The sequence below is a fragment of the Sceloporus occidentalis genome, unplaced genomic scaffold (assembly GCF_023333645.1).
Source record: "Sceloporus occidentalis isolate IW3139 unplaced genomic scaffold, rSceOcc1.0.p SCAF_28, whole genome shotgun sequence".
Classification (NCBI taxonomy): domain Eukaryota; kingdom Metazoa; phylum Chordata; class Lepidosauria; order Squamata; family Phrynosomatidae; genus Sceloporus; species Sceloporus occidentalis.
The window spans coordinates 11,925,455-11,997,543 of record NW_028317008.1 but is presented as its reverse complement, the minus strand read 5'-3'; the positions used below and the strand labels follow the sequence as shown (position 1 = coordinate 11,997,543).

Sequence of the window (72,089 nt, the reverse complement as noted above, 5' to 3'; positions counted from 1 at the left end):
TGATTCTCCGCTAAGTGTCACCATCTGCTCTTGCAGCCAAGAAGACCTATGTTACAGGGCCACAGCCCAAATCTCTGTGAGCACTGCAATCAAAGCAGGATCTGCCATAGTAGGCTGAACTAATGGGCTGAGTGTTAGAAGTTGTCCCACAACCACATACCACCCTTATTCTTCCACCATTTCATCTTCTTCCTTCAAGGTCGTGCATCCCTTCTGCTTAGTTGCTCCAGTGGTTCCCCTTGACTGGTGCTTGTTTTTATGAACACTTTATTTCAAGTGAACAGGAGGTGTATATCTAGAATAATATAACGATCTTGTGGATATGCTTATAGGAGGTAAAATGGTAGACACCTAATTTACCGTAAAGTGGGGAGGTTGCAAAACTGGGAGTAACCGTGATTATGGGAAACCTTAATAACTAAGTCATTCTAGTAACAAGACAAGTTGCAAAGCTATCTAAAATACAAGAAACTTCTTTATACAATTTCTTAAAACCAGTTTGCTTTTCAAATGATCAACTTAGAAGATATTTTTAATCTTTTTGTATCAAAATTGTAATGCAATCTGGGACATGAGCAATGTATCTCTGCCCCTACCTACCAAGAGTCAGTCCACTATTCTATCCCTCAGATTTTTGGGGGTTCCTACACGAGTGGAAACAATTTATGATGTGCCTTTCTGAATATTATTTGCCTCATTCACACGTGTACACTACTGTGTTCTGTGTGCAATTACTATTCACTTCTATGATTCATTTTGGATCATGTTGAACATAAGTGAATCCTGGACCTACACTTAATTTGATTAATATATTCACTCTAATCTGGTATTAATAAAATTAGCAACTAAATGCTGTATTCAGTATGAATTTTCATAAATCTGCCAGTCAGCATGCATACCCTGGAACCCTGCTATGTGTACCCAATAAGTAGACTCAACTACCTTGAATTGTGTACAGCAAGAATTAACATTTTATTGTTGTAAAACATAGACTCATATATCTGCATTAACATAGATAAACACATACATGTATTCAACCCAACCTTTAATTCCCCTGGCAGCAATCGTATTGATGGGATTAGTTAAACAATAGAATTCCTACCTGTGCTATCTTTGTTTGGCAGCCAGGCTGGAGCCATCTTGGGGGCCCTGTATGACCGGTCATTCTGTCACACCCATATTGTGCATTATTAAGAAAAAATAGATCATATGCTAAGTTGGAAAGATTTGATAGGTTGGCTGTATACTTTTTGCTGCTAGTATTTTCCTCAGTTCATGGATTGTACAAGTTGTTCTCAGTTCTCACATTATCTGATATTGCACTGTTAATGTAGAGATTAATATAGCTTTACACATTTATACTGTAGATTTGTCCATTGATTCTACTTCATATCTACTGAAATATCCTGATTAATAAAGAAATTGGTTATTCTTGGTTGGAGTTAGACGTTAAGTGTTATGGTCTAGCTCAGGCATGTCCCAACTTTTTTCGAAGAGTGCCAGATTTGATGAAGTGAACATGTGCGAGGGCCGACCATTTTGCCTGACATTCTTTGAACCATTAATATTAACCCCTTAAGGACCGGGCTCATTTTTCGTTTTGTACCCTGTGGGACCGAGGCTGTTTTAATACTTTTGTGGTGCTTGTGTTCAGCTGTAATTTTCTCCTCACCCATTTAGTGTACCCACATAAGTTATATATTGTTTTTTTCAGGACAAGATGGGCTTTCTTCAGATACCATTATTTTGATTGTATCATCTTATTTACTATAAAAAAAATAAAAAAAACATGGTGAAAAATTGAAAAAAAACCAAATTTTATGACTTTTATTTGAAAAATCTTTTACTCACCTAAAAAAGCAAGTAAAAAAACTAGCTAAATAGATTCTACTACTTGTCCTGAGTTTAGAAATACCCAATGTTTTTATGTTTTTTTGCTGTTTTCTGTAAGTTATAGGGCAATAAGTACAAGCAGCGTTTTATGATTTCCAAATCTTTTTTAACCCCTTCGTGACAAAGGCTGATTTTACTTTTTGTACCCTTCGTGACAATGGCCGTTTTAACATTTCTGCGCTGCTCGTGTTTAGCTGTAATTTTCTTCTTTCCCAATTACTGAACCCACACACATTAGATATTGTTTTTTTCAGGACAAGAAGGGCTTTCTTTAGATGACATTGTTTTGATTGTATCGTATTATTTACTATTAAAAAAAGTATAAAATATGGTGAAAAATTTAGAAAAAAATGACTGTTTCTAACTTTTAGTTGAAAAATCTTTTACTCATCTATAAAAGGTAATAAAAAAACCTGCTAAATAGATTCTACTATTTGTCCTGAGTTTAGAAATACCCAATGTTTTTATGTTTTTTTGCTTTTTTCTGCACGTTATGGAGCAATAAGTACAGGTACCGTTTTGCTATTTCAAAGCCATTTTTTCCAAATCTGGTAATTCTTCCCCCCATGTGCCATTTCGGGTATCTTTGAAGCCGGCCAATGCAATTTACCCCATCAAGTCATATATTTTTGAAAACTAGACAGCCCAGGGTATTCCAAATGCTGGTATTTTAACCCTTTCCAAGCACTTATTCTACCATCAGCCTTTGTCAAACTTTATGGTAGTAATTTTTTTGCATTTGTTTTTTCACACACATTTTACTTTAGGTATAAATAAACAGGTTCTGGTATATGTCACTATCAAAAAACACCCCAATATGTGTTTAGCAACATCTCCTGAGTGCAGCGATACCTCACATGAATGATTTTGCCTGGCTGTTTGGGGGCAAAAGGGCCACATTTGGGGCATGCACATTTTTCAATGTTGCACTTTGGCATTTGGGGATCCACTGCCCATGCCCTATTTGGTACATCTTTGAGCCGGGCCATTTCAGTGTGCCCAATAAAGCTATATATTTTTGAAAACTAGACACCCCAGGGTATTTCAAATGCTAGTATTTTAACTCTTTCCATGCACCATATCTACCACCAGTCTTTGTCAAACTTTGTGATAGTCATTTTTTTCCATTTGTTTTGTCACACACATTTTACTTCAGGTATGAATTAAAAAGTTCTCGTATATGTCACTATCACAAAACACCCCAATATGTGTTCAGCAACATCTCCTGAGCGCAGTGATACCCCACATGAATGATTTTGCCTGGCTGTTCGGGGGCAAAAGAGCCACATTTGGGGCATGCACATTTTTCAATGTTGAACTTTGGCATTTGGGGATCCACTGCCCGTGCCCTATTTGGTACATCTTTGAGCCGGGCCATTTCAGTATGCCCAACAAAACCATATATTTTTGAAAACTAGACACCCCAGGGTATTTTAAATGCTGGTATTTTAACTCTTTGCATGCACACATTTTACCACCAGCATTTTTTTAAAGTTTGCAGTAGTATTTTTGTGTGTGTATTTTTCCCACACACACCTACTTTATGTATGAATTTACAGCTCCTGGTATATGCCGCTGTCACACGACACCCCAATATATGTTCAGCAACATCTCCTGAGTACAGTGATACCCCACATGCATGGGTTTGTCATTTTTGGGGGGAACTAAAAGGCCACATTTGGTACGTGTGCATTTTTCTAATTGGAAATTAGATGTGTGGCCATCCTTCCCCCCGTGTTAATTGGGACCTTGTTGAACCCGGCCAATTCAATTTACCCCATCAAATCATACATTTTTTAAAAGTAGACACCCCATGGGCATTTAATATGCCAGTATTTTAACTCTTTCCATGCGAGAATTGTTTTAAGCTAATATGCTAATTTTAGGACTTGCTCACAAAAATATATTTTTTATATATATATATTTTTTTTTTGCCTTTTTTTTTTATTTTTGTAACATTTTTTTTCAACTTGAAGGTTCCCCTGATAGTGACATCAGTGGGAAATTATTTTTACATTTTACTGTTTTTTTACTATTTTTTTTCTAATTATTATTAGTTTTATTTTATTTTTAATTTATTTTTTCTAATCACACTGTGATTAGAAAGCTGAGCTCCATTGACTTGCATGGTTGAATGCAGTACCTATATTCAACCTGCAAGTGGAGCCAGAGTTCTCTAGAGGGTCTGGAGACCGTCTAGCGAACTTTTTAGACTTTATTGTTTCTTTATTGAATTTTCCCGGACCGCCGCCATCTTGCAGATGGAGCGGTCACAGCCCATCCGAAGGTAAGTGTTTGGTGTCGCTGGATGCCTCCTGATCGAGGCATTCCAGCGACACCATTTCGTTGATCGCCTCCTAAACGCTTTTAAAACGGGCGTCCGCCGCCATACAAAGTATGGCGGATGTTGACGCCCCGGGGAGGGGCCAGAGATGGCCCCTTTGTGCCGATAATGGCGTTGCTGAATGCCTCGAGGTCGAGGCATTACAGCAACGCCGTTTCGGTGCAGAAAGCGAAAATAGATCGCTTTCTGCACCCGTTTAATGACGTGCCGGTCCTGGCACGTCATTTGTCGTTATCGACATGAATTTCCGTGACGTGCCCGGACCGGCAATTGTCATCAAGGGGTTAACAAATCTGGTCAGTCTGCCTCCATCTCCTCTTTGGAACATCTTTGAAGCCGGTTAACTCAATTTAACCCATTCAAACCATATATTTTTGAAAACTAGACAACCCAGGGTATTCCAAATGCTGTTATTTTAACCCTTTCCATGCACCAATTATACAACTACACTTTGTCAAACTTTGTAATAGTAATTTTTTTTTATTTTTTTTCACACAAATTGTACTTTAGTTATAGATATACAGGTCCTGGTATATGCCACTGTCAAACAACACCCCAATGTGTGTTCAGGAACATCTCCTGAGTGCAGTGATACCCGACATGCATGGATTTGTCGTGTTGTTTGAGATTTAAAATGCCACATTTGGGAAGTGCGCTTTTTTTTGTCCATTTTGGAAAGTCTGTACCTATGCCCTATCTTTGAGCTCAGCCACTCCAATTTACCCCATCAGCCATTTTTTTTTTATATTAGACACCCCTTGGATAATTGAAGTGCTTTTATTTTAACTCTTTGTTGAGATTTTTGAGAAAAAACCTTTAATAATTAAAAAAAGTCAAAGCCTTACTCTTAAAAAATAAAGTGTGATTAAATGTTTTATTGATAGAAAAACATTTATTGTCTTTTTAAGCTATTCAATTTTGGAGGCTTTTATAAAATATTGTATGCATATATGTCACAGTAATGTTTTATGAGCCTCATAAAGCTATTCACAAGGGCTTTACGGTTGATTGGCAGACAAAATTATTTAGTATAAGGATAACTTTAATGTTGTAAAAAAAAGGACAAACAGCCCGATGTAAAGTAGTGACATATTTATGAGGTTGCTGTCCTAGGCCAGTCCCAGGGCAGCTCCCCCAGCTGCCTTATTGGCTTACCATCTTCTAGTTATCTTATCTAGCAGAGTGCTAGGATATGATGTAATATACCAGCGCTCTGCATTAGGTGGGATTGGAAATACCATTACATAAGTTATGGTGGGTAAAGGTGATGGAAAACCCTTCCTTAGTTGACTGTCCTGTAAATTTTATTCATTTATGTTTATCTGCTCATTTCGTTTGATACCATAGTTGGATGATTAGCTGAAAATTTAGAAGGAGAAATTTAGTAAAAACTAGCGAAGATTAGAAAAAAAAACTAATTTTTTTTACATTTTCCCTCTGAATCCTCACAAAATTAGGTAAAGTGATGGAAAATCTCCTCCAAGTTTATCAATTCAGGTGTCCTGATTTCAGAAATACCTAATTTATATAGATTTTCCAGACTTTCCCAGCACCAGGGAGAATACTATAAGGTGTACAATTTTGTATACTTTTTATGGCTATGGCTTAACGGGTTTGGGGGTTGTGAAGGGGGGCAGGTGGGTTAAACTGGCTAGATGTTATGCTAGGGCAATGGGAAGTAAGGATGACCTTCCGGGTTGCGTCACTGCTGACGTACCTTATCGGGATACCTGATCGTGCGATCGGGCAGTTTACACTGTAACAGCTTACCGGCTTACAAACGACAGCCTGGTCTCCCGTGCAGCGGCAGGGATGTGTCCCTGACGCTGCACGAAGGGCTGGACGTACCGGGACGTCCATAGGGGTTTCTTAATAGGCATTTTTTGGACGTCCCGGTACGTCTAAAGGGGTTAATGCTGCTATTTAATTTGGAGTTGCGCTCCTTGTTTTTTTCAAATGGTTGTATGTGGAATGCGGCAACAAATTTCCTTCTACCTCAACCCCCCTCAGCCTCCTCCTTACATTAGTATGATGTTATTTTTGTTCATGTTATTGCTAATGATTACCGTATTTACCGTATTTTCCAGTTAAAATATAGAGTTTGGGCTATACTCGCCGTATAAGACTACCCCTCTACCCAGTATACAACAACCAGCCAATCACGGCAAGCGATGTACCTTACCAGTGATTGGCTGGTTGTTGTATACAAAGCCTGCTTGGATTGGGTGGGTCAGCTCTCCCTAGCATATGCCTGTCCACACACACGTATAGACATACACTGCCCTCACACACCCCTTCCTTTACATACATATACACGTACACACCAGCTTACAAACACACATATACACATACACTGCCCTTACACACACCTGTCCATACACATACACTGCCCATACAGAGACACATACATACATACACTGCCCTTACACACACACATATAGATATATATATATATATCTACACATACTAACATACGCCTGTCCATACATACACATTTATACACTGCCCTCACCACACACCCCTGCCTTTACACACACACACACACACACACACACACACACACACATATATATATATATATATATATATATACACACAAATATATACACTGCACTTACACCCCTCTCTCCCCATCTCTTACCTTTCTCATCTTCTATCTTAAATCCAGTTACTCCTCCCTCATCACTACGCGCTAGCGCGTAGTGATTAGGGAGCACGGAAGCCGAGGTCTGAAGTGCCAGACCTCGAGCTCCCTCATGTTGGGCTAGTTAGAGGGAGGTCGTGATCTCCCCAACCAGCCCTGCTCATCGCTCACGATCTTGCACCTACCTCGGCGCGGCCCTGAAGACCGGCCCAGGGGAGGCGGCTTCTCCGCTCGCCCCTCCCCTAGAGATACGTGGCTTCGTGGGGAACCGTGATTCTCCGGCTCGGTAAGTTTCAGTACCCGGCGTATAAGACGACCCCCGACTTTTGAGAAGATTTACACGGGTTAAAGAGTCGTCTTATACGCCGGAAAATACGGTATATTTTTTTCCTCATTGTAATAATACTACAGAATCTGGTGGTGCTCTATAAATAAAATATACTAATTACTAGACATCAGCCATATAAACTCATTCAATTATGTAAGCTATGTCCGTCATTCATCAAATATATATAATATAAAATTACACAATAGCATATAAAATTATATTACCTTGGATTAAATTTAATTTATAAGGTACACATTATCCACTCAAACTTTCATTTATTGCCTCCCTAGCTGTTATACATATTCAACACTAGGCCCGGACTGGCTGACTGAGCAAATGCCTAGTGGGACGCTGCTCGTCTTCACTCCATACTCGCCAGATCTGCCACTCCAGCGGCAGATTGCGTGCTGAACTTCGGGGCCACCGGATGGACATGCTGGGCCACATGAGCATTTAAACAATGTGCGGCCTGTCATATTCAGCCATCGTCTGTGCTTACATGATTAGGTGGCTGACGACCTTAAAGTGCCAACCGTGTTAAACACCCATCTAGTGGGACAGTTCGCAAAATGGGAAAAGAGGCTATGCTTCGTAAAGCTATCCCCAATATGTTCCTTAATACAAACTTTTGACTTGCTGCATGTATACTGAGGTCCATTTAGACATTTTAATAGGTACATAACATTTTTTGTATGATTTAATTGTATTTTTATTTTATATGTTCAGTGTGATATATTACCATGGTGAGTTTGATTTAATTAATTGATACCGTATGTCTGTCTTGCCTTCCAGCTCTTTCAACAGTGAGCTGTTTGATAAAGTACAAAAATGTCCAGAATGTGTGGATACTTGCCTTACAGGAACAGGAAAAATACCTGACTACCCCTTTAAATAATAAATCTCACTTCACAATAATAACTTTACAAAGGTGCATCTTAGACTATCATTTTCTATGTATCATTAAAATATTTACAATACATTTATTTATGATAAATTATTAGACTGTTGCAATTCCTTTATAAAATGTGTCTGGACCTGTAATCAAAATCATCTTGTAGATGGATTATCAGGAAGTGAAGTGAAATGAAAATGTGATTCAAGTCAGTTGAAGAAATGGTTTTGACATGTTAATTTACCGCTTCTCTTATTAAATTGAAAGCATGTTGTTATTTTCTTCCACTTATTTTGTCAATGGAGCACTGCCAGTGTGTAATATTTCTTATCCAAAGAATGATTGTGTGTGTTAAGAACATGTGTTTTTGGGTAAGAGAGAGTGCACAAATCCTGACCTCCTCTGTAGAGAGAACACCTACTCTAAAGGTACATTCTGGAGCATAGGGGTTGGTGTGGGACATCTGGAAATTGCCTTTATGTTACTTTTGTAAAAGAAACCCATATCCTGCTCTGACTCTCAACTGGGCTTAATTCTGTCACGGCTCTGCTAGTTTGTTTTGATCTGTTTTGGGCAAACGTAACATATATAGCCTTTAGTGTGCACTAATAACACGATCCCTGAGTCTGATGTGTACCAGTGCAGGGGTAGCAAGTTAAAAGTTTTTCTTAAACAAACTCACAACCTTTAGACACGTGAAACTTATTAAAACAAGTCATTGCTTGCTCTCAATAACAGGAAAAGAACAAAAAAAAAACACAAGAGGATATTGTGGCAACATTTTTATTTCTTTTTATTAAATATATCCTCGGTTTTCTGCAAAAATTATTTTCATTCTTATTGCTGGAGGGATGTGTGAAGATGTGTTATCCCCTACACACCGTATTACATTAATAATGATGAATGATTTTAAGCATCTCTTTTATAGTTTAATAAGTTCTGGTGAAAAGTTGTAAAAAATATCTTATCAAAGCAACAAACAAAGGATGTTCCTGCTCATGAGTGTGTATGTGTTAAGTGTGCATCAGGGTGTGTGTTAATGTAAGTGTGTAGGAGTAGTGTGTATGTGTGCAAGAGTGTGTGTAAATATGTATGCCAGTGTGTATGCTAGTTACCGAGGGGACAAGGGGCTGACGGGCCACTTAGCTTACCTGCTCCTGGGCCAAAAGGTGCCCTTGGGATACAATCTTATCGATCCTGTGTCTATCGATCCTCAATAGTAAAAATAGGCTGGCTGGGAAGAACAAAGATCTACCCTGTAAATGGCCTATTAAGCAAAAGCACACTGCTTTCATTATCCCAGAGGACAATCTGCCACCCAGTTTTGCAGCAGGGGCACTTCTGCTCCCTTGGACCTGCCAGTTGACCTAGGCTAGAATAGTTGCTGTCGCTGAGTACAATATTCTATTTCACTTATGGTATACACACACAGTTATTGTTTTATTTACATGTATTTAAAAATCCCTTTTTTGAGCTTAACATTTCAATTTGTTTCTTTTAAAATAATGTTATAAACCTTTATCTCCCCATTTAAAATAGGAATGTGCAAGTCTAATGCTTTTCACACCTCCAAATACGTTTAATCTTAGATAAACTCTCTGTTTTTATAGGTCACGTGTTTTATAGTACCACTTGTTTAACTTAATGAAGTCGCATTTAAAACACATTGCCTAATTATCCAGTATTCTTAGGCACCACATCAGCGCTTCATTACATAGCAATAGCACGTAATTACAGAAAGCACAAATCATCAAAGCCAGTGACTAATGGTCTGTCAGACATTATCCCTTCTTAGCAAAGTCTGTAATGTGACTTAATGCGTGTGTGCACTAGGAAATAATTGAGTCTCATGCTCGCGTCCAACCACACAAATAAATTTTCTTCCTTTTTCTTGCAAAATGAGATTTGTCTCCAAATGTCAGTTCTGTTCTCATTTACTCTAATCACAGCAACACTACAGACATGAAAGCCTGGTAGGAAGCAGTAACACCTCTGCATCATTCTTCTTGGATTCTCGCATAAGACATTAGCTATTTCTGTGAAGACAGTATGGACAATACTCCAGAATCTTGTGTCGTGAAAGATAGGGGGAACCAATTTAACCTTGACAAGGTATGGTGGAGAAATGTATAATGCAACGTTTTATTAAAATCACCTCTGCCCTGGGGATCCATTACTATGGATATGTCATCACTAAAAGGCATCTTTTACAAAAGGTACCACAAGTGGAGCCGGTATACCCCTATGGCTCGAGCACATGCTGGTACTTTTATTTTCATCACAAAATATCTTCTATTATTAAAAAATTGATAACAGCATATAGTCTGAGGCTCAGGTTTACTAAAATCTGACCCTGCGTAAAGATATTGCTGGATACTGGACCACAATTTCTAAAAATCTACGAAATGTCGTCCAGATAACAAAGACACATTGATTCACAAGCCTGTTACCTGAGCTCTGACAGTGACAATTTGGGTGAAGAGCCCTTTCTGGCAGCCATATCTTGAATCACTTTACATTGTGAGATATTACACATCATTAAAGTCTACACTGAGGCATAAAGGTCTTATTTTTGTGGTTTTCAAAATTCCCACTGTGTTTAGTTATGCTTGTGAATGATATCAGCTGACAGTCCCATCATAGATAAATATTGTTCAAATCATCTAATGCAGACCACATATAACTCCTTAATGCATAAAACTTAAGAAGGAGAGGAAAGCCTCATTGACATAATAATGGCTGTAAAGAACCACACATAGGTATAACCAATGGATAGACAATCCCTTCAGACTGATGCTTTGGATATAACAATTGTCTGTAAAATTAAGTTATAGAACTTGCTGACCATAATGTCTACAGGTGGTCACAAGATATTGAGATATTAATGTGACAGCCATCATATTACAGCTGCAGATAATGTAAAGCAGATTATACGACCTTGGAGGATATCACCTGTCACAAAGCCCATATACATAGTTGTGCGTAGCCTCATGAAACACATCTAAACAAAACATTATGGACAAAGGTTGTGTGTATGTGTGTGTTTAGGAAGAGACCATGCATGTATCTCATTCTCTCCTTTCCATTTGTTCCTATTTGTGCTGAGCATAATGCCACAGTAATCAACCCCAACTTTCCTCCCCTGAGGTTATGCATAAATTAAAGAAGCAGCTGAATCCCCAAAATAGTATTTTTTATTGTTTAATGTATTTGACTGTATGTCAATTGGTGCAATTTTATTTAGTTTATTTTAGCTAGAAAATAGAGATTAAAAAGTCTTATTTTCCTCCTCCTTCTCGCACACATATGTATACATACGTATACATGCCATTGGCAGCCTCCATAGAACAGGAACAATAATTTAACAAAAAGGGGAGCAGCTGAAAGTGTTTTCCTGATGGCTGACTCATGGATGCCAAACCCTAACTCCAGGGCAAAAATGGGCACATATTTGAAATTAAAGTAAAGCAACTATTCCCCTTTCATATCTCCAGGGTACAGGGAATGATAGTTAAACCTATGTTTAAACTTGATAACAATAATGGAAACAGGTATTAAAATGTATCCTTTGGAAGCATCTCCACAAACCCGGGAGAATTAGAGAAAAGTCCTGGTAAAATGTCCTCCATTCGATTTGTTTCCCAGTGTTGCATTTGTAATTTATGTCACCTCTAACCCACCACAATCTGTACATTGTATAGTCTAAGTCTACGGTTTTGCAGACACAGTATCCCAGCTCTTAAATAGATAATCTTTGGATATCTTGTCCCACCGATGGAAGATGTGAACTCAGATTCAGTTCTCAGTTAAGCTGAAAAGGTCTCCAACTAAAAAAGTAAACTTCACTGGAAGAAAGTTGGAACAGGGAACTTGACCAGAAATGAAAATATTACCTTAGAGATCTTTGCCCTAATTTTGTCACCAAGTGACAAATATGAGTGGAAAATGTAACAGGATCATTTAAAAAAAAACACAATTGTGTCGCTTGCAAGTAAACATTTTCAATTATCTTTATTTGCAATGAAATACAAAAAATTAGCTCTGGTAAAATGCTATTCCTTGCTATGCTATGAACAATAGCTGTTCTGAGCACACTGAATGCACTCTGCTTCAATACATCATGAGCATACCTGGGAACTTCTTAGCTCCGGCCACCCAGAGCCTTCCCTTGCGGGACACGACAAGGAGGATTAGGGTGTTGAACCGGAGAAGCAGTGCTTCACCCAGAGATCTCTGGGGCAAACCCGGGAAGTTCCCAGGTATGATCATAAGGTGACCATGTGGGAGCTGCAGCTGATCTCTCTGTTGTAAAAGCACAAGCCTTGACTGCATTTGTGGAACAGCCTTCCAGTTTCATACAGTATTGGACTTTAATCATGCATGGGATAGGCATGTGGCTATCCTGAATCTAAAAGGGGGCCAAGGATTGATTAAAGTTTCAGATAACAAGGTAGACTAGATGGGCAGAATGATCCTTATCTGACATCCAATACTATGTTTCTAGATTTCTATGATTTCTATATGTTTATGCTTTCACAGCTCAGTGTGCCAGGGAGATACCCTGATCCCCCTAACCTGTCCATGATATCCACTGCCTGTGGACAGGACAGTGGGGCAGCTCAGCATGACTGAGGGAAAGTGCATAAACAATTGGTACCGTCCCACAAACATCACTGTATCATGCCCCCCAACTGTCCCGATTTAGGCTGGACACTCCTGATTTTGGGACTGTCCCACTGTTCCGCCTATCCCTACCTCTGTCCCGGTTTGCAGGGGCGGAGGAAGGGTGAGGCGAGAGTGGTACTCACCTTGGCAACCCGATCAGCAGCTGCAGCCTGCAGGCTTTGTTGGGAGATCACAATCTCCCTCTGGTCAGCTCAACATTAGGGAGCGCAAGGTCCGTCACTTCAGACCTCGCTTTACTGCTTCCTAATCACTATGTGCCGGCAAATGATGCGATATGACATCGTACCACCGCGCTCTGCATCAATAGCCAGCGCTAGTGACAGACCTCGTGCTCCCACTGGAGGATGGAAGATGGAGGAAGAAGTAAGAGATGGGGAGAAAGGGGTGTGCAGGTAGTGTATGTATATCTGTGTGTGTGTTTGTAAGCTTGTGTGTATATGGCAGGTGTGTGTAAGAGCAGTATAGGTATTTGTAAGCTGGTGTGTTAGGGCAGTGTATGTGTATATGTGTGTGTTAGGGCAGTGTATGTGTATATGTGTGTATGTAAGGCACTGTATGTGTATATGTGTATGTAAGGCAGTGTATGTGTACATATGTGTGTAAAGGCAGGTGTGTGTGTAAGGGCAGTGTATGTGGGTATGTATGTTTATGGGCAGGTGTGTGTAAAGGCAGTGTGTAAGGTTCCTGGGAGGGAGGCTAACATTAGCCTTTTTTAAATAAAAAAAAATCTTTGCTGACTATTCCTCCAATGAATCATGGGAATTTTAGTTCACAGCTAGCATCTGCAGCTTTACTGTTGAGCCTGATGTGAACTGTAGTTAACAGCAGATGATGTGGCAGGTGTTAGTTGTGGATTACAACTCCCATGATGCCTAGTCATGGTAATTGTAGTTCACAGCTAACATCTGCAGCTTTATCTACTGTTAACTGCACTTCCTATGATGCATGATGGAAGTAGTATGTCTGGCTGAGCCTTATGTGAATTCAATTCAATGTGTCGGTTATTTTTAATATGCATGACTGTGCTGACAAAAATGAAGCGTGTTTTATGTGGCGATGCAAGTGCGACATTGTAAAGTGCAATTGCTGCATTGGTGAGTTCCACGAGAACGATTTAAAAAAAAAAAGCGTCCCTCTTTTACACTTTGAAAGGTCGGGAGGTATGCTGTATGCTTTAACGGTTTCTATGCCAAATCTGCTGTTTTGCTGGAAGGGGGAAAGAATCAATGCTTAAAAAATATAATGAAAATGTTTTGTCCACATTTTTCTTGAAAAAATGTAATTGTTTTCATTTCAGGACCATTCTACAGAGGAAGTGGTATAAGGGTGTTTTGTGTAAGCTAAGCACAGTTTAATCACAACCAGTTGCTAAGTGTCTCATTAAATTGCAATTACATGGAAAATGGCCAGAAGTTGTACTGCATCCTAAGAATGCTTTCGGTGGAAAGTACCCTAGTTCCTCTCCCCCTGGTTAGTCATCTAGCAGGCGTACCAAGACTCTTCCTACACCAAAACAAGTAGGCGTGGTGTAATTATGTGGGCTGTGTAGTAGGCAGCTCAGAGTTACTAATGTTTGTTATTTAGTGATTATAGAGCTGACTCACCGGTAGAAAGTGTTTTAGGTATTTGGGAGGTTCCAGTGACTAATATAAGAGTCACTTGCCTTGGCACTCCGATAAATTAGTTAAAATACAAACACTGGTCATTCCAAAGCACTATACCAATGCTCTGCTTCCGTTTGCTTCTCATAACGTCTGCCAGGTACTTCTGCATTAGTAATGGAATTAAATACTATTCTATGAGATCTAAAGAAAGTACAGAGGAAACAGGAAGAAACTCCCTATATAATTATACAAATATGTTGTATTTTACTATGCCTCATCCGTGTACACAAAATGTCCTTTTTTTTGGTTTTATTTTTAGGAAAAAGTAGACTACCAGTGAATACATTGGTTTAATCTTACGTTTCTGTTACACCTTTAACACTCAACATGACAAGGAAATGCAAATATTACACATTTCTTTATTTTTGCAAAATCTAACAGAACTAGTTAAAAATTCTAATAGGTGGTGCCCCCGAATTGGTCTATGCAAGTGTTGAAGACCATAATGACCATACGGCAAACAATACAAATGCTTGGTGGGCTGGTGTACTCACACGTACTGTACATTTATTGTCAGTCATATTTTTTAATGTATAGACCTATGGGCACATACATACTGAATTTATTACAGCCTGTGGAGGTCTGTGCTTAAAAAAAGCATTAAATCCAACGCATAAATCCAATACGTGCATAAATAAAGTACAACTCTCCATATCAGCCCATTTTATTGAATTAATGTACAATTGGCTTGATTTAATGACTCATTTAAACCTTACTTGGTGTTAAAGTGCTTAAAAATTAATGGTTTGTTATTCAACTCAATGGCTAAACCCCAAAATCTAGTAAGCAGGGGCACAGGCATGCTGCTTGGTGGCAAATATGGCATTGACAAGCTGTTTGATAGCACTGAAACAATGTTTGGGGAAAAATAGGCACAAACAGGCTGTTTGTGGACAAATATGGCACTGACAAGATGTTTCAGGACAAAGATGGCACAGTCAAGCTGTTGGGGAGCACTGACAAGCTGTTTGGAGGCGATGATGGCACAGACAAGTTGTTTAGGGACAAAGATGGCACTTTCACAACAGATTCTAGGTAAGCCCTGCATCCAGCCTCAAGATGGGGACCTCCAGTCTTGCCAATGTATTGCAGACTTGCAGGCCTGTATGCGCTCCACCTATGTAGCAAGTCTGTGCTGACGCTGATCGCCCTGGGTAACATGCTGGCCCTGGTGACATCACACACTCAGAGTGTCCTTCAAGTGCATTGGTAGCTAGCTGGACTCTGGAGTGTGTCATTATGTGTCCTCTTGTGAAAACATCTCACTCTATCACCAGGGAACAAGTAAGCAAGTTTTTTACATTTAAAGTGGGAGGGATGCCAAATATATGATAGGCCCCTGGTGTTAAATACTCTAGGAATGGCCCTGCAAATGAGCAAATCCCAGTAGGTAGCCATACAGAAATAACATTCGTATTCGGGCGAACATGGAAATGAACACGAAGGGTGCGTTTTCGTTGTTCAGCCCGAATACTGAAGAAACGAACATGGCTGCGGCAAAACGTACACGAAGAATCTTCATGTTCGTCTTTGTTAAACTACTAATCTCCCTGGTCCCTTCCCCATCTAGCCTACCTTATCTACGCAGCATCGCAGGGGTTAACGGGAGCGGAAATCCGTAGGTTCTTAAGCGGGGAGACCAATGGTCTTACCAGGCTAAGCTCCGCCATCAGGAGTAAAAGGTCTGTGCGAGCGACTCTAGGGGCCTCCTCTGCCATCAACCAATTGGTTGTTGCTAGAAGAGGCCCCTGATGGAGACCAATAGAGTCACTCTTATGGACCTTTAACTCTGATGGGGAAACTCCGCCTGGGGAGACTGGTCTCCCCTTCCAGGAATTAAAGGTCCGTACTAGTGATCAATAGAGTCGCTCGTACAGACCTTTAACTCCTGATGGCGGAGCTTAGCCTGGGAAGACCATTGGTCTCCCCACTTAAGAATTAAAGGTCTGTACGAGCAGGAGGTCTCCCCAGGTGGAGTTTCACCGCCAGGAGTTAAAGGTCTATATGAGTGACTATATTGGTCGTCGGCAGGGAGCTGCTCTGCCAGACTCTTTAACTGTGCAGGCGGGCTTGGTTTCACCACGGGGTTATGTGACGTAAAGTGACTCCGATACCTTCTTGGCTCCCCGGGACAGTTCCAAATTGTTTAGAAAGGGCCATTCCAACTGGCACCAGTCCCGGACAGAAGGGCCCTTTCTAAACTATTTGGAACCAGTAAGAGGTGACAGGAACAAGTGGTTGCAAGGGTCGCTTGGTCCCCCAGAGGCATGGGCCTCATTGCAGATGCAACTGCTAAACCTCTGTAGTTACACCACTGGTCATACAGCTAGGACACATACAGATGTCTAATATACAGCTGTCTAAGTAGTAGGAGAACACATATAAGAGTCATACTTACACCGGTAGTTAAAGGATTTAGCAATCTGTTTTGGAACATTACAGATGTCTATGCGTTGTGTGGCAAGCTAGCATAAAAGCATATATGACCAACTAAGTAGGGTTGAGCACTGGAAACCTGCCCATTTGCTTCGTATGAAAGACAGCCCTTGCTGCCCATTTCTGATTTAGTTTGCAAATTTGCAAATACCCTCAGGGAAAACGGGAAAAAACGATGTCACCTCTCCTGTTTTTTTAAAATAACACTGCAGATGGCAATAATCTATTCTGCAGAACACATAAATATTCGATTTACTGTTCAGATTATATCAAGCAGATTAGAAAAAACTTGTTAAATCTTTTTATGTGATTGATTAGTGGAAAGTGTATACATAAAAGTGTCACAATTTGACATTTACCATGCATCATCACATCTGGTGCTTGAGTACCAATTGTGTAAGAAAAACCATATTTATTATTGGACCAAAAAAGCATAGCATGTTTTTATAGTGTATGTTAAAGTCTTAATGTGTCTGATAACTCAAGTTTAGAGACTGAAATATTAGAATTGGAAGCAGAAAAAAAAAATTGTTGTGAATGTCTGTGTGTTAGTGTGATATGATAGTGTGTGTCTGTGTGTGTGTGTTAACGTTGAGTGTTTGGTTGTATTAGTGTCCGTGTCTGTGTGTATGTGAGTTAATATGCCTGGGTGTGTTAGTGTGTGTTAGTATCGGATTGTGTTCAGATCAGGCTCTGGATCCACCCCTGCCGCTGGCGTATTCCCATCCTCCTACAAACATGCTTTCCCTCCCTTTTTAATGAAACTTTCCCTTGATCATACATCCCTGTCTAGCTGACACCCTGTCTCTATTCTTCTCCTGTCCTCTAAACTACTGGAACTGTCCTCTAAACTACTGGAACTCTCTCATCCTTTAACATCTCCTTCATTAACGTGCTTCACAAACTGCATCCTGGATGGTATCCCATTACCAGACACTCAACATTTGCAAGATTGAGTTTATGGAAGTTACCCGTCTCCTCGATTCCCAGTTCTTGATATCTCCATCACTATTGAGAATTCCAGTCTACCCAGCAGACCTCATCAAATCCTGCTGCCTTCACCTGCAAAATATCTCTCACATTTGTACCAGTTCACCCCCTTGTGATATTCTGTCTGGATTATTGCAACTAAGTAGCTGGTCTTTCCTTCATCCACCTTTCACTTTTCCAAAACATTCTAGACACATTTGCCAGACTAATTTTTTCTTATCTCATCTAGTGCCTCGCTCTGCCAGTCCCACAACTAGCTCCTCATGCCATCCAGAATAAAATCTAAACTCCTGACCCATACCTACAGAACCCTTAACAATACTGTGACCATAGCTTCTTCAGGATTTTATCCTGTGCTGTTCCTATTCTCTGAAATTCCCTAACCCATTCTGTCAGACCCTTACTTACCTATTCTAACTATAAAACCTATTCACAGACGCTTACAATCTGTTGTCCTCATACCCACAACCTGCATTCTTCCCAACCTGTGTTCTTCCCAACTTTCAGATCTCTACCCAGCTGACTAATCAAATCATCCTCGTCCAAAAGCAGCCCCTTCTGCTGCACTACAGCACTACGGAATCTGCTTGGGTTCTATAAATAAAATGCAATGTAATGAGCGCTTCCAGTGCTACAGCATATGTCCACATGAACATATAAGACTGAGCAGAAATTTAATTGCAGAACATTTGAATATATGTTGATGATATAGAATTATTACATTTAAATGCACCCCGAAAATCTGAACGCCATGAGAAACACATATCATCAAGTGATTTCTATTTCTGCTGCATAATAGGATAAAAGGAATTAATCATATGAGAATATTTGCCGCAACTATATTTACACAGAACGTTTGTTGCTCCTTTTCCGTATCAGAGTGTGCAGATGTTCAATAAATGTAATATAACTTCGCAGCCATTGCAAAACCAGGAAATGCATGAATAAGAACATAAGCAGCAATAAAGACAGTGATGACAGAAAAATAAATACAGCACTTTGCCTGGGTTAAATGTCAACTTTAAGGAAGTGCAGAGCATCCTTACTTCCTATAGAACTGCTCATCCTTCCTTTGCAGAAAGCTGTTTTCAAAACACTCATTATGGAGTCTGGGAAAGGATGTGGCACAGTTGATGTTAACCGTATTGCTGCTGGCCTGGCCTATTCCAGTTGCCAGATGTGGAGGCTTTCCCACATTACCAGGAACTAAGGGGTTAAAGAACATAGAGCATATGGGATGTGTATGTTCTTATCTACCGTTAAGGATGATGTATCACAACTAAGTTGGAACAAAATTGATGGATATAGTGCCATCTTTGCACCATGTGTGTGTGTCAGTTCATGATTTAGGAAGTATCAGATGGGAGGGATACCAAGAAACAAAATATGGGATATATCAAGTTGTGTCTCTTTATATTACATATCATACTTATAAAATGCTTATGTCTGAAGCTGGGCTATATCTCTGCAAATAACTTTTTTTATAACATGAACACAAAGAATGTGGATTTGCCAAAACAAATTCCTCATCGAGCTTATTTTGTGGTGAAATTTCACACAACTTTATATCCACATTAAAAGAAATATTAAATGAAGCTTCTATGACACTCGCTACTGTCTTTTTCAACCTTAGAGCATGATAGCCATGACAACACAACACTAATGATCTTACAGCCCTACAATGGTTTCCTCGAAACAATGGTATGGTACATAAAACAGGTCAAGTGCAGACACATTCATTGTTTTTGGTAAAATGCTGCTTTGATGCAAATTATATCTAATCAGATGCACTAAAACTCTCAGAATAATTTAAAAAAACACTGAAAACAAATTACAACAATAGTTTGCCCTTAAATTGCATTCAATCTTTGTTATTCCTTACGGTATTTGATTTAAAATAGTAAAATATTTGCAGGCATTCTCTGTAGTATGGTACTCATATCAAAATGAAATGAGTCATATGAATTTTAAATGCAATCCAGATGGGCACAAACCTTAAGGAGGGGTGAAATCCCCATCGTTAGAGGTCAGTGTGGGTCTTTATGAAACTGAAAACCTTGTCTGAGAACCAGGTTTGTGAGATCAGAGAGGAAATGAATGAAATTATTAGAAAATATTTTAATTATAACATTTGTTGGCATTTGGTATTTACAGCACAATTATTTCATACATAAATGAAAAGGTTAGATACAGAGGAGACTGGTTTTTTTCATTCATATAACCTGTTCCCAATATAAGTTTATTAACCTAGTGTAAAACAACGAAGGTAAATATTAAGAATGTTGTAACCACCGAAGGGGATCACGTTAAGGATTACTGATACAGTAGAATTACTGGACCTTATTATTGTGTTTTAATTATATAGCACCAAAATTAAATCAGTATTGCGATATATCTCAGACAATCCCTATCATTCCACTGAATGCTTTTCTATATACATAATATTTTTTGGTGTTTTTTTTAATGTCCCTAAATTTTTCTCTGTGCTGTTTTTACTCTCATACCTTCCTTGGCGATTTCACCATTTTGCATGACCTGTCAGTTTCCGGTTGGCCAATAAAGCATGTTTGATACATGATCATATCCTTTATCCCTAATCCAAAAAATATAAAACATTCATTTTAATAACGTATCATAATGTGTCTTAATGAATTATCTAAGACTCGTTAAAACTACCAGGCTTTAAAGGACCAATAACTCTAAAAAAGGCAGATGACTGAAACAGGTCATCATATTATTCTTTATGATGCTGTATCAAGCCTCAGATAAATGTTTAATGACTAGTCCACCAACTAATAAGTTCTGCCCTACTACCAACATGTACAAGGGGTCAAGGGGGACTTATGAAGTTGTATGCCTTCTCCAGTAGCAAGAGTTAATCCAAAGTAGTAAAAGCTACAGGATGCATACGTCTGGCTGTGTACCTTGTACAAGTATTGGATAAACTTCCCACAAATAAGTAACCTTGTTTATGGATTTATATGCTACAGATATCCGAAACCACAGGTACAAGGCATTTTGCCAACTGCACTCCTTCTTTGAAGCAGACCACAGAAGAAAAACTCTCCCTGTGGCTCCCATACCAGAAAGGTCATACCACCCAATATTTCTTCCGTTTTCCTGCCTCAAATGGAGGATTAGGGTTTTTCTTGAAGACATTTCTATGCCACTTAGATATTGCTTTCAACAATCTACTTTTGCTAAAACCATCCGAGTCCACAACAAAATAAATTAAAATATAGGATTCACCACGAATATATTTTCTTTTTGACTTGTAATGAAATTCACATTATGTTTTATTTGGACCACTACAAATGGAACTGACTTCAGCCAGCCAAAGTGAATAAAGAAGTTAAGGAAAGAAAAGTTACAGAAAAATAAAAGGCTATGCTGGATTTCCCATAACCTGCTCAATGTGAGAGTGGCACAGAAGTGAGGGTTGTGTCTTAATGAAACATTCACACGTTACACACATTATTAATATATGCACTATATTAAACGGATACTTCAGCCATCATATGCACTTAATTGAAGAGCATATGATGGCTGAAGTGGTCGGTTTAAATATTTTTGTGATGTCCTCCTTCTAAATGGATGAAGGGATTCTGCAGAATGTGGTTTTTTTTTCCCTTTCCCCATCCGACAGGTATTTGGCCAAAAACATCTCCTGAGAAGTTGTATACTTACCCCAAATCAGCTCCAGCGCTGGCTTAGTGAGGGTTGGGAGAGGGGGTCCAGCAATTCCTCCTGTGCACATGTGCGGAAAAAGCTCCAATTAATTTTAATGGGAGCACTTTCCTTCCAAAAGTCATACCATTCTGGAGGATTTCTTGTGCAAATATGGAGCTGCAACTGGTACTAAAGGTAAACCATTTTTTTTTTGACAGGTGTAGGGAATGCATAAAGTACTTTAATATGTATTATTTGTCTAAAAGATTGCATGGGGCACTGGAGTGCCCCTTTAAGACTGTTGCTGATAAATCCCCTTTAGTACTGGTTCCCTAGCCTGTATCCATGACAGTGGCCTGATGATCACCAGAAAACGTATAGACGGATGTTTGTAAAAGGAGATGACACAAAAAATGCGTTTTTGCTAACTCAGGGCCAAATCATTTCATCATGATCTTGTGTATTTTTTTGTTAAAAGCTCAGAGATCCAGCTGGCTCAACCTTGTTAAAATTGACAAATATAGTAAGGAAAAGCAGAGGGGCATTTTAGGGATATTGACATCATCACTTCACAATGCACAACATATATATATATATATATATAATCTTTTAGATTATTGTCCCCATCTTTATTGTGTTTGTAATTAAAAGGAGAAATTTGGATATTTCCATAGAAATAAAAAATATATATTTTTAGTTAGATACAAATGATCCACCGCATTGATATAATATACCCAGGGCCGGCCCAAGACTTAATGACGCCTGGGGCGAAATTTAAAATGACACCCCCCCGCCGACGCCGGGGGGGGGGCAGCATTTTAAACTTCGCCGACGCCATTATCTACCCTCCCCCTTTGTACTTACCGTTAAACAGTCCAGCGCGAGTCTCCCTGCTCTGCCACGGTGCCGGCTTGTAATGCTGAGCGCCGGAAATTGACGTCACTTCCGGCGCTCAGCATTACAAGCCGGCACCGAGACCAAGCTAGAGGGCTCACAGAGGAGAGAGAGGGGCGCCGAGCGGGTAAGCGTAAACCACTCGGCGCCCCTCTCTCTCTCTCCTCCACTTAAAAAAAAAAACAAAAAAAAAACGCGCGGGGCGGCAAAGTGCCGCCTGGGGCAATTGCCCCACTCGGCTCCATTGTAGGGCCGGCCCTGAATATACCCTCCCTACCACTATATGAAGAAGCATGCTCATTGATACATAATAAACCATGTCTATAGATGACTGTCCTCTCAGTTTAGTGAATACATCACTGTTTCACCTATGGTTGGTGGTTATGTACTGATTTTCTAATTTTAAATAGCAATAATAGCATTTACCATTTTACAACTGACCGTTAGAGGCCTCCGGAATTCAAATGCTGTCAATGTTCATTGGGTGAGGAGGAAGGAATAGTAGCCAGCGTCAGAACTTCTAGTAAGAATTTTTGTCTCGCATATATTTAAAAGTATAATACTCTTACAATAACTGTTTCCAGGTTAACTGCAAGCACAAGTGTCACACCAGGCTATCCATCCGGCCTGGTCGCAGTCCTATCTTGGTGCATCTATTTCTAACTGCTTGGTTCTGTCTCTGTCTTCTGCTTTTTAATCATGCATTGAGGGGTACAGGCAGAGTCCTTGTTATCCCAGGCATCCAGTGGCGTAACTACAGGGGTCAGCGGTCGCAACTGTCTCCCCATGCAGGTTCATAATTGTTTAGAAAGGGCCCAAGTTGTTTGGGGGCAATGGTGGTACAGACCAGCTCTTGGGGGCACAGATAACTGGGGACCTTACAAGCTGGGGGGCAAAGATGGCACAGACAGGCTGTTTGGGGGTTAGGAAGGCACTGAAAAGCTGCTTGGGGCAAAGGCAGTCACAAGCTGTTTGGGGCAAAGGTGGTGCTCACAAGCTATTTGGGGCAAAGGTGGCACTGTGGGGCATGTTGCTTGGAGAAGTTGGGGGCCCCGGGCAATTTTTACACCAGGGTCCTGTGGTTTCTAGCTACGCCCCTGCCTGACTTCCTTGCCTCGTGACAACATTTCTGACATTGTCTTCTCCAGAGTTAAGACGCTATGCCCCCCTGACCAGTTTTCACAGCAGTATACTTTGCAAGGTTACATTAGTAAGACAGACATCGGGTGGAGACGGAAGTTGAACTTTCAAGTAAACACTCATTAGGAAGTTCCTGTGCATTTATTGATGTTTTAAATTATATACCAGGTCAAATTAAAGGTCTTTGTGATAATTTCTCTTTTAGAATTGCTGTAGTTCTAATGCATAATAAGTGGTCAAACATAAGCGCAAGATGTTTCCCTGGCAACTTTGTGGTAAAAAGTATAGTATTTCAGGTGGGCGAATACAATTTACTACTTGTGGTGTGTAAACTCTACCCTCAAAAATAATATGAACAGTGATTTTATTGGAATATATTTTCTCAAGTTTTTTAGTCTTAATAAATCATCTGTGTTGTATAATTTTTACTGTAAATGTTGGTACAATATACTTATAATTATATACAATAATTTTATTCTAAATGTTAAGTTCAATGTAACTGAATGGTTCTGATATTGGGTCTCCAATCCTCAACAGTAAGTAGAATAAAAATTACCATTGTAATGTCACAGACAGCGTATAATAGGACCTGTAATCAGCTAGAACAGCGTGTGCAAGTCCAATAGACAGATCACAAGAGTCCAGTATAGAATAGCCGATGAGCAAGCCAAGGTCAGGATCGTTGCAGGGTAAGCCGAGGTCAGGAAGCCAGAAGTCAGAATCGTCGTGAGGGAAGCCAGAGTCAAACGCCAGGAAAACAGGAACAGGAACAAGCCGAGTCGGTAACAGGAAATCACACGGGAACGCTTACTGAGGAGTAGACACTATACAAGATAGGTACGACCATCAGAAGGCAAGGCTGGAAGGTTTCTGAGGCTCTTAAGTAGGCAGAGGAAGTTTAGGCACCAATTAACGTTTTCCCGCCAAAAATTCAAAGTGCCGTAACGTCACTTCCAGTCCGCGGCCATCTTGGGATTGGCGAGAACGTAAATTTCTAAAAGGAGCGGTAGTACTGGACCTGGCTTCAGTAGGTGGCGGCTGCCGTGTGGAGTTGCGGGGTCTTCCCCGTCCTCGCGGCGGCGGAAGCTGTCTCGCGGAGGCGGGAGGTCTCCCTCTCCTCCGCGGCGGTTGCGGCTGCCGTGGCGGCTGCCGGTCCGAGGACCCGGAGGCACCGGCAGCCAGGTATGTGACAGTACCCCCCCTCGAAGGGGCGACCACCGGGCGACCCCTGGCAAGACCAACACGTCTCCTGGCGAGGAAGACACGTACCAGACAAGGAGCGTTGAGCGGGTACCCAGGAACGACTCTCCGGACCAAGACCTCTCCAGTGGATCAGATACTGCACACTCCCCTGTTGTCTGCGAGTGGCCAGAATCATTTGAGGACATCGCCGCAGTGGATCTGCGCCCGAAGTCCCCGCAGCAGACGATCTCGTGGTAGTAAAGCGATTGCACACCAGAAGTTTCAGAAGAGAGACGTGAAAGACTCGAGGAATCCGGAGGGTTCGAGGTAAGAGGAGTCCGTAGGCTACTGGATTGATCCGACGAATGATAGGAAAAGGACCAATAAAACGTGGAGCCAATTTCATGGAAGGAACCCTGAGCTTGAGATACCGGGTGGACAACCAAACCCTCTCTCCCGGCAAATACGCAGGGGCACTGGAGCGTCTCTTGTTAGCTTGATGCTCCTGACGCCTGCCCGCCTGTTGCAATGCCTCTAGTACTGATGACCATGTGGACCGTATGGTAGCCAATCTCTCCTGTAATTCCGGAACCGCAGAGGCAGGAAACGTTCCGGGAAACGACTGCAGATGCAGACCATACAAACAAAAGAATGAAGATACTCCTGTGGCAAACTCAGCGAAAGGTAGCAGATTAACCCAATTGTCCTGGTGGTTATTGACAAACAATTTAGCCCTCTCCGCTGCTCCGTTGGATTGGGGATGATACGCGGACGAGAATGCCAGAGTAATACCCAAGGCTTTAGTAAATTCACGCCAGAAGCGTGCTACGAATTGTGAACCTCGGTCGGAGACAATCTCGGTCGGTAATCCGTGGAGACGGACAATCTCGCGTATAAAGACTTCGGCCAACATGGCAGCAGAGGGCAATTTTTTCAACTGAATCATATGAGCCATCTTAGAAAAGCGATCAACAACCATAAGGATAACAGTATGGCCTCTGGAGTTAGGTAAGTCTACAATAAAGTCCATGGCTATGTGCATCCACGGCGTCGAAGGAAGAGGCAGAGGATGCAACAGGCCAGCAGGCAGTCTCTTGGAAGATTTGTTAGCCGCACACTTAGTACAGGAATGGACGAATAAGACCACGTCCTTGGCCCAATTTGGCCACCAAAAAGTTCTGGAGACGAGATCCTTCGTGCGTATAATTCCCGGATGTCCCGCCGTCCTGGAACCATGAGAAATGCGAGGACTCGAGACCGGAAACGAACAGGAACAAACATCTTGCCAGCAGGTAGAGACACCGGAGCTTGGGATTGCATACTGACAATACGACCCAGAAGGGGAGTACGACAGGTAAGTTAAATAGCAGCCATGACCTTGGTAGCCGGAACGATCACCTCGGGTTCATGACACTCCTCGTCAGGAAACGTGTGCATACATGAGAGAGCGTCAGCCTTGATGTTCTTGTACCCCGCACGGTAGGTCAAAACAAAGGGAAATCGCGACAGGAACAAGGACCATCTCGCTTAACGAGGATTGAGACATTTTGTGGCCTCGATGTACTGTAACTTTTTGTGATCCGTCAAGATCAAGGTAGGAACTTGTACACCCTCCAGCAGATGTCGCCACTCCTCCAGGGCAAGTATAACCGCCAACAGTTCCTTGTTGCCGATGTCGTAATTCCTCTCCGCAGAAGAGAATCTCCTGGAAAAATACCCGCACGGGTGTAGTGGCCCACTATAGGAGGCCCTCTGGGATAGAACAGCCCCCACGCCCGTCTCTGATGCATCCACCTCCAGAACAAATGGTAGTAAGGGATCCGGATGTCGCAGTACCGGAGCTGTAATAAACCTCTCCTTCAACTGGTCAAAAGTGGAGACGGCAGCGGGTGGCCATTCGATGGTATTGGCCCCTTTCTTGGTAAGGGCCGTCAAAGGAGCAGCAATCTTAGAATAGTCTCTGATAAAACGTCTGTAATAGTTGGCAAATCCCAAAAAGCGTTGTAATGGTTTCAGACCCACAGGCTGCGGCCAGTCCTTGATAGCCCGTACTTTGGAAGAGTCCATCTCAAACCCCTCCGGGGAAATGACATACCCCAAGAACATGACCTTGCGGACCTCGAAAGCACATTTCTCCAGCTTGGCGTAGAGCCCATGTTGCGGTAGTCGGTGAAGCACTTTGGCTACCTGCGTGCGAGAGGTCCGAGGAATAAATCAAAATGTCGTCTAGATACACCACGACAAACTGTTGCAGGAAATCTCTGAGGCAATCGTTTATGAACTCCTGGAAGACAGCTGGCGCATTGCACAACCCGAACGGCATCACTGTATACTCGTAATGTCCTGATCGTGTATTAAAAGCTGTCTTCCATTCATCCTCGGCACAAATTCTAACAAGGTTGTAAGCCCCCCGAAGATCCAGCTTGGTATAAATGGTAGCTCCGCGCAAACGGTCAAAAAGTTCAGAAATCAACGGAATGGGGTAGGTGTTACGTCTCGTGATCTTGTTAAGACCCCTGTAATCGATGCACGGGCGAAGCTCTCCATCCTTCTTCTTTATAAAAAAAAATCCTGCTCCAGCGGGTGACGTAGATCGGCGAATAAATCCTCGACGAAGATTCTCCTCAATATACGACTCCATGGCTTTAGTCTCTGGGACGGAGAGCGGATAAACCCGACCTCTGGGCGGCATGGTACCAGGAAGCAGATCGATGGGACAGTCGTACGGTCGGTGCGGAGGTAGTTTCTCCGCCTCCTTCTTGTCGAATACGTCCGCGAAACAACGATACGGCTCAGGCAGAAGTGAGGTCCCGATGGAGTTCAGTGTCACTGAAGTAGTCCTCAGGGGTGTGAGGCAATGATCCATACAGGGACTGCTCCAAGCCGTAATTTGATTGGTACACCAGTCAATAGCAGGGTTGTGACTACGCAGCCAAGGATACCCCAATATAATCGGAACAGAAGGAGAACGGATGACCAACAACTGCAACGGTTCGCTGTGAACCACTCCCACGGAGAGGGTAAGTGGTGACGTGTGAAGAGTTATGTGCTCCTGAAGAAGAGGTCTCCCGTCGATACCTCCACAGATAACGGATTGGGTAGGGGAAGGGTGGGAACCAGAAACCGGGTACAAAATTCAGAGTCAATAAAGTTGCCGGCGGCACTGGAATCCAAAAAAGCCATGGTGTCCACGGAACCTCTAGACCAGACTAGTCGAGCCGGAACTGTCATACGGGTGATCTTGGTCTCAGGGGAAGGTCGGATAACACCTATAGTAGGTCCCCTCAGCCTACCTAGGTGCGAGCGTTTCCCGGCCTCTTTGAGCAGTTCCTGAGAAAATGTCCTGAAAGACCGCAATACAGGCACAGTCCCTCTCTTCTCCTCCTGCTCTTTTCATGCTCAGTGAGTCTAGCTGCCCCCAGCTGCATAGGTTCCTCCACGCACTCAGGCAAGGTGGAAGAGGACGGAACTTGGGAGAAATGGCGTACGGTGTCCCGAACTCCTCTCTCCTGTCGTCTCAGGTTTTCACGTTGCACTTGTCTTTCACGAATACGTAAGTCCACCTGGGAGACGTACTGTATTACGGCGTCCAGTTCCGTAGGAAGATCTCTAGCCGCAATCTCATCCTTGAGGGATTCAGATAGTCCATTCAGGAATGCGGCGACTAGAGCCTCGTTGGTCCAGTTGACCTCTGCCATCAGGGTGCGGCATTCAATAGAATACTCCTGGAGAGAACGCGAACCTTGGCGGATAGAGAACAATGATGCGGATGCTGTGCTCCTCCTCCCAGGAACGTCAAACACAGAACGCAGACTTGAGATAAATTCCGAGTAAGACCGAACTGGTGAACTGAAACAGGATGAGTAGGTGCAGGCGGGGGTGGATGAACCGCAATTGCTTGAGGACCCTGTAGTGCTGGGTCGGTGCGTTGCAGTAACGTCTGGAGAGTTTGGGCAAACTGATCCAGACGGTGATCCATCCCATCCAAACGATCCTCATAGGACCCCTGTTGTCCTACCGATGCAGGTCTCATGTTGGCCTTCTGATTCTGTCACGCATAGCGTATAATAGGACCTGTAATCAGGTAGAACAGCGTGTGCAAGTCCAATAGACCGATCACAAGAGTCCAGTACAGAATAGCCGATGAGCAAGCCAAGGTCAGGAAGCCGGAAGTCAGGATCGTTGCAGGGTAAGCCAAGGTCAGGAAGCCAGAAGTCAGAATCGTCGTGAGGGAAGCCAGAGTCAAACGCCAGGAAAACAGGAACAGGAACAAGCCGAGACGGTAACAGGAAATCACACGGGAACGCTTACTGAGGAGTAGACACTATACAAGATAGGTACGACCATCAGAAGGCAAGGCTGGAAGGTTTCTGAGGCTCTTAAATAGGCAAAGGAAGTTTAGGCACCAATTAACGTTTTTCCGTCAAAAAATTCAAAGTGCCGTTACGTCACTTCCGGTCCGCCGCCATCTTGGGATTGGCAAGAACGTAAATTTCTAAAAGGAGCTGTAGTACAGAGGAACGTGTGCACGCGGCAGGTCCGGACCTGGCTTCAGTAGGTGGCGGCTGCCGTGTGGAGTTGAGGGGTCTTCCCTGTCCTCACGGCGGAAGCTGTCTCGCGGAGGCAGGAGGTCTCCCTCTCCTCCGCGGCGGTTGCCGGTCCGAGGACCCGGAGGCACCGGCAGCCAGGTATGTGACATGTAATTGTGTAAAATAATATTAATAATTGTCATAGTATAAGGCATATCATTTTCATACATTTTTGTAGTTCTTTTTCTTCAAATGCTTTTAATTTGAATGTTTTGGAATTCACAATATCAAGTACAGTAAGTGAGCGGAGTTTTGAAACAATACTGTGCATGTCCAATAAAGAACAAACATGTGGTCATGCAGCATCAAGGTGTTACATTCAAAATTCAACATATTTAGATACTGGGATATCATCACTAGCCCCAGATTTTGTAGGTTAGCTGGTGATATAAGGATTTTTTTTAATGAACCTAGCCTAAGAAGGCTGGGGCACTGTTTTTGTTTCCACGGTGCACTTTGTTTTTATGCACTGGGCATGTCTGAAGCTTAATTTTGAATCACTGAAAATAAGCTTGCCTACAAACATCTCCTTTCTCATTACCTCTCCTCCTTCTCCCCATCTCGCCACTTTCTACCTATCTCTTCTTAAGTCCTGTGGTGGGACCTTTGTTTCAGTGCTGAGATAACTCTGAGATATGACATCATATCCCAGGACTTAGAGTCAATCGATGATACACATCACAAGGGAGCAATGTTCCTCATGCTCCTTTCGTTTTCAGCTGATAAGAGGGAGATCCATGATCTCTCCAACAGGGCCTTCTCCTCCAGAAGGTTTGTGTCCAGTCCACTTCTGGACACAGCCAGCAGGGTGACAGACACCACTAAGGAGGTTTGTTCACAGAAGGAGAGTGCCAAGATGGACTTGAGCAAATATATTGTGACATAAAATATTCACACTGCACCATAGTTATCCTATGCAGCATTGTGTTGGCCAACTTGATCAAACATGTCTCTTGGCTCTTTCCTTCTGTAAACAAATTACTGTAATGGAACAAACTCCCAGTTATAGAGGGTAATACAGTGAATGAATTTAAACATGCATGGGCAAGGCATGTGGCTATCCTGAAAATAAGACGAGACCAATGACTGAATAAGGTTTGAGCCAAGAAAAATAAATCTGAAAAGAAAACAAAATGTTACATTAAGAAGTGATAAGGTTAAGACTAACATGAAACAGAAAAGGAAATCTATTGTGATGCAGAACATTTCCTATAAATGACATGTAAATGGACATCAAGGAAACATTCTAATCTTTTCAACAGACAGGATGTAAGCTATTTACATAGTGTGCATTGGTAGTGTGACTATATGAAGTACCGGAATGCTCGCCAAACTGGGTTGACAGAGGAACAACTACTGACAATAGCATTGCCTAGGAAGGCTTGCAACATTCAGCCTAGGGGGCCAAGTGACCCAATTATAAAGCAGCCAAAACACCTGTAAACACATGTAAATACTGACTAATTGGTTCCTTTCCATAAGTTCTTGCATCCTACATACTGCAGGGCAGCATTTTATCTGAGCTGAAGAGCAATATGTTGTGTCCTGGAAAACATGGCTGATGTGGTCACCCTAGAGAAGAGACGTTTAGCCATGCCCACTCCCTGCCGAATTCTACCACCCAGCCCTGCCCTTGTCTGTGGCTAGCCCCGCTCCTCACATGGCTAACCATGCCCCTTTTCAAAGCCACTCCTTACGCATTGGGTAGCCTACACTGGAAAGGGCCCATGTATGCCCATAAAAGAGCCACAGTTGCTGTTAATACACATATAGATTCTTGAGGCATTGGTCCAATCTTCACCCATGCACCTTGTGTTTATCAGTATCTGAAAATAACCTTTATGGTCATAGGTCATCACCAGAGAGCGTTCAGAAAATGGTGGGGTATACTTGTAGGTACAAAAAGGAATTACATATACAAAGCTTTCAGACTGGTGAAATACAAAAACAAAATGAAACTTTGTGTTTAAATTATATATCTCCCTTAATGATATGGCATTACAAAAATAAATCCAAAACAATCCAGCCTCTTATGTAGTCTACAAATATTTGAAATATTCAATATGGGAAAGTAAAATTTATGTGGTATCATTTTCAATTGCTAAACTAGGTTAAGTTTCCCTAAAATGAAACATGGTTTTATAGAAATAACATTTAATATTTTCATTTGGTAAAGGAGAAAATACACTTTGACAGACAACACAAACCACAGATGTTGTATTAGATATGAATAAATAGTTCAAGGGTTCCAAGGACTAGCAACTTGCACACCACAAGGCCATCTCAGCCAAACAGCCCCAGAAGGAGACGTCCTCAAAAAATCTGATACACTCCAGTATATAGTAAATATCAGGCATGTTGGTCAATATGATCCAACAAACAGACGTCAGAAGATGAGCCAACAGTAAGTTTTTTGCCCCTTTCTATTTTAATGCATATTTCCTACTACATGGCAGGACACCAGAACATTTCAGAACTGGAAAAATACTGTATACACATATTAGGATTCAAGGAAAAGATTAAATGCTTAAAACAAAATATTTTATGGAATCAACATGGCCATGGCTACATGACCACCAATGTTATACTGCCTTTGATAAGGGATTCATGCATAGAGCCAGAACATTGTTGGTCATTGTTAGCCAAACAAAAGCTCTTCTATACACAGTATGAACATGTGAATTCAATGCCTCTGTCTAAAAGCAAATGAACGACCATACTTAGCCTAAATGCATGTAAATAGTCGCATCACTTAATAAAACCATAACACGCACCATTAGAATGGCCAAACCACTTGGCCATCAAGGCAATTTGCAACAACCTTTCCAACAATCATTAGACAATGGTCTTTATATGAACGTTTGTTGAGCTACAACACAGAGCTAAGGAGCAGAGGATATTTAGAGAGAGATAGAGAGAAAGAGTCAGAGAGAGCTGACACCGGAGGTATTTGGCGGTGCACATAGGAGGAGAGCGTTGCATCGACCCCTGGTTGGAACAAGTCAAATGGCAAATGATTTAAGTAAATCAAAAGAAAAGTATGTGGCAACTAGTTTAATGTTGATAAAAGGAAAATAATGCACTTGGGACAAAAACATTCCAAGGCAGGAAAAGCCTTTGGGGGCACTGTTTTGTCAGTGACAAGAGGGTCTTGGGAGTAATTATTTCTAAAGACTTAAAGGTAAGCAGACTATGCAATAAAGCTTTGGAAAAAGCAAGTAGAGTGCTGGGTTGTGTGGTAAGAGGCATCACTAGCAGGAAGACGAAGGTGGTTCTGCCACAGACCAATTTAGGCGAAGGATTTGATGGTCTAAAATGTTCAGGCACATTTAATGTGCTTAGACAGGCTGCACACGTTATTTAATACACTTTAGGGCAGGATCTATAGTTTTCTGTGCAGCTGTACCATATGAGGTTTAGTCAGGCTTTTAAACTGCTGTGATTTTTGTTACACCACTAAGGATATCTAAGGTTTTGTCAGGTCATTGAGTTGAGTCCCTAGTGTTTAACATCCTCTGACCAGTTCGGCCTATAACCTTCATATTATTGTACTCTTTTATTTAGTTTTTTCTTATATATATATATAGATAACGGGCAGGTGGGAACATTTGTAATAATTGTGCCATAGGATGTAAGAGTAGATGATACAGAATATAGTGTGCCTACTGGGTACTTATCAGTGCTAGGATATAAGGGATTACCATACCATGATTGTATTGTCATTATTATGTAGATTTATAATGTCTCATGATTGTTATTTTATGCTGTTATCTTGTCTTCAATTGAACCATTCATATTACCTAACAGAAAATGAAAAAACGGAGGAGGACATATAAGAACATTTTGTTAAAAATGCTTGGATTCCGAGATAATCAGCTGTGCCACTTCACTTACCCAATTGCCCTTGTGTACTTACAAAACAAAACATTTTTTTTCAAGAATAAATTTGGTCCAGTATTAGTCTACTTTTTCTCAAAAAAATAATTTAGCCTAATGTAATTGTTATAGTTCTAGATGTCCAAAATATTTCGGAGAAAGTATCAGTTTTATATGTTAATCAACAGTCTGGTTATTGAATTGAAATATTTAACAGCTAAAATGGCAGTAAATACAAAACAGATTAATAAAATCAGAACAGAGGTTGTTCAATGGTAACATTTTGTTCCCGCAGCTAAACTCATTTCCAATAATAATAAAAACAATAATAAAATGTCTGCTTAATTATACCAGCGGTTTCATAGTCACAGTATTCACCATCAACTTTGGGCATTTACCATTTAAATACCACAATCACCTAAAGAATACACACATACACATATACAATAAAGGAAACAGGTTTATGAGAACAAAACTAGCAGTTATTTAATTTCCTTATGTGGCCCATAGTCTGAATATGGTGTAATAAGGCATGTGCTGTAGCACCACAAATTAAACACATAACTCCTTGGCAATTTTCACAGTTTTTTTGTGTCTTTTGTTTTTTTTGGCGCACTGTCCCTATGTGCAGAAGTGTAAATGCTACCAGTAATGCATTTACTGCTTTTGTTAGTGCCCTGTGGTCATGCCTATTTTTTTAATTACCAAATTTATGTGCTGCACCACCATAGCTGCCAACAGTACAGAATTTGCCAACTGGGCTCATGTCCGGCTGTCATCAAGTTTAAAGGGTCAGCTCTTGGGGAACATGTCAGGGTCTTTCTCTACATCAAACCAAATACAATTTCAGTTTGACAAATCAATGTATATTTGTATAGGACCTCGATATCACTGTCCCTGCATGGGACCCTGGGAGGTTTGTGCATTCCTACATTTTAAATGTCCAAAGAGCAACATTTTTATTTTAGTAGAAAGTACACAAATTCATTTGTAAACACATTTTTGCTATCACACACAAATGATTGTGACTTCTAGCGCTGTAGCAGTGTAATATACTCATGCCCGCTAAGCACTCTTGTCATCCAGAAAAGAGGGACATCAGGGGAGGAACAAGCGACCAGAAGGATTTGAGTCCCTCCTTAGAAGTATAATTCCTAGTCTGGGTGGAACACTTGGGAGGTATAATGCTTAGTCTTAAAAAAAAGACAATTTAAATGAAACCTTCTAATAAGAAACTGCAGGGTGCTTCTGTGCATCACGTGTCATCTAAGATGAGTCTTCAAGGAACCCCTCCCAAACAAGGTTGGAAGCATACTTGATCTTCACTTATGTTTGAGTAAAGGTTTCCTCTTTAACATTTGGAAGACTCCCACATTAGATTATAGGAATACGAAAGGATCTGCGGCAAACAACTGAGATTAGATCGAAAACCCCAAGACTCAGGATCCTATCCTGGCAGACGTAATTTTCCTCAATGCAAAACGCAGAAATGCTTTATATAATAATATCAATGTGATCAAATAAATATGCCATCACTTCATGGCCGCTAGAGCCCTAACTCGTCAAAAGTCTTATCTGGGACACATTACCATTTTGAGACAGTACTTAAGAAGGTCTTGCTATTCTATTCTATTAGTGCAATATCAATTCTGGAGGGTAACAATGTGCGCATATACAAGAGACAAAGAGTTAATGGGTGAAATACCACAAGTCTAGTGTTAAAATTCTCATATCTGTAGATGCTTTATGTCTCTCCCTGTCTCCCTTCCTTTTTTTTCCCAAAGAGAACATTAGTGTCTGTTTACAAGTAGTGTCTGCACATTTTGAATAGCCGCTGTCCTCAGAATGAACTCTATCAAAGCAGCCTCCTTCCTTCACCCTAATGATCACCTTTTGTTTCAGCTCCCTAAAACAATTTTTCACCGCCTTTTAAATGTGCCATATGTACAGATCTTGCAACTTATGTCTCACCAATGGAGACACATGTTCTAATTTAGCTTTGATCACAAGTGAAGTGAGCTAACAACTGTAATTAAACATGTGAATTGATTTGGGTGGTCTGCCCTGCCTACTGTCCCATGGGCTCTTTCCCACATTTTTCAGATACATTAATGTGCGATTGTCTTTGTGTGTTATGCCTTTGACAACCACAGAAGTGCATTGCCTCTTTTTTTTCTATACTTCACTTGAAAAAAAGAGATCACCCGACAACTGAATAGAACGAAAACCAGACTTTTTTTTTTATCTCTATTTAGATATTTAAGCTTAATGTTTGGGTTTTCCCAATACCATCCTACTCTCAGCAGATTTTGTTATATGTCTTGACAGCTCGAGCACAGCAAAGACAACTTTATTTACTGCAACATACGATATTATGGTATATTATGGTATTTAGTAGATAATACTTTTGTGGAAATGTAATATAAGGTCACATAAAAGACACAGTGCACAGACTAATATAGCATAGTTTTCATAGTTGATTCGTAGAACTAAGAAGCCAGACAATGTTTTATTGAGCCAAACAAATGAGCCCGTTCACAGATATACAGTGCGTTTAAAATATCAAAATAGTGCAAGGAGTTATACACTAAAATATAAATTGTATAGCTGGACAAACTGGTGCTGGGTCAAGTCACACTTGAGCCCATTGTGTGGCCCAACCCTGCGCGACAAGAATGGAGGAAGGCAATCCAGTGCAAGGTCAGCTAGTCCTCTTCTGTTGATTTGTCTTTTCTATTTTATTTTTTCCTATTTTTAGCATTTATGTTTTTAGAGTGAGTGTAGCTCAGCTCGCCCATCTCAAGTAAGGAATTCCTAAGGGATTCTTACACTTAAGTCCTGTAGTTCATAGAAGGCATAAAAATAATACCCGTTGTACAGCACCGCTGAATATCAATAAATAATAATAATAATATAATGATGTAATGCAGTAGAACCTATGTACGTTTTAGGGTGCCTGGTGTCCACATATTAGCCACTAGAAGCCATATATGCCCAATTGCCTCAAAGGTCGACGACAATGTTGTAGAAAACAAAAAAAAAGAAGCACGTCCTGATAAGCATATAAACACAGATTTTGGGATTGTAGATGCATCAAAACAAGGAATCACTGCAAACCCATTGTGAATGGACATAAATATTGGGGATTCCGTCACACTATATGGCCATATTGTATATTGCTTAGCCGGCAACTACATCAAAAGATGCTAATTTTGTCAGCTCCCATCTCATTTTTGCATGGCTTTTAACCCAATGAGTCTCTACTGCAGAGACAGCTATACGTTAGGCTTCTATGTTTATGCTTGGGATTGGTGAATTTAAATAGAGTTTGCAGTATATATTTGTTGGATGTGCACTGATTTCTTGCTTTATTAAAGAAGATTTTTTTACCAGCGCATTATGAAATCAAACTGTTTGCATTAATATATGTAAATACCACCAATATATAATTGACTTTTTGATAGAAATATTTCCACTAAAATAAGATGTTACTCATGCTTTCATAAAACTGATGTTTTTGCTAAAGATTTCGGAGCTCTCCTTTCACGAAATGCATGCCGAAAGATTAGATGGAGTTTTGCATCCTGCAAAAATCAAATAATACTTTCAATCCTAATTTTGGAAATAAATTAGATATACTATTGCATACTGAAATAAACACATTTAAGCACATTATTATTAGATTAATTGGTTTGCTTTATAAAACTTGCCTATCGTTCAATTAGATGAGACAGTGTGCAACATGTTTTTGAAGAAAAATGCTGTTCATTAAGTCAGGGGCGACACCTACTGGAATTCTCTGAAATGTGAAATAATGCACATCTGTTCACATTACATTATTATTATTATGGAAAATGGAAAACTGTTAATTTGAAAGTTAAAATGAAAAATGATTGCGCTTCAACAAATGGTATTTCCTGATCTGTGTTAAGATACTGTACTAATATAATTTCTGCTTTACAGACAAGTAAGACAGTAAGGGACGGGACAAAACATTCTATATGACTATAGAAAAGAGTAGAGCCGAGATTGTCCAACCATTAATGTTCTTTTCTTTTCTGTATACAAAACAAAGCAAGAATTCCGTGCATACCCAGCAAATACCATTCAAAAACACCTATAAGGCATACATGTTGGGGATTCCATCATACTATATGACCATATATTTCTTAGCCTGCCAAGTTTGGTGAGTCCTATCTAAATTTTTAATGGCTATAATCATACCTGGGAACTCTCCGGGTTTGACCCGGAGATTGCCGGGTGGGCGCCCTTCTCCGGGTCAAGACCAGAATCCTCCAGGTCGCGGGAGTGGGGTCTTGACACGCCACGCTCCACTCCCATTTTTTCTTTAAAAAAAGGGAGTTCCCGACATCAGGACACCCGACTGCCCACCAACATCACAGGACCGTTGACGTCAGTGTGCAGTCCTGGCCACGTCCCGCAAGGGAATGCTCCGGGTAGCAAGAGCCCAGAAGTTCCCTGGTATGGGTATAATGCTAACCAAGGAGCGGAATCAATGGGAAAATTCAGAATCCCTGGTTGCTGCTAGAATAATAATGACCAATAAATACACAAAACAAAGCAAGAATATTAATATCTTAAATATTGGGGATTCTGTCCCACTATTTGGCCATTTTTCTTATGTATAGCAAAGAAGAAATGCACTGGTTAACATCTCGATCCATTATGCAAACTGACAACAGGAAGAATAGGATATCTTGTTCTCCTGTGTTTGCTTATCTCCATATGTAGTTCTGCCAGTGAACTCTGGATACTAAGATAGAAAATGTCTTCTGTGCATATAACGGTAGCCACAATTACATGATTTTTCTAGGTGGCAAACATAGCAATAAAAACCTCCTCATCACAAATTATACCAGTAACAATGAATAATGAGATACAGGAGAACAAGAAATGATGCTGTGTTATGTTACAGCAAAACAATTTTGAAGACCTGCAAATAACATATAAAAGTAGATTAAACATTCTGCTAATGTTCATATTCTTTGAATATTAATCAGTGTATCCTCCTGAATGCTCATGACAACACGTGAATCCATAATAAAGTCCATGAATATATGATCTGGAATTTAAAGTGTTAAATCTGTTCTGAGTGTCGCCCAGTGTCTAGAGCCTAAGGTCAACGTCTTATGTGGTTTATAACAAAAGTGGGGTATCAAGTGTCTTTAAGATAAGTGCAAAGGTATTACATACATAATGCTCCGAAGATTTTTTTTTTATTATTCACATAAACTGTAAGGTTAAAATGTTGGACCTAAAAGAAAAAGAAATAACAAAAAAGTTTTTATAGAAGGACCTTTGGTCACAGCAGATGAAGGAGCCTAAAACAGGGAAGCCATGCACAGAAAAAGAAATATTGAATTGATTGAAAGCATCCTGCATGAATGGAATTGAAAATACGAAGCATCTGGAACCTCAGCGTATAAACATTAAGTAACACACTATCTCTAGAAAAAGATCAATAAAAATGTCATGACCATGCTGAGAAAAGTAATGAAAATTCAAGACAGTGAATCAAAACATCTGAACAGTATTAACATATTTTCTTATTTGTCCTACTTCAATACAAATGACTAAGACCACATGTAACAGGAGAGATTGTCTTTTACTAAAGTTTACATTTAAGAGGGGTCTGGTATGTCCATAAACTTTTTTTTTGGTTCTGTAGTTTCATTAGATTTGTAGGTAGTACTTTATAAAAAAAATTCCATAAAAAATAATGGTAAATATGGTAAAACAAGAAAGCAGGGCTAGTTTTTTGGTTCTGCAAGGGCTTTTTATACCATTTTTAAATTAATGTTTTCCCTTTGTAATTATGTACTCCTGTTGGCCAAGGCAATGCCCTCCTAGACAAATGTTTAACCACCTCCAGACATGCAACAGATGTTTAGGTTATTTCGTTTACTAAGAATCTGTCACCTAAATCTTACATGTTTGTGTCAAGAACAAAGATCAAAAATGTGATCTATAAGCTTTTTCTTGAGGTGCCTCTATCCACGCACACAAAAAACACAAAATGGCTCAATATAATGGTGGCTGAACCGGGAACTAAAGCTATATGCATCAGGCCCATGACACGGGAAATGATTCTGTTTAGGGAGTGGACTCACAGTCCTAGTAACCTGGTTTCACCTTCCAATCTACAGCAGCTCCATTACCCCCTATGGTTGAGCTCCAGGATAGCTTACATTGAAACACATAGTAGCTGTCGTCTATCATATACGAAGTTGTACAAATATAAGGACAAGAGTTGGTACGTGGAAAATGAAACACCATATAAAATGAGCCCAGAATACAGGTGAATGTGGTCCCAGAATACAGGTGAATATGGTCCCAGAATACAGGTGAATGTGGTCCCAGAATACAGGTGAATGTGGTCCCAGAATACAGGTGAATGTGGTCCCAGAATACAGGTGAATGTGGTCCCAGAATACAGGTGAATTTGGTGGGGAACTGAGATACTGGAAATAATTTGTAGAACTTACTAGTTGAAAACATTAATTACATAAACGTGGCCAATCAGACTTGATTGCAGTTGTGTTACTTTAACCTTCCTGGGCCCATATAGTTCAGTCAGGTGCCAAGGTGACCTACGAGGAGGTGAGACCCACAGCAACAATACAATGCCAGAGGAGCATGGGATGTTAGTAAAAATCAGACAGTAAGCCACACACAAAATATTTTTGGGTGGTTTGTGGGTGGATATACTGGCAAATCAAGTGTCTACTAAGTGATTCATGCTCCAGTTGTCTGTTAGCTAGCCTGGCTTTGTCTCTTGGGTCTATGTCAATATTCTCGGAGAGGTGAGACAGCTCAATACTACATACTAACAATTGTCATCTTGGGCACTAACTATGTTTCTCCCAATCCTTTTAAATACCATCTCATTCCTTACCTCATATTATTTTTGTCAGCACCCTGCACAAGCTTTCCTTTGCAGAAAGGCTTGCAGATAAAGTCATTAGAAATTAACATGATCAGCACCAAGTTCATCAGCATTCCTCCCAGCTATCCTACCCTTTTTTTTTTTTTAGAAGAATCAATCCTTTCTTCCAACCCTTATATCCTTCTTCTCTAGAACTACATGTTTTGTGGACATACATACTCAAGTGTGAGTGTGTCTCTGACCAGTGATAGTACTCGTAGTATTATCAATTACTAAATTTAGTGTGTGTGTGTGTTTAGCGTGTCTACATTTCATGCCATTGGGGTATGACTTCGGACTTCTAATTCCTGAAACCTCCAACCCTCCAATCAGCATTCAGTCCTACTTCCCAAGGTGTCAGCTGAACTCCCCAGTGTATATATGTATATATATATACCGTATTGGCTCGGATATAGGCCGCACCCTTAAAGTTAGGTGCCTTTTTTAAGGAAAAATTTTTCTTAGTTAAAAAAAACGTAGGATATGCTGCCACTTGGCCCCCTCGAGATATGCTGCCACTCTGCCCCCCCCGAGATACGCTGCCACTCTGCCCCCCAGATGTGCCCCCCCCCACGACTTACCAAAGCAGACTCCAGTGTGTCTTGCGGGACCGGCAGGGGACACCTACGCAATACGCGTAGACAACTTCCGGCACGGGAGAACACGTTCACCGGCTGCGGCGATGCGTGTAAACGACCTCCGCTGCCGGCACGTCTGCACGAAGTGCTTTAACAATCTCCCTTGCCGGGACTCCCCTCGTGGGAATTCCCGGCAAGGGAGATTGTTAAAGCATCGAGCAGACGTGCCGGCAGCAGAGGTCGTTCACGCGCATCGCCACAGCCGGAGAACGTCTGCACGATGCGCCTAGACAATCTCCCGTGCCGGCACTCCCCCCCTTGGAAAGTGCCGGCAGGGGAGGCTGTCTGAGCGTATCAGAGAGTAGGATGAAGGTCCCCTGCGCCGCTGCGGGGGATCTGTATCCTAACCCTGCTGCCTGCCTGCGCTAGACCCCAATATAGGCCGCACCCCCACTTTAAAGACTTAAAGTGGGGGGGGGGGGGAAGTGCGGCCTATATTTGGGCCAATACGGTATATATATATATATATATATATATATATATATATAAAACCTGAGCATAACTAGCCAAAATGTTCTTGAAACAGAGTATTGGGGGTAGGTTTTAATCACGATGAACAATCAGCATCCTTTCATTGAGAGCCTAAACTGCGTTGTGCAGAAACAACTGAATACATAAGTATAATGGTTAGAAGAAAGGCTACGTATTTAAGCACTGTTTAATTTCTTTCCTCATGCGGCCTATCTTCGGGGAAACAAGTGGACTATCATCAATCATCTTCTTCTGGGGCTAGATATCAAAAAAAGTTGACACACTGAACTCTTCAAGGTGACAGCCAAAAGGCACAGCCCAGCTCCACACCAAAAGCTGTTTTCAAGGACACACTGCCCCCGTGGTGGTGGTGGTTTACAGTGACAAAGCAGTGTTTATATATTAACACACAAACATGCACTAAACAAAGTTCAAAAGAAATTTAACATCCTGGCTCCCTTTGTCTGGCATTGGTGACCAACTGGATTCATGCTAAATGACCAAATGCTCCTAGTGTCATACCCTGGCTTGTTGTCTCTCCAAATATATACTTTTGTGGGGTTATTTTGAGTTGGTGTGCTGCTAAACAGTCCCAAATGAGACATAGGCCTCAAAAATGTCATGTTTGGAAAAAAAGAACAGGCATGTTGTGCTTAACCTCAAAAAATGACCAATAAAAATACATTTTGATGGGTTTCTCTTCGGTTGCATGTAATCTGTGCAATCTTAAAAAAACGTGAAAAATTCACGCTATGGCTTCCTTTGCCAGGTGACCAACTGGTTGCATGATAAGCTGTCTTCCCTTGCAATCAATATATACTTTGTGGGGGTATTTTTAGCTGGTGGGCTGCTAAACAGTCATAAATAAGACAGGCTTCAGAAAAAAACTTTAAGCTTGGGAATGTTCCATTTTTTGTGACCCCACTTTCAAAACACTACATTAAAATAGTTTTGTGTTATTTTGCTAAACTAAACTGGCTTAGAAACCATTTCCATAGTGGTTACTAGAAAAAATGATTTTTATGAATTTGCATGTTTAGATTTGAGTGCTGGCAATGTATTCTTCTTATTGTTTGCCTATTTAATATATTGCTGCTACCTAGTAAAAAAACAAAAACCGAGTACAGACATACGGTGTCCTGGTTTTTAAAATAAGCTATTTGTCTTAAAAGTCCACCTTATGCATACCAAACTATTGTTTGTTCCATCAGGCCTTTGTAAGTGTGGCGTAAGGAGAAGGCATTGAAATAATTAAGGACTAGTGAAAAATGTATGTACAATGTTTACCTGTTTGACGTTCATCTCCAACAGGTGGCACAAAGTATACAATTGAACAGAACACAGCAGAAGGAACTGAGACGGTCTGCTCCATTATGGTAAATAGAACATTTATTCCTCTCACCATTCGCGGTGCATTCAAGAGAGATATCATATAAAAAGTGGTTGCTGCATTAGCATCTTACATCAAGGAAAGCCAGGGTTATCGAAACATAAAACAAAAAACACAGAAATTATAAATTTAATATCTTCTCCTGCGGCTAGACAGGGCTGTTTGCTTAGTCTCATTTATTCAAGTCAGTCGACAAACATCCATATAGTAAAAGTATAGACAGACAGTATACCCCTAATTTCTACCACGCCAGTCCTTTGGGAGATTTGGCTTTGCCTTTCTTCTTTCCACGCTGCACCCTCAGCTTCTTTTGTTGCCTCTGATTCATCCATACAGGATACTGACCGTGCTCGTTAAGAAGGCTTCTTTTGTTCCGTTTTACATCCATATCCATAGTACAGGAGTCACCTGCAAAATGTAAAAAGATAAAAATATGTTTACTGGCTGCTGCTGCAGAGAGTGTACCATAATGTGGAATATGTGTTTCCCCCTCTAACAATTTATCGCACACTGATTTAGACACCAATTGGCATTGTGTTGTTTATTTTGTAAACAATATATATATATATATATATATATATATATATATATATATATATATAATTAATAAAAAACCACAGGGGAGAAGAAGAAATTGCATTTAAAAGCAGAGCTGTTAATATTTTAAAAGAAAAATGACACTCAAGGGATTTTTAATTTTTCACACCTCCATCTAAGAAGAATGTTCTTTGGCCTCTTGCCTTTAAATACTTAAGTTGCAGTGTTTGTGTATTTTACATGTGGGATTACAAAAAGGCAACTGTCCAGAAATAATAATTGGCTTATTAGTATGGGAGAAGAAAATTCACACTGGCTTTGCTTCAGTTATTTGTCACACACTATACCATACCCAGAGAAACCCAACACACTTTAGTTATGGACTGATGGGAAATGGTCTTTAGTGTTCTAGTATACTCACTGCTATTAAAGTGAATAGACAGGGAGAACGCAGCTTCCCAATATTGCTGTAACTATAAAAATAAGCTGTGCCCTTTTATGCACAATAATGTAATAACAGGAAAAAACTGAATCTAATGTATACTTGCTGTTTTCCTTTACATTGTATCCCACAACAATCAGAATTATGATCTCCATAAGACAGCCTCTCCAATCTTTCATACGCTACGTTCTCATCCAACTTAACAGAGAACCGCGTCCGACTAATCAGTGCTCAACCAAATTATATTGTTTCAGGAAAAGAAAACACATTATACTATAAATTTTTGTTTTGTTACCGTATTTGCTCTAATATAAGAAGGTTTTTGTTGTCTTCTAATGCAACAAACAGGACTGTCCTGAATAAATAGGGACAGTTGGGAGGAATGTCACTATAGGCCTAGAACAGGGATCTCCAATATATGGCCCATGGACCAAACAGGGCCCAGCAACCTCATACAGGACCAGTCAATATTTTAGCAATGTTTTACAAAATTGTAACGTCTCCCGAGCTCTGTAAAAACAACAGAATGCAGCGATAATAGTGTTTTTAGGGGTGGGGGGTCAAGTACAAAGCACAAGATAGTCTACAGGCAGTTAAATGTAGTGGAATCCATCCAAAACGGACTCCAATATGAGTTTATCATTAAAATAGCTCTGCGGTGGCATATAATGAACTAGGGGGCCCTTTTAAATTTCCGTGGTATCAACAGCAATATTTTTGTGCACAGAAAAAAGTACTCAGCGAGCGCTGTGAGCGGGGGTCAATTCAGATCCCACTGAATTGGACCACGGAGGAGGAGGGCAGTTTCTACCCCAGGTGTCTCTCTACAAGTACTGTATTATGCATTCTTCTAGGCTGGGGCTGCCAGGGTCATTTTTTAGCCCCTTAAGCTATTAAAATATTTAAAAAAGTATGCCAATAAGAAATAGTTAGTGGGTGCTTCTCAAAGTGTTTAGAGAATAAGTGGGGGGTTTTTTTTGTTGTTTTTTTTTAGGTATATACAGATCAGATTTTGAGAACACTCACCTTCAGGCGTATTCGCCAACATTTCAGATTTTTCCTTAACTTCCTCAGCAGTCACAACAGTCGCAACCTCTTTCACATCTTCCATCAAGACATCGGCATTGACTTTTGACAGGACATTCTTTAAACGGGTGAGCTCTTTAGGGGCATTTTTCTTCCTCTTTTCGGCCCGCATTTTCCTCTTCCACTTGCTCCGTAAGCTTTTTGCCATTTTTCTTGCAAAGCCGGGCAATTATATTACTGAAGACAGGGAGATGGAAAGGTTAAAAAAAAAAAAAAATCAATCATTTTTTAATTAATTAAAAAGAAATAAGTTATACATTTTTATACTTAAAATGATCCCTCCCGTCCAAACTAGCAATATATGTGAGTTACTACTTATGTCTTCTTTACCCAATATACAGTGCTGTAAAATATGATGGCTCTACAGAAATTATTTATAATGTAATTTTGATAAATAATAATCCCTCGTATCAATGCTTCAAAAGAATGTATCTCAAGTAAATGTAACCGACGCCGGACATATTGACACAATTTGACGGGATGTCCGCTGCTAACGTCAACGGCTTTGTATAACAAAAATGTACACCTAAACTACTATGAGTACAATCAGTGAGTTGGACAGGCAGAAAATGGACTCATAGGTTGTTACATGCCACGCACAGCCAGTCCATAGCAACACAAAGGATGGGCCCTTCTGTTATCCCAGACCCCACTAAATTCGTAATATTAATATGCAGAATATGAAGGCACTTGATCATCCAAAATGAATAATTATGTTTAATACAGAAGTACCTCTAACATTTATATAAGAAAATCTTTTTTTTATTTTTTTTATCCCATGTTACCATACCTAGTACCTTAGCCAACACGTGGGCCGTCTATGGGACTGCATACAGACATGTAGAATAGACAGCCCATATCAACGGCACCTCACTGCAGCTGTATGGAAGCTAAGCTGTCTCATATAAGGTAACTATTAGAGTACACAGGAGGAAACACAGCGAGTGAGGGTAGAGGCTTGATGTAATGTATAAAAAAATGGAAGATCAAGAAAGATTGAGCAATGGCGTTCTCAGGGGTAGGGGTGCTTTGCAACTACATCAACATTTGATTAGACCCAGGACCTTACAAACTACACCCGTCCAGCCCAACCTATGTCTCTCCCCTGTGGTTTCCATTGGCGACATCATTTCATAAGACTGAAAGCCCTGAATGTAATGACAAGGCTCCAGCGAAACGAGAACCGAACCAGCAGCCAGTGAGAAAAATACTGTAAGTTCATTAAAAAAACCATCTTGCCCAGCAATCTATACTGATGTGCACGGGAACCCGGTGGTGCAAAAAAAAAAAAAAAAAAAAAAAAAAAAAACACCAGCAGATTCCATAGCGATATTACAGCAATAACATGATAACAGGAAGCAATTAGGCAATGGGGTTTGCACATGTTAATTCTGGCCCTGAATGAGTGTTTAGATTATGACGCCCTGAACCCTTGTCTTTAGGAAGCAGCTAACAGGTCAGTGACAAGATGCTGCTGGTACTTTAGGAGAGGATGGAACTGATCAATGGGTGACCATCTGGATCGTGGGCTTTGCATGTAGCTAGCTGGGATCCCAACAAATGCACTGCACTTGGCGGTAATGATCTGTCCGCTAACGCTTTATATGTGCTCATATAGCGATTTTTAGCGTAACTTTATACGTGTTACTACCAACACTGGGAAAGGGCTGTCATTTCCTAAAACCATTCTCTTTATAAATCCAAAGGACGATGCGACATTAGCCATATTCTAAGCTTAAGCCAAGACTCCCCGTAATTTAGCGTCACCCTACTTTACACATGTGCACTTCGCATCGTATTACAGAATATGAATATCGTCGCGCATTTACAGGTAGAATCTTAAATCTAAATAGTAAACACGTTAGATTAATTCCCGCAACCTCCTTTACATTACTCACCATGCGGCTACTGAACCGGAAATACAAAACCACTTTGTAGCGCGACACGCACTTCCCAGTTACGGAAAGACGCAAACGGCATCCTATCCGGGTTATAGAGCTCTATGAAAATAACTCACTATGTCGCCTTTCTGGAGCCAAACGGTGACCCAAATAAATGTTTGCTGTGGTGTAGCACCATTCTCGGCACATAGGTATATTTTGATGAAGTTAACAGGACAAGCACCTGGCTTCAAAAGCAGTGGGCTACAGAAAACGTCAGCGCAACAATATTGTGTCTTTCGTGTTTAAAACTCGAAGAGCCCATGACTAGCAACAAAAAACAACAGAGAAGCATGTGGGCGTTTCTTGAATGAAAGTGAGGTGTGGAACGCGCAGTGCCTGCCCACAGCTGACGAGTCGTCAACAGGAAGGACTGTGGATGGAAAGGGTAATCTGGTTTTGACGATGACAGGGACGGACCATTACCCCATGTCCTCCATCGAGGATGACTTTAATTATGGCACTAACGTGGCCTCGGCCAGTACTTACATCCGCATGGGTAAGTACACTCCGTGTGATCGGTTATGCCTGATTTCCAGTTCTCATCCATCCATAGAAGAGTCGATAATCAAAGCGTTTAATACCTGTATCTGCTTTACCGTAAAATGGATACCCGTATACGGATACCGCGTATATGTGTAACGTACTGGGTGACACCGTACGGTGAAAAGACAGTTATTCGTCCTGTCTTTGACGTCACACCTCGTATTGAAACATACTTCATACGCAATCTACGACATTGCCTAATCTGTTTAGGGAAACCGAGTTCCCTGCCTTCTGCTACTCAACAATGAGCAAGGACTGGGGAGGAATAATCATGCATATGGTTAAAACGGGTTTCCGGGTTGTACATTTAAGAAGGCATAGCAGTATTATATCAATGCACTTAACTGTAAAATGTATGATGCACCTGCTTTACAAATCGTTATATAATTCTCAAATTGCATTGGTTTTATTGATAATTGTTCCCTTCTAAAATTTGCCCCTTGTTAATTGTTGTAACAATTGTCTTGTTTGTAATAGAGGGTAAGTCATTACATGATGCCTGTAGGTGAATTGCCATAAAATAAAAATCCCTGAATTAAAGCAGATCTGTTAATGGATAATTAAAATACCTATTAACCCCTAATCATACTGAGTGCAACATGATAACTTGGCGTCGCAATCAATCCCTATACATTGATCAATGCTTATGTTTGATCATGGATAGTGTTATTATTATTAATAATAATATTACGGTATGTATAAAATAATAAAACATAGAAACATAATAGATGCACTTTAAATATTACCAAGGGCAAACCCCAGCAAGTTCCTTCTCCAAGTCTGGCTAATTTGGTCTTTCTAAGTGCGTAAGTGAAATTATAGTAAGATGATATTTTCTCGCCCCAACTTGTTTATTGAATAAACCAACAGCAACTTTTTCCCCCCTTAGGTTTCCTGCGAAAGGTCTACAGCACCCTATTTGTCCAAGTTCTCCTAACAGCTGTAACCTCTGCGGTGTTCCTTTACTTTGATTCTATTCGCAGTTTTGTGCATGAAAGGTAGGCAAAGGAGAGAAAATAAACGTGCATTCGGGTTAAGTGCTGGTGTTTGATATAGGTGTGGAAGAGTAATGAGTTGACCGGTGTGCCGTAGTAGTTGTGAGGGTGTTACAGGTGGGGTGTATTGGTATGAACGCTCACTGACAGTTGGATGCAAAGTTTGTAAAGTGTGCGTCTTGGACTTGTATACAGATTGCATACATGTGTCGGATCTAGGAGGAGGATCATTGAAGACGACGTTATGCTTCAGCCTTTTGAGTTTACCTAGTGTTTATCCATAGACAACATTGTTCGTTATCTTTCAGGTCATCTCTATTCGTGCTGTCTAAATTCCACACGTTGATTTATGGCATTATAAAGTAAACCGATTGACACAATTCACATTGCTTAGTAATAGCAAACTTGCTTGTAGATCGTTCTATCTTGTCCGGGGTTTGGCTAAATCTTATATATAATATAGCAGCCAGCAGTACAATTTTAGGATCCATGGCTATCTGATTTTCTGGGAAATGTCAAGCCAAGTTCTAGTCTGAGTTAACTTGCTCTTATACAACAAGCTAACATGTTTTGGTTCATATAGGCTCAATCAGTTTTAATAATATAAACGTTCCTTTGTAAGTATACAATGTATTTATTTTTAACATTAACATATCCTATGTTGGGTGGGCTCTTTTCTAAGGACTGTTTCCTTGTTTTCCAGTCCTGCTCTGCTTCTGATTTCTGCCATTGGATCACTCGTCACAATAGTCGCCCTGACAATTTATAGGCATCAGTATCCAGCGAACCTGTACTTGTTGTTTGGATTCGTAAGCGTCTTTCTCTAACCATATAAAACTTTGTTTTAAGAAGTATTTGTTAATGTGAAGATTTTGTTATTTCGGTGGATTTGTATTGTGCTATTGGATACGCCACCCATGGCTACATGTTAGTGTCTCTAAAACTGCCAGCTCTGGAATCGGATATTTTCCATCGTTTCTATCTAGGGAGATTTGGTTACTGCTGTGCTATATGAGAATGGTACTCACGCTTACCATACCTCCTTTCTTCTTCCTCGATTTCCAATGTGAATGAAAACAGTCAGCACCAATATCTCTAAGCCAGATGTCCATCACTAGCTGTGTGAAAGCTGCAGGCCCACCAACATCCACTTAGACTTCAGTAATTCCCTGGAATAATGTCCTCGAATGTTCACCTACTGATAATGGCTCCTGCATACGTCTGATCTAATGCCCTTTTCTCCATGCCCCATGGTGATATTGCTTGATTACAAGTTAGAACACTCATTGTCTTTTCCTTCTTCACCGACTGCAGTGTTAATCATAAACTACTGGTATGTAATATGTTTAGTTCAGCAGTGGGACCATGCATATTCCGTGGCAGGGCTTGCATTAACAATTAGTAGAAACAGATCCTTCCATATGTAATGTATGGCTAATAACACTGTTAAGTCTTAAGAATCCATGCTAATATATCTTTGAACACCTGAAGTGACTCTTCAGTACATATTGAACCAATTGATGGCTGAATTTGTGGTTCCCTTGAATTAAACCTAAATGCAGTGTATACAGTCCACTGCTGATATATTACATGATGCGTGGTTCTGTAACTGATTTTTTGCATCTATTTCCCATTCCTTTTTGTTTTACAGACTCTCTTGGAGGCGATAACAGTTGGTATTGCAGGTAGATATTTTGATTGTGTTTATCACGGTAGAAATAAACATGTTAACCAATTTATAGCGGGATTGATCATGTTATTTGCTCACTCGCGCAGAGAATGATTTTCGACGACTATCCTTGTTTCCATTTCAGTGACTTTCTATGAAGTAGCAGTGGTTATCCAGGCCTTCGTATTGACCGCAGCCGTGTTCTTCGGGCTGACCGTCTTCACTTTCCAGTCTAAGAGAGACTTCAGCAAGCTTGGAGCTGGGTATGCTTTTTTTTTTTTTGTCTGTTTTGAAGCACTCAAACAGTAAGTGTGAGTTGCCATAATTCATCTCGCTGACTTCTCCAAGCATTATAATTGGGGACCTGTACAAGCTTCTCCTTTAAATAAGGTGAGGTCCCTGCATAATAAAGAGATAATGCAGCGAGAGATTTTGAATGTCATCTGATGTATTATGCAGGACCGAAGGCCTTTTTTTTTTGTTATTGAATTAGGATACATTTGCCCCAGACTTGATATGTTTCATCTTACTTTTAGTGTGATAAGCCTTATTTCTCTTGATGTTCACATCTGCCCCTACATTACTAGTGATCTCTTCTTGAAACGTTAGCATACCCAACCAGTCAGTCGTTGCTAGATTGTGTGATGTTTTGTTACTTGCCCTTAAATGTCAACTAACTGTGCTGGAAATAACTTGCACGCTGTTTAAAGATTGTATCACTTGTTATATGTAACAATAATCCATGACCTCCTCTCTTTTTCCCAGTCTTTTTGCAGGCCTGTGGATCTTGATTATTGCTGGCTTTCTGAGGGTAAGCGATTCTCATACTGTGTACTTATGAGCTTACCTGGTAATGGCTGTATTATCATATATTTCATCAGCCATAATGCTTTAGTTCACTTCAAGGGTGTTGACATGGAGTTAAATATCAGTCTAAAATGCACGTCATTGTTTAATCCCTAAAACCAATAAGAAGCCTTTGAGAAAATCAAACTCGTACACCAAAACATTTAATTATGTAATCACGTGTGACATTTGTATGACTATTTTATGGCAGCGATTTCCGCCCATACGCACGCCGCCTCCAGGGGCTGGTGTTGGGTATCCCACATGCAAGGAGGTGTCTGTGACCAAGCGTGTCTACTGCACAGAAAATAGCTTGGGGGGGGTCAAGGGGCATTTGCAGGGATTTCATGGATCCAATTTATATATTGTGTATGTTTACTACATTAAAAAAGAGGTAACCTTTTCTTTCCCTGCTAGCTATTCTTTTACAGTGAGACGGTAGAGGTGGTGATTGCTGCTGCCGGAGCGCTCCTTTTCTGCGGATTCATCATCTATGACACTCATTTGTTGATGCACAAACTGTCACCAGAAGAACACATCCTGGCTTCAATCAACCTTTATCTTGACATCATTAACCTTTTTCTGCACCTTCTTCGTTTGCTAGAAGCTTTCAACAGGAAATAATCCACAGTATTTTTAATTGCCAAAAGGAAATGTTTACTTTTATGTTTCTGGAGAAGGACTGAAATAAATTAATTATAATTAAATTAGTTCAACCATCTTAATTTTGCAATAAACTGACTTTTATCTGTAAACAAATTCTGGTAGTGGTTCTGCTCCAACGCAAGCACTCTTTTGGCCTTTGTACGTGTTATGTGCACGTGAATGCAGTGTCGTCACTGGAGTGCAGTCATGGCTGGTTTGTGAAATGTTGAACCCCTAGTGAGAAGAGACTTTTCCTAAATTTCTAACCACCAGGCTGTCGTTTGTAGGAGAAATCCCCTACCAACAATTTGGTCTGTGGTAACCAATAAACTATGCTATTTAACAGAAACAGTCCAATCTGTATATGGTATATGACCAATAATAATGATCAAATAACTTTTTTCAATCTGTGCTTAAAAAAACTCATACCAAGTTGAATTTACTTCATCTAAACTTTTTAGGTGGAAGTCGGTATTTGTTTTTAAGGCACAAAGGTCATCTCGTTGAGGCTGATATTTTACTAAAGTTACAGTTTGCAGTTCTGTTGGTGAGTAGGATTCAAGCGGAGAACTGAGTTTGAGGAGGAAGAACTAAGGTTAGAGGGCATAATACTTAGGGCAGAACCTAAATCACTTGCCCCCACTCTACCATGCTGTGGAATGATAAGGGGTGAGTTTACAATTGATCCAGACTTGTGGGATAGATCTAACGTTCAGGGGACTCCTACGTGCCTCCTGCCCATCACCCACATACTCTGGGGTGGTTGTCTAATAGCAGGGGTAGTATCCACATCATATTAGATTTATTTTTTTGAACTCATGCCCATTATTTAGTCCCAATCTCACAGCACAGGTAGAGGGGGGAAGGCAGAGGAATAGAGTTCCAAAGTATGTGGTTTCCCTTTACAAACCCATATGGTACACTTGGGAGGTAATTAACAGAATTTAGGGTGAATAGAAGCTGCATTCTCCTGTTGGCCAGTGCATTTATAAGATGAAGGGCCTTGAAATATGAATATATTAAAAATATAAGGATCATTTGTTGTTAAAAATGTGATTTGGTATAGGATTTTGGCTGTAACACTAGAAAACATGGGAGATTTTGCCTGAAAATTTGGTTGAAACCCATCTTGGCAAATCTCAATAAAAACATCTTATTTGTTTCTAATGGTATTTAAGTGTTTCCAATCATTGTACAGAAATGTAATGCCCCCCCCCAATTAAAACCTGTATGGTGTTTGTTAGTTGTCCTTATGTGTTTTCATAAATAAATATGTTTGCACATCATATGGCTAGGCAGGCCAGTATATAGTTGGTCTGGTTCTGCCTTAATGAAGGAACCATTTCAAACTGTGATCTCTCTCTCTCTGGCATTGGTCGTAACAGCAACCTCCAAACGCTGGGCATATGTTTATATATCATTGGTTACCACTCAATGTATTTATTGATATATATATATATATATATATATATATGATAGACAGTAAACGTGGGAGGTAGGGGGTATGTTTCTATGTATGTGAGCATGGATGTCTATGTATGAGTGTGGGTGGGCATGGATGTTTAAGTGATGCGAGATGGAGTGGGTGTTAGCATGAGTGGTGCGCAATTGTACATTTGTGTTAGTATGAGTGTGTGTGTTGTCATATATATGAGACAAGGGGCAAATAAGACACAGACAAGTTGTTAGGGTGCAATGTTGGCACAGACTTGCTGTTTGGGGCACTGTGGGACATGTTGCTTCGTGAAGTTGGGGGGGGGGGTCTGGGGCAATTTTCAGACCGGGCCCTGTGGTTAATAGTTAAGCCCCTGAAAGGTGTTTCTCGATACTTTTGACCGTATAGCGTAGGCCTGAGGGTGTTTAGTCTAATTCACGTGAAAGTATAACGCAGCACCTTGCGTCTATAATTCACGTGACATACGAGCGGAAGTCGGCGTGTTACACAGTCGCGCGCCTGTGCGTCTTGACGATACACACCCTAAGCGCGTGGAGGCAGGACGTGTAATTCCTGGTCCCGGTTTTCAACTCGTCCTCGCTCGCCGACGCTGTGACGTCATACGCGGCTTTGCAGAGACTACGTTCGCTGCGCCGGTGTAACGGAACGGTTGCCGGGAGGTGGAGCCTCCCTCGCATGGAGCAGTAAGCGGTTAGAGAAAGGTAAGAAGGTGGTGAAAGAAGAACAAACGGTCTGTTTCAGCATCATTAGCGCCATGTGGTCCTCCGCTTGTGGAAGGCGACCTCGCTGTAGGGGACACGCAGGTCCCAGGAGCAGCACATGGAGCTGGCCTGGGATACCCTGCTTGGTCGGCGAGACAGCTTTTGTCGCGAGTTTGTCACACACGCTGACTCGTGGTCCTACGTGTCGCACACCCTAGTTGAAAGCAACGTGTCAGACACAGTGCGACTTTCACTGCCCCAGACTTTACATCTTTCTTCTTTGGGCTAATAAAGGGTCAAATATATATTAACCTGTGAAAGCCCTGTGCTTGCGGCTCGTGTCCTGTCTGCACTAAAGCACATCTCCGTGCAGCTGATCAGCTCATACCAGTTTTATCCACTTGTGTGTCGTGTCACTCTGGCTATGTTGACTCTACACCTTCATACGTTCTCGTATGTATGTGTACATTCTCTAACATGTCACCTGCTTGCGTGTTATGGCTGCTATCTCCAGTAAGGAACATATTCCCATTGGTGGATTTTCACATCCATGCCATTTCATTTGTATTTACATTTTCTCTCTATATAAGTGAAATTATCCGAGTCTCCCACTCTTTTTTCAGATCTGTATGCTTTTAATGTTTACACCTGTGTAACTAAATGTGTCTTTAAGCTATAGATGGAGAGCTATACATTGTATCCTTTGTTTGGTGAATGTTATTGTAAGACACAATGTTGCCAAGTTTTCTGAGATCCAAAATGTTCTTGATGTGGAACAAGCTTGGCAGATTTACATCACTAGCTTAGATGTGTCCAGCCATGATGATTATCTTGTCCTGTGTTTTGCTGAGACAAGCAGCACTATTGTTTTGCGCAAATGCCATGGTTCGCCTAACTTTGCTTTTTTCATTCTTTGGCAGATGTTGGTTGATTCTGCTGTACCAGAAAGGGGCAAACCTATTGTCAGAATTAGGGAGCTGGGAGTATAGCAGCAGACATGGATGAACAGGCACTGCTTGGACTAAACCCAAATGCCAATGCTGACTTCAGAGACCGAGTATGTTTTCAAAACAAAAGCTTTTTTTTTTTTTTTTTTTTTTTTTTTTTAACAGACACCTTTGACCCATATTTTGGGAGAAAAAGTAGCCTTTACAAAATTAAAACGTAATATTTTATCATGGTTGAGTCTTGTTCAATAGAATATGAGGCACAGTCTGAAAGACTCTACTTTTCTTGTCTAGGAAAATAGGAAATATGTAATATGTAAATACTATTACATACTTTTATAAGGGGCCTGATAAATGCAGGGCGTTTTGATCTTTTCTCTATGTTCTGTCCATGTATACCCAAGTTAAAATATGTAGTCGAAGTTAAGGGCTCTCTTAATCATGGTGTTCTTGTTCATGTTCATTAATCCCCCTTTTGTTTGAGTGCACATTTGTTTTAGCATATTCGCTAATAGATTGTTCAGAAGAGTAAATAACTGGTGGTGTTACCAATGTTGTATATCAGCATTATCAGTGTTAAATTCTCCCAGTTGTAATATCTCTAATAAATCAGTTGGCACTGTAGTTGATGATACCTTTTATTTTTCCATCATAAAGTGTAAAATTACTGTAGCTTTTGGGACCTCAGAGTGTTTCACAAGATACATCATTTTGGCGCTGTAAGTATATGTAATGTAATGTAGGCCCAAAATTAAACCTACTCCAGTGCAAAGCAGCAACTTAGGAGCATTCAAATGATCATTACGCCACATTTCCCGCTTTGTGCCGCAAAAACTGTAGTTTTTCCCATTATAAAAATTGACCATTTTTTGTTAATGCTTTACATATCTTCTATACAATTTTTTAATTTCTTTATTGCAGGCCTTGGCCTATTTTGAGCAACTAAAGGTTTCCCATGATGCATGGCAGGCCTGTGCAGAAGCATTAGCCCAGCGTGTGTATAGGTAGGTATTTGAGTTTTTTTGCAACATTTTGGCTTACAAGATTAAAATAACAGTGCTGTTATTTCCAATAATTTATGAAAAGCACCTATAATAGCTAAAGGTATTATTGCCTCTGCTCGGAATTTCTTGCAAGACTAGTGTCATTTGAAAGCTTCAAAATACTTTTTCCCCCTCATCATTTTCCAGTGCATTTAATACTGTTTTACTTTGAGTTGTGGTTGGGGCAAGTCTCTTAATACTTACGCATAGCTATTAATACCTCACACTGGCTGGGAGAGTCATAACTTTGCTGGTCGTCGTTTTCCCTGTTACACTCCTACAGTGTGTCATGTGTTCTTCCATTTGTGATGGTGTCCTGTTTCCAGACCTGAGAGAGTTTAATGTCCCTGGCACCCCTAATATAGAAGAATGAGTAGTTTAATATGAATTCTTCCAAAAAAAAGCACTTACCTGACACTGAAGATTCAGCCCTGTTGCTGCAGTTGCCTACCTTCTTAGTGGTCCAACTAATCTTAATAAGCAGCCAATGCCTGGCAGGAAGGTGGTGCTCCCATTGAAATCAGTGGCATTACTTTCCATACATCCGTGCAGGAGTCTGAGCGACCCGCTGATGGCTGAACTTCCCCCCGATGCCCCTTTAATTTTACGTCTTCATTTGCACAACTTAAAGGAGGACTTCCAGAAAAACAAATAATTTAAAGCATTAAACAGAATTCTATATAAATTAATGTTACAAAATAGCTGTATTTAATTCAGATGTGTTAACAACTAAAACAGTGAGGGAATTTAATCATGCACGGAATACGCATAGAGCTCACTTCTTTTAATTTGTCACTGAAACCGTGGTTTAGTATTTGTGAGAGCCAGTTTACCCAAGCACTCAAATAACATGGATATTGTTTAGTGTACAGCACATAGTGTATTAGGTGGTGTTTTCGGACACAGTCACAACTTGTTTCCTATCCCTGTGAATGGAGATCATTCTCTGTACTCTTACTTCTCCTTGTGTTGGTTTGAATACACCTCTCCTTAGGATTATATACTGTATTTTCTTTTGCTGCTGCACTCAAACTTTATTAGTTGTTTAAACAAAATTATAAATCTTATGATTTCTGTTGTGGTGTTAAATAAAAATGAGAATAGCTGCTCATCATTAAAGTTAATAACTTATCCATGTTGTGCCAATAATTGCAAGAAACTGCATATCCCCCTTAAAGCACTCCTTGGAATTCTCATAAAAAAGCAGAACACTTCAAGATAGTGTTCCCTCTCTGAGATGTCCTTTTGAAATGAGTTTTTTTTTTCTTCTTCTACTAAAGATCATTTATTTATATATACTTTGTTTAATGCTCAACCCAACAACAAGGCAAATAAATATTATGCTTGTGCCCTGCTACTATTTACTGGCTTAAGGAGGCAGTTGCTGTGGAAAGTGACATATAGCAAAAAGTCCACTAGGGGGCGCTCGTGTGTTCCATTCAATGAAAAATAAAACAGAAAAAAATTATATATAGTGTAGAAGTATAAAAAAGTGTACTGTGCCCTGCGTATCGCAGATTTCCCACTCACAGTGTGTTGGTATTGTTCAGTACATCATGGCGCTGGTCTTGGGATCCATATACGTGAGTGTATGTCGAGGGAAAAAGCAGAAAAGCATCCAATAGTGTATTATGTATAACACTGCATACGCAACAAATGGAGATATACTTACACTTAAACAAGTGTCTAGATGCCCAACGCGTTTCACCATATAGGCTTCATCAGGAGTATTGTCTTCTTTCTAATGGAGGTCTTTTTAAATGTTTTGGCGCCATGAAAGTGACATATATACTGAAATATTTCTGAAGAAAATGCTGCTTACGTTTCTCAAATACTAAACTGTTTTCTTCACTCATTCCTGAAATGGTTGTGATTGCCCCTTCAAGTTGATTGTTTGTTGAGTTTGCATGCAACTACTACAGATCTGGAACAATGAGTAATGCCGTACATCTATTTTCTTTGTTTCAGCGACGATCATGTCAAGTTCTTCTGTTTTCAGGTCCTGGAACACCAAATTAAATTCAAGTAAGTGTCTGTCGTGCTTGTTAGGTTTGAAACTTTTTTTAAGAGAAGCTATTCCTTCATGGAACAAAACGTATTGGACATGTGTTCACATATGGCATATAAAGTTACTGTTTCTAGAGCAGAGATAGCATTTGTTAAATTGGCAATTTGGTGGTTTTTTTTTTCTCTTAACACAACTAACCTTATGTTAACAATAAGCAAGGCACAATAATTCTTTTAAAGAGATTGAGACCCCACAATCCCTGTCAATGCTCACTTACTCCATGCCTTCTCCCCACTGTTCCTGTAAAGAGCCAGTCTCTGGCAATACAGGAGCTGACTAAGTCCCTAAAACACAACTAGATCCATGAGAAGGGCTGTATTTTTTGTCTTTATACGATGCTTTGATGCTGCCTTTAAATTGCCGTTGTCCGTATAATGTGTATGACAAGGCCCGCTACAGTCAAATATGATGATGCTGTTAAATTAACCGATCGCAAATGAGTATTGCTAAATTTCAGTTGACGGCGCCAAAACCACAGATATGGTACAGTAGCATCTTGTTATACTTTAGTTTAAAAAAAAAAAAGCGACACAAATGTACAGTTAGAATTCAATTCCATTTCTACAGCTTTTTGGTTATCTGTACTATTATCTAAAACCCATGCATAAGAAGGCATTATGAACCGTTTGAGAAGAAAATGATTTTGAGTGGTAGTGTCCAATGCCCTCTTTCTGTTGCAGGTATTCAGAATTGACAAGTTTACAACAACAGCTAATAAGGGAAACTCTTATGACATGGCTTCAATCTCAGGTATATACATGTTCATTCATGTAATTTTCTTTTTCCGCGTTTTCTTGTTCATCTTCTCTCGTCTCTCATCATTTATCTTCTCTTTTCTATCTTTTGCCGTTCACATCACTGTGGATGTAACCCGGCGCAAACTAATGCCAAAATAGTGGCATTTCCGGTGACTGGAGAATTGGGGAAGAAGACGTTACCGAAACTACCACTATTTTGGCCTAAGGTTCCACCAAAATAGTGCCACTTTCAATCACATCCTCTCCCCTGATTGAAGGATTGGATAGAGGACTTCACCGGAAGAGCCGCCATTTTGTCAAGTTCGTCCCAGGCTATGTCCGCGGAGATGGGGACTAAGATAGAACAGATAAGATAAGGAACAAGAAGAAGTGGTCGCCACAGAAAGTAGGGAAACGTTTAGTGAGCAAATCGGCAAAAACGAACTGAAAGATTTGTCATTCCATTTTTGGCCCATTTGCACATGTCCAATAAATAAATAAGTTGTGCTGACCCAATAATACTTCTCTGTTAACTTAATAATACTACTTTCCATTGGTATTTGTTAAAAAAGTATATGGTGGTAAGTACATGTTAGGTAAAATATTTTTATTTTCTCTGCAGATGCTTAACGCACAACCAGAAAAAACATTTATTCGTAACAAAGCAGCCCAAGTGTTTGCCTTGGTCTTTGTGACAGAGTACCTCACAACATGGCCCAAGTTCTTCTTCGATATTTTGTCTGTAGTAGGCCTTAATCCAAGAGGCGTGGACCTCTACCTCCGAATCCTAATGGCAATTGATGCAGAGGTGGTGGACAGGGATATAATCCATAGTCCAGAGGTAAGAAGTACTTTTATCTCAAAAGAAAAGGTTTTCCCCTCTGTCTGCTTTCTCAGTACTAGTCTAAACAAGCCTCTTACCTAACTTTTTCACCATTTTGAATATATTACATCAGGTTTATTTATTAGGATCTTCCTAAATTGAATAACTTGCCTGATTTTTTTAAATTGTATTTTAGGAAGCCCGGAGGAATACATTACTAAAGGACACAATGAGGGAACAGTGTATTCCAAGTCTGGTAGAATCATGGTACCAGATCCTTCAGACTTATCAGCAGAGTCATTCAGAATTGACATGCCAGTGCCTTGAAGTGATTGGAGCTTATGTCTCTTGGATTGACTTAACCTTAATTGCTAATGACAGGTACTTTGTAATTGATTTGTTTCACAATTTGTGTTGGTGCACTTGTCATCTACAGTCTCACCTTTTCCTGCTTTTTTTTCTTCAGGTTTATCAATATGCTGCTAAGTCATATGTCTGTAGAGGTTCTTCGGGAGGAAGCTTGTGACTGTTTGTATGAAATTGTAAATAAAGGAATGGATCCAATTGATAAAACCAAATTAGTTGAATCTTTGTGTCAAGTGTTACAGTCCGCAGGATTTTTCAGAATCGATCAGGTGTGTAAGCCAGTTAATTTACTAAACACTTCTTGTCTCCCAACCAGCACATTTGTTACAGCTCACCTTCCCCCACGCCGCCACAACCACCTCCCATGGGAGACCAGGCATTTCTCAGACCCCTAATTCAGTATTCCATTTTTCAAATCTCGCTGGCTGTGCCCTCTGTCTTCTTTGACAATAAACTATATAACGATGATATCAGGTCTCCTGCCTTCAGCATTCACATCCTTCTGCCTGGCCATATCATCCCACCATGTGCATACCTCCTTTGCTGCATTTTCTTGCCACAGGCCCGCTGTGTAGCATAGAGCGCAGCAGCGCCAACCAAAAGGTAATGCACGTGGCATCCCCACAGGGCTACTGAATACCCCACATCAGCCTCTAGGGTGCCTCCTCGCGCCACCTAGTTCTGGCATAGCTCTACACGCTGTGCCCGCACCAAGCAAGAAACATATCTGTGTAAAATGTCTCCAGGCTTTAGATATATTTAACGCAATTACATGGACCAAAAAGCTCTGTTTTGTACAATAAATACTCTAAAGGTTACTGTTCCTTCTTGTATTTTGTTATGTTTATGTTACTTTTTGAATATTAAGTGCTTTGGTTTGATATTTTTGGGAAGTGCACAGTGTATTAATCAATGAAAGTTATTTTTCTCTCAATATGGTTGAGGTTTGGGCAGCTGCCAAGCTGCATATTACTTCTTGAAGCGTTAGTCCTTTTTTTTTCTCCTCTGTTTTATCTGCTTCCTGTCCGTCCACTAGTAACAATTTTGTTAAACAATTGCTGCAGGAGGAAGATGTGGATTTCCTTGCCAGATTCTCAAAACTTGTTAATGGGATGGGTCAATCTCTTATTGTAAGCTGGACTAAGCTTGTTAAGTGCGGTGACATGAAGAGTGCCCAAGACACACTACAGTCCATTGAATCCAAAGTGCCTCTGATGTTACAGTTGCTTGTTCATGAAGACGATGACATTTCTTCCAACATTATTGGATTTTGTTATGAGTATTTACACATCCTGAAACAGGTAGGGGGGAATGAGTGACTTTGCATTTTGTGTGTACAAATGTATGAGGATGCGGAGAGGGAATGAGATAGAAGGTAAGGGACTGTTTGGGCAGAAATCAATGACGTGGAGATCTTGAAAGTGGGAGAAAACAGATTCTTTTATAATGTCTACTGTGGGTATGAAGAACACAGTTTAAAATTAAAAGTAGGAGATAGTCTGTCGGAATTCCAAAGAATAGGTATAGCATTAGTAAAATCTTGCAGACACAAACAGGAAGGGGTCAAAAGGGCTGAGATAAGAAGCAAGTCATTGCCAAAGTGAAGATTGCTGTAGAATTACTTGAAAAATATATGAGGGGTACTGTAAAAAAAAGCTTGATTGGTGGAAGGGAGGCGCCAATTAGCAGGAAGCTGCACTGGTGACAGATTTTTTTCTGTAGAGGCCAATACATTGAGAGGATTTAAACATGCATGGGATGGGCATAAGACTACTTTGAACCAGCATGACCTATCCTACTGCCAATGCTTGTCTATAAAGATGGATGTGCTTCATTTTTTATATACCTGTTTGATGATTGTGGCTAAAACTCAATAATTATGTGGGGTGTCCACATACTTGGTCAGACACATCAGTGTAAACACCGTATTCCACAAGTGAACGGTTTTGTTTGCTATCCATAGATGCAAATGGGTATTCTTGTGTCTACAAATAAAGGTGACATGATTTGCGCAAAGTAATCTTGCAGGTAGTATGGTATATTTAACCTATTTTTCTTACAGCTTGTCATGCTTTCGGATCAGCAGAAAACAAATGTTGAGGTAGGTTATTAATGGTTTTTTTAAGTATTTCTTGTCTTATCCAACAAGACATAACTCCTGCTAAGCCAGTGCCTTTCCTCCATCTACTGGATGCAATGCCTTTGAGTCATTTGACTTGCACCCTTTTTGCACCACTCTTTCACACATATACTACTGCAGTGGAATTGCCCAACAGTAGAAATATTAAAGGATACTATGGCAAGCACATGAATGAGAAATAATATAATGCTATTCTGAACATTAAAACCAAGAAGGGTTGAGCTTTTACATAATAGCTAGATAAAATGGGTAGATTGTTGACACGTTTCTGTGTTGACCAGGTACCTGATTAAAGTCCGTTGTGCTTTTGTTGACATTTAATTTCCCGACATACTGTTCAGCCTGGAATTCTATGACCTAAATGTACATTCATGCATCCAAATGTGTTATGCAGCTCTAACAAACATCAGACGTGTCCTGATTTGTGAAATTTGTATTCATTGCTATATAATTTGTAACCTTGGTATCTTGTATCAATAACAAGTAGGGTTTGTCCTGTTGTGTATGTGGACAAAATGTGGTGGTATCAAATGCCTCCTGCAACATCAGTATTTATTATTCATATAAGAAGTTACTGCAGCTGCTGCCGTTTTCTGTGTCTCCCTTCTTTATATAGTCTGGGACTTGTCAACATATAGGGACCATCCAGACCATCTAGTCTTCCTATTTCTGTAGTAAAACCTGACATGATTTGTTTTTTCTCTCAATTTATAGTTCCCTTATATTTGTCCTAATATGATTTCCATATTTTAGGCGGTAATGCTGGCTGTTATGAAGAAGTTAACGTATGATGAAGAATATAATTTTGAAAATGAGGTATGTTAAACATGCTTATTGAGTTGATGGCTTCTGCAAATCCAATCATCCAATTACACTCAGAATTATGATAGTTTCCCATCATCATTCAGTTGCTCTAAATTGTCAAGCTCGAGCTTCTACCCACCATGTACTCTGCAAGTTTAGCGACATTGACACTGCATGCTTTCCAAGGCCTGAGTCTTGGGCAGGGGTGGGCTGGGCCGGGGGGCAATTGCCGCCCTGAATCCGGGCGGCCGGCAGACGAACATTCATGGCAGCCGCAAAGTTAAAAACTAAGTGGCTGCCACCGGGACTGGCCACCGTGCCAGTAGCGTATCTGGCGGGGGGGCGGTCCGCCTGGAGTGCCGCTCACTGAGGGGTGCTGGTACGCCTCCAAAAACGATGCACGCGGCAACTGTGGCTGTGCGTCGGGACTTGATGTCAAATCCCGGCGCACAACACTGAAGCTCTCTGCACCGGAAGGACAGGACACAGAAGAGGAAGAATGAAGAGGAGGAGGAAAAGAGACAGTGCCAGAGGAATGGTAGGGAAATATTAGTAAGTGTGTGAGAGTGATGTGTGTTATGCTGTAGTTTATGATGAATGTTTGTGAATGAGGGTTTTTAGTTTGCATGGAAGTGTGGGGGGATAGCATGGCATAGGGAGGCTGTCTAGGCATGATAGGAGTGTGATTGTTATCAATTTTTTATTTTTTTTTGTCCAACTGTGGTGTGTTAACACTTATTAAAAGTAAATTACATACTAAAATTGGACAGAAAAATTCAATAACAGTATTAATAGATATATATGATTGCAAACAGCAATCACACGCTTATCATGCTAAGTCAGCCAGTACATGCTAAAACCTGGGCATGATAGGATTGTGATTGCTGTTAATTATATATATATGTGTGTGTGTGTGTGTATGTATATATATAATTGATTTTTTTTGGTCTAATTTTGGTGTGTTACATTAACAGTTATGCTGTACCAGCGTCAATGTGTGCCTCAGTATATAATAATTTTGCTGTACCCCTGTCAATGTTTGCCTTAGGCTGCCAGCCCTCTCCTGTCTTGGGCCAGGAAATACCTAACGTAAAGTTGCTTCAACGGTTGCAAAGCAGTGCTTTAACATTTTTGGGTAACTGTTTGCAATCATGCTCATGTAAATTTAAAGAACTGTTTAATCTTAGTTATCTTCTGATTCAGCTGGTACATGCATCAGATCAATTATTTCAGAGAGTAGTTTGTAGATAATGGACCATAATATTGACGGCGATGTTCTGTGATAGAACTTATATACATTTACTGCTTCTACAAGGAACGGTTTTGAATCCTTTGCTAGAGGTTTAAAAATATTTGTGTCTGCAGGGGGAAGATGAAGCAATGTTTGTAGAATACAGAAAACAGTTAAAATTATTACTGGATCGTCTTGCACAAGTCTCACCAGAGTTGTTGTTGGCCTCCGTTCGGAGAATCTTTAACAGCACGCTACAGTAAGTTTTTGTGACGTGTTTGCGTGCAACTCTGTTCGAAACAGGTAGATGCTTACCTAGTTTTGGTGAATGACCATAAAAAAAAAAAGCCACCGCTGTTGATTTTTTTGGGCCGTGGCTTCGTCTGCTATATCTGCTCTAGAACAGGCTAATTGTTTGGGTTTCTTTTCTTTCTAGGAATTGGCAGTCTTCACCCTTTATGGAAGTGGAAGTTGCGATAAGATTGCTGTATATGTTGGGAGAAGCAATCCCAGCATCCCATGGTGCTCACTTCTGCGGCGATATTGCAAAAGCAAGTGCTTTACAAGACATGATGAGAACTGTAAGTCTTACGCTTTCTACTCTGTCCGTGAAGAGTGGAGTAGAATTAAACTTAATTAAATCTCCTTAATTCAATTTATAAAATTTAAAAGGAAATAGCATTATGTACAGCACAACACGTTTAATTAGGTTATATAGGTATAGTACAGATCTAGGTGTCCATTTGTTTGCTGTGGCTTCTTTTTTCCCCATTGGCTGTACAGTGTCTTTAACATGAATTAACTTTTCTTTTTTTCAGCTTGTAACATCTGGCGTGAGTTCTTATAATCACACATCTGTTGCATTGGAGTTCTTTGAGACTGTGGTGAGATATGAGAAGTTCTTTGCTGTTGAGCCTGTTCACATTCCGAATGTTCTGGTAAATCTTTTTTTTCACTGTACAATTTTATGCATTCTGTACAATAGATTTCTTTTCGTACTTGAGTTTGCGCTGGTCATGTTTTTAAAATAGTCTCACGTTTTTTAGATTGCATCTGTTTCATTTATAAGCTAAATTCTTGTTTTGCCCTAGAAAGCACAATGCTTACATACCGGAGTCTGTTGTCATAGAAATGGAGTGGGTTGTTTTGTTTTTTTTTGGTTTTTTTTATGAAACTACATTTCATAAAAAATGCTCTATTGTGAGTGAAGTCAGCAAAATATTTCCCTGATTTTTAGACTTTTTTTACCTTCCCAAGCCAGATGAGTATGACTATAGAAACAAATACAGCCATGTGTTAGTCTTAAATCAAAACATTTGTGTACCATAGTGTACAGCAGAAAAAGCCCCTTTCTTTTTTTTGGGGGGGGGCTATACTATTAAATCATTAGCAATAATTACGCACAGTAATGGACTTTGAGAACATTTACATAATTGTAAGCTTCTTCTGTGCCATTATGCTTTAAAGTGTGTCAATTTAGTTTGACTATTCAATAATGATTTAAAGTTGCCTGGATTGCTTTAATTAACCCCTTCGTGACAAAGCCTGTACATGTACTGGCTCACAATGCATTGTCATTAAGGGTAAAACTGGGCTGAAAGGTATTTTTTGTTTATTTTCGGCAGATGGCATTCTTGGATCATAGAGGACTGAGACATTCTAGTCCTAAAGTTCGCAGTAGAACAACATATCTTTTCTCACGATTTGTAAAGTCTCTTCAGTAAGTATGCGTCTCTTATATACAAACATTTAGTTTTGTATTTTATTTGCATTGGCTTCACAGTGTTTGAATTAATTGCTGTTGATTAATGGTATGACGTTTGGTGCAGTGTACCGTGACAATTTATCTAACCTAATTTTAATATTTTATTTACCTGCAGTCTGATATCTGTCTTAACTGTTATGGCTGATTTTCTGTTTAGTCCAATATTATGCAGTTTTTTTTTGGGGGGGGGTTACCTGGAAGAAGCTGAAATTCTTTAAAAAGGTGCCTTGTTTCCATAGAAATTGTACTTTGGGTGTAACTGTCATTAAACAATGTATAGTATATCATTTCTTTTGGTCTTCGATGTGTGTTCATTTTTATATGTGTATCAAAATAATAAGGTTTCGTTGAGAAGCAGTCTTTTTATAGTGGGTTATTGCTTCATGCCATTTCTGGTCTATTGCCAGTTGAGCATATTCTTTTTGAAGCTTTGCTAATGAATGGCTTATGCGTCCTAAAGCTAGATACTTTTATTTTTGCCTTATACCTAACTGCATCAGTGAAACATAAGTTGGGCGTGATCTCTCCACAAACTCACTTCCAGTGATCTGGCTTCGTTGCAAATAGTCACTTTGGTATGCCTGCTGAATGTGTTCTCTTTTCATATAGTAAACAGATGAATGCGTATGTTGAAGACATTCTGAGTAGGATTCAAGACCTACTTCAATTGTCTCCACCCGTGAGTATTTTCTTTGCAGAAGTTGGTTGCATTTATTTTAATGTGTGTATATATACTGTAGAGCTATTAAAATATTCTATATGGTAAAGCATGTATTTCTTGTTTTTTTTTTTTTTTTAATTATCAAGAGATTGCAACAGGTAAGGCCCTGGGCAGCCCAACCACAAAGACTAAAATACATTTACAAGTGGTTTTATGCGCTTGGTAATACAAATGTAAAAAATTAAACCTTTTACATGAATGTAGAATCACAACTACAAAGGCTGACTGTGAGATTGTGACGGTTGATGCATAATGGTTCCAGCAGGTCATGTATATTCATTCCATTTAAGTAGTGGTTGTGTAAATTGTCGGTTTTACATTTATCTTTTGTCGCCTACCTGCACGTGAAGGCATTTCCTCCCCTTCTGCTGATATAATCCACCCCCTACTAGTTACCCTATGCAGTAAGTTCCAGTTAACGCATGGTGCTTTCATTTCGCTTTCCAGCCACCATATGCACTTCCATGCATGTAATAACACACGCCTTGTAGATTCCCTCTGAGTTTGTCCTTTTCCCTAAACCCAGCTGCTTCACCTGCAGTGAAAGCATCCAACAAATAGATCTCTCACTTGGCAAAGCACATACACACTATTATCCTTTCAGAACGAGACTTCCGGGGAGGGTCTAACAAGACTGCATGCATAGAGGGCTATCCCTCTGATTTCAACTTTTGTTGGGATTGGGTAAGCGATAAGCTCCCAGGATGTATAGATGTATAGAGTAGGATCTGCTAATATGCATCCGGCAGCAGCGAAATCAAGCTCTAATGGATAGTTACATATGCTGCCTTAAGTGATTCTTGTAGGCTAGACAAATGATCCTTTTTAAATATTTTTTACTACTGCATATTCATTTGTATGTCACCACATTATGGATGTTTTGAGAGATTGTTTCCCAGCTTTTCTTGTTTTTAATTTCAGGAAAATGGCTTTCAGACCTTGCTCAGCAGCGATGACCAGCTTTTCATATATGAAGCTGCTGGTGTACTCATTGTTAATAGTGACTACCCAGCAGATCGGAAGAGTATTCTAATGAGAAATCTACTGGCTCCTTTGATGGAAAAGTTCAAAATTTTGTTGGAAAAATTGATGATGGAGCAAGTTGAAGAGAGACAGACAGTATTGGCAGATTGCCTTAATCATGCTGTGGGATTTGCTAGGTAGGTACCAACTAGGCTCAAATTGTTTACATGTAGAACTTGTGTGGTGATTCTAATGTAGTAATCTTAATTCTCTATAAAGCACAAACTGTTAATGAATATAGCTATGCTAAGGTGATCGGATTTGTTTCCTAATTATTCTTTACTTTTTCCCCCCGCACAGTTTCACTGTTCTTCACTAGCCTAGGTAATGTCACTCATTCTTTAATGTAAGAAACGGAATGTGCCAATATTGAATTTAATTTATTTACTATGCAGCCGTACAAGTAAAGCCTTCAGTAACAAACAAACAGTAAAGCAGTGTGGTTGTTCAGAAGTCTACTTGGACTGTTTAAGAACATTTTTGCCGGCCCTCAACTGCCCTGTTCAGAAAGAAATCTTAAGAGGTGGTGTGCGGACTTTCCTTCACCGAATGATCATCTGCTTGGAGGAGGAGGTCCTTCCATTCATCCCAACGGCTTCAGAGCACATGCTGAAAGACTGTGAAGCAAAGGACCTGCAAGAATTCATTCCTTTAATAAATCAGATCACCGCTAAGTTTAAGGTATGTTTTAAGCGAACGGCATGTGTCCCATGACAGGGTGGTGTTAAACCAGTCCCATCTGTGCAGACCCTGCAGAGAAGGACCCTATGTCAACATAGTGTAATAGAAAAAGGTTTAGTGAACCAAATACTGTTTATCGAGACATACAATTTATAACTCACTGGGCACCCTTGCTATTGTGTTGCATCAAGATGAGTGAAGAGTGTTTGTTTGGCTCAGTGTTTTAATAATTCATTTAGAAACCTAATTTCAATACTTTGTAACTGCTAGTTTAGTGGCAATATTTTTTTTCTGCTAATTATTTGTCCTAAACATTCCCTAGGCGCAAGTGTCTCCATTTTTGCAACAAGTCTTCATGCCACTTCTCCACGCCATATTTGAGATGTTGGTCCGTCCAGCAGAAGAAAACGATCAGTCTGCTGCTCTAGACAAGCAGATGTTACGGAGAAGTTATTTTGCCTTCCTTCAAACAGTTACTGGTAGTGGGTTGAATGAGGTGATAGCCAATCAAAGTGAGTCATTGCACAAATATCAAATTATGAGGCACTTGTATCTATTTTTTTTTTTTAAAGCACTCTCAATATTTCCTATGTGCACAGTATTAGATCAGATTTGTGCATTTTCCAGCTAAAAGAAGGTTTATTCACTAAAATAAAAGTTGTGGCTTTAACTCTCACTTCATTATTCCTTATAAAAGGCCTATGCTAGCAAGTTTCTCTGGTGGGATGGGCTGGGTTGACCAAGCAGAATAATTTAATGTGTAAAAAAAAAAAATAGAAACTTTTTTTCCCTTATCTCTTCTATTATGTAAGTGAAGCTATTCTTCTTCCGTCATGGAGGGCTGGACATCTACCTGTGTCTGTAGGGCTTATTTCTGACAAAACAAAATACCATTGAAAAATAAAATTTGCTAGTGCTGCGTAATGCTTTAATGTTTTTCTGAAGATTTTTTGTTTTCCATGAAATTAGGTGCAGAGAATGTGGAACGTGTATTATTCACAGTGATTCAAGGGGCTGTGGAATATCCTGATCCAATCGCGCAGAAGACTTGCTTCATTATCCTTTCAAAACTAGTAGAGCTTTGGGGTAAGTCCAATGTCACTTTAAAAAAAACAAAACAAAACAAAAAAACCATTGTGTTTTATATTTGTGTTGAACGATTTTTCTCTTGTCCTCCAGGTGGCAAAGATGGATTGGTGGGGTTTGCGGATTTTGTTTACAAGCACATTGTTCCTGCATGTTTTCTTGCACCTTTGAAGCCGACCTTTGACCTTGCAGATGCTCAGACAGTATTGGTAAGTTTAGACCTACTTTTGGACAGATGGTTGGTTTCCTTATTGCAAGGGAAAAATGGACCGCTTACAACCCTTGCCGCCAGGTTGTCCCTCAGAGGAACTGGGTTGGTAGCTTAGCGTGACCACGCCAAGTCGGCTTCACTTATGAAAATAATTTTACTACTTTGTCGCAAATGGACTTCATTAGTAACAATTTTATTTTAGTGATTTCCTTTATTAAGATACAACTTGAGGTTTTATTCTCCAAACCATGACATGTTACATTTTATTATCTCTAAACATTAAGCCAACCCAACATTGTTCATTATGTATAGTTTATAACATTGAAGAAAGCTCACCAAATTAACTTTGTAATGCATTAAACTGTCCCTTTAAGTCAATTAGTTGACTTACTTTAGCACGGTTCTACAACATAGTACAACAAACAATCCTTGTGTATTACTATTTTCTGTTCTTGATCTTATTCAATGCTTTTTTTTTTTTTCCCTCAACCACAGGCTTTATCAGAATGTGCCGTTACTATTAAAACCATTTATCTCAAAAGGGTAAGGCTTCTGCTTAGTCCATTTTAACTATTTCTGTGCTACAAGGTTGATTTTTTTCACTAGCAAGTAGTTAATATGACAGTGAACTGTTTCCAATATAAATAATATAATTAAAATATGATTGTGGGAAAGACATGCTTTTTTTTTTTTTTAGACGTATAACATGGAGCTTTCCTGCTTTTACCAGAGGTGAACCAAACCAATGTTTCTGTTTCCAATACCACTTATAAAGCTTATATAAAATGAAAGCCATCAGAAATATATATAATATGTGTGTTGTCTATTTTATTTTATTGGACTAACAATATTTAAAAGACAAGCTTTTGAGAGTTATCTCCCTTCATCAGGTGTGAAGCAATACTCTAGGGAGGATAACTTTCCAAAGCTTGCCTTTTTTAAAATATTATGTTAGTCCATTAAAAAAGGTATCGCCGTATATTCTGCAATACTGTTTTTTGATATCGTGTCTATTGGACTAATACGAGTTCAACCATTTATATAGATACACATATAGATGTGTATATGTTCATGTTCATTCATACATGCCCTGTATGAGTATTGAAGGTGCTGTCCTTTTGTGCACATTCAAGAAAGCTGCAAGGTGTCGCTATTTTCCTACAGTAAACAAATGTAAACATTTTGCTTTTATATATATATTTTTTTAAGATTGAAAGTGCACATTCTGTTCAACTACATTATGGGCTATCAACAATAATGTACATGTAGCTTTCATTTTATCACCTTAACAGTTTTTCATGTATATAACATTCAGCTCAGTATACCTAAAAACCCAATTTTAACATTTGAGTAGAATAAGTTGGTGTACCCAGGCTTTATCCAAATTTTCTCTATTTTATTCCACCGTCTAAGCGACTTAGTAGCATTCCTGTCAGAAATGTTTATATCTGTAAACTCTCTGCCCTGGAGGCTCAGACAACTTACCTGGTTTTCAGGACTACCTGGATGTTTCCTCCAAACTCTGCTCGGCAAAATACAGCGCAGGGGATAATATTCCTTCACGACATAGTGCAGGGCATGCTGGAGTGATTTCTATGTCCCTGGGTACCATCTATAATAATGAATAAGTGAATTATTGTGATTTAATTTTTTTTTTTCTTTTCAGGGGCCGGAATTTATCCAATATTTACAGCAAGAATACCTACCCTCGCTGCAAGTTGCACCAGAAATTATACAGGTGATTTTGCTATTGATGCATTTATCTACATTATTTTATATTGGCCAACATGTAGATTAGTGATAAATTCATTTAATTTCAGTCATTATGCCTGTATTTTTTTTATACAGCACTATATAAACCCTTACAATAGTGCATGTAAACTTAAAGGAAGAATGGATTTCGGCATGCTGTATGCATTCTCATTGTGTTGCAATAAACTTGCTGCTTTTGCCATTATCTGATATTTTTTGGGTCAGACACCACACTTAGCTGATTCTTTACGGCAATGCTAATGTAGTCTGTTTCTATATTTCTTATTACTGCAGGAGTTTTGTCAAGCTCTTCAACAACCAGACGCTAAATTTTTTAAGAACTACCTAAAGGTATGTATTGGATTTCAAAATGTTATTGGATTTAATGACTGTAGAGCACCCCCTCCCCTTTTAATATTTTAATAATTATTTTTTTCCCCCCAGATTTTTTTTCAAAGAGCAAGACCCTGAGAAATAAACTGGAAACCCTATGCATTGGCTACTCATGAACTTCAGTTATTTATGTAGATTTACACAATTTATTTTTTTTACTTGCGATTTCCACTGATGTTCGCTACAGAAGTTGCAGCCTGCAATAAAACATTAATTATATATTTAAAAGAAAAATAACTGCTATGTATTGCTGGTTCGGTGGAGATACATGCTTAGGGCAGGAGATGCTGGACTCTACCCTCTTATTGCCATACAATTCAAGATTTTTGCCCTTTTCAATGTCGAAAAGTATATGAAATTTAATTTTCTTTTTATTTGGAAATTTGAAATTCTGTAAAATAGTATTACAATGCTGGAGAATCCTTATGTACATTTTTTTTTTAATTCTAATTTAGTTGAAGACATTAATCTTATAATGTGGACTAATAAAAACAATCAAATTAATTTTGTACATAGTCATGACATATTATTATAAATGCGGCAAACGGCATAGCTTCACCTCTATTTCTATTTCTATTTCTGTAATACAATGCACATTTTGTTCACTTTAAGTAAACTACAACATCATGCCTCTGCAGTACTTTTTTCCTGAGCTGCTCTGTACCTCGCTGAGTCTGTATGCCAAGTCTGATTAAATGCAGGATTAAATCATGCAACCACTTATATTATAAAGTGGGGGGATTGGTATGCAAGTGTTAAAAAA

At 39.9% G+C, this 72,089-nt stretch overlaps 3 protein-coding genes across 4 annotated transcripts; 2 read left to right on the top strand and 1 right to left on the bottom strand.

Annotated features, from left to right (window-relative positions):
- Nucleotides 1-42,913: 42,913 nt before the first annotated feature.
- LOC149299832 (protein LLP homolog) lies at nt 42,914-44,885 on the bottom strand. Of its 2 annotated transcripts, none has more exons than XM_089486237.1 (2): nt 44,678-44,885; nt 42,914-43,080 (listed from the first exon to the last, which is right to left on the bottom strand). In XM_089486237.1, the coding sequence occupies exons 1-2, from the start codon at nt 44,883-44,885 to the stop codon at nt 42,914-42,916; spliced, it is 375 nt and encodes a 124-aa protein (XP_089342363.1). The 2 variants fall into 2 exon arrangements, with proteins under 2 accessions (XP_089342363.1, XP_089342365.1); XM_089486239.1 differs by having other exon boundaries at nt 42,914-43,085; nt 44,701-44,885.
- A 2,212-nt stretch (nt 44,886-47,097) lies between these two features.
- On the top strand, nt 47,098-51,357 carry LOC149299831 (protein lifeguard 4-like). Its single transcript, XM_089486156.1, has 7 exons — nt 47,098-47,176; nt 48,113-48,221; nt 48,922-49,027; nt 49,870-49,903; nt 50,033-50,150; nt 50,653-50,698; nt 51,151-51,357. Exons 1-7 carry the CDS (start codon nt 47,107-47,109, stop codon nt 51,355-51,357), a joined length of 690 nt encoding a protein of 229 aa, XP_089342282.1. The 5' UTR covers nt 47,098-47,106.
- A 3,175-nt stretch (nt 51,358-54,532) lies between these two features.
- On the top strand, nt 54,533-71,404 carry LOC149299830 (exportin-T-like). Its single transcript, XM_089486097.1, has 24 exons — nt 54,533-54,592; nt 55,404-55,486; nt 57,494-57,550; nt 58,274-58,343; nt 58,953-59,171; nt 59,350-59,534; nt 59,620-59,788; nt 60,584-60,820; nt 61,582-61,620; nt 62,413-62,475; nt 63,829-63,953; nt 64,131-64,275; nt 64,513-64,632; nt 65,320-65,414; nt 66,069-66,138; nt 67,102-67,340; nt 67,599-67,884; nt 68,207-68,396; nt 68,854-68,970; nt 69,064-69,179; nt 69,677-69,724; nt 70,848-70,919; nt 71,228-71,284; nt 71,378-71,404. The coding sequence occupies exons 1-24, from the start codon at nt 54,533-54,535 to the stop codon at nt 71,402-71,404; spliced, it is 2,889 nt and encodes a 962-aa protein (XP_089342223.1).
- Nucleotides 71,405-72,089: the final 685 nt, after the last annotated feature.

Excerpts from the sequence above, each read along its gene's own strand:
- LOC149299832 (XM_089486237.1), bottom strand. The coding sequence starts at position 44,885 with ATGGCAAAAAGCTTACGGAGCAAGTGGAAGAGGAAAATGCGGGCCGAA. Across the intron at positions 43,081-44,677 it reads GTTGGCGAATACGCCTGAAG|GTGACTCCTGTACTATGGAT; the intron begins GTGAGTGTTCTC and ends TACATTTTGCAG.
- LOC149299831 (XM_089486156.1), top strand. The coding sequence starts at position 47,107 with ATGTCCTCCATCGAGGATGACTTTAATTATGGCACTAACGTGGCCTCG. Across the intron at positions 49,904-50,032 it reads GATAACAGTTGGTATTGCAG|TGACTTTCTATGAAGTAGCA; the intron begins GTAGATATTTTG and ends TTTCCATTTCAG. Across the intron at positions 50,699-51,150 it reads TTATTGCTGGCTTTCTGAGG|CTATTCTTTTACAGTGAGAC; the intron begins GTAAGCGATTCT and ends TTTCCCTGCTAG.
- LOC149299830 (XM_089486097.1), top strand. The coding sequence starts at position 54,533 with ATGGATGAACAGGCACTGCTTGGACTAAACCCAAATGCCAATGCTGAC. Across the intron at positions 62,476-63,828 it reads AATATAATTTTGAAAATGAG|GGGGAAGATGAAGCAATGTT; the intron begins GTATGTTAAACA and ends TTGTGTCTGCAG. Across the intron at positions 69,180-69,676 it reads CAGATGCTCAGACAGTATTG|GCTTTATCAGAATGTGCCGT; the intron begins GTAAGTTTAGAC and ends CCTCAACCACAG.